General features: G+C 33.4%; 1 long non-coding RNA gene across 1 annotated transcript; it reads left to right on the forward strand.

Annotated features, from left to right (window-relative positions):
• The first annotated feature begins 16,822 nt into the window (after positions 1-16,822).
• LOC148954137 (uncharacterized) lies at positions 16,823-52,742 on the forward strand. The gene is made up of 3 exons (XR_016141568.1): positions 16,823-16,896; positions 49,054-49,087; positions 52,625-52,742. It is a non-coding gene; the product is annotated as an uncharacterized LOC148954137 (long non-coding RNA).
• Positions 52,743-72,089: the final 19,347 nt, after the last annotated feature.

Genomic DNA, 72,089 nt, shown 5'->3' on the forward strand with positions numbered 1-72,089 from the left:
GAACGTTTTCATTACTCCTAAATGTCCACCTATATCTAAATGAAAATATTCAAATGCAGGCACTATTAAGTTTTGTGGTAATACAGGTATTATTGAAGTTTGGTTTCTTTTTGTCTCAGCAGTCACGATTCTACACAGTATCTCTTCATCAAGATCATAGTAAAAAATTATCTATCTGTTTTCTAAGAGTTTTGAATTAATCCGGTAACGCATCGTCATTCACAAAATAATTAATAAGCGCCGAACATATTTCGTCCTTTTTTTGCTTTCTTTTTATATTTTCTAACGACAAGGGACAATAACTAACCCTATTTTCCTTTACTGCGTCTTTGACTTTGTTTTTCTTTCGTCCATGTTTGCTCTTAGCATTGATAGCGTTAACTTCATTTTCTTCAGCTTCCGACGGAATATTTTCTGGGTATCTGCTCAAAAAGTCGCAAGCTGCATTTTGTTTACCCTTTAAATGTTCAAATTCGTAATCTAGGTCTTGGATTTTCACAATCCATCTAGCTATAATTCCCGTGTGACTTTTCAATGTGCGCAGGTACTGCAAGTTTTTATGGTCTGATCGTAGTATAAATTTTCTACCAATTAAATAGTGTCTAAATTTGTCCAAGTGGTGGATTATAGACAATAATTCTATGTTTATGGCGGAATAACTACTTTCGCCTTTTGATAAGGTTTTGCTCGAATAGCATATAACTTTTTCTATTCTTTTTTGATTAGAAGGTCCTTGTAAAGGATCAGGGTTTCCTATGGGAATTATTTATTAAAAAATTGCGTCACTGCCTTTTGAACGAGCATCCGTTGTAACCAAAAATTCACCATTTTTGAAATCAGGAAGTGATAAAATCGGTTCAGAAGTGAGCGCCTTTTTGACACGGTCTAGGGAGGTTTGAGCTTCCTGGGACCAGGTAACATTTTGGGAGTTCCCTTTAGTTAATTCCGTGAGGGGTTTTGCGATTTGGGCGTAAATGCGTACGAATTTTCTAAAGTAGCCAGTAAAACCTAAAATTCCCCTTAATTCTTTCATAGTTCTGGGGGGTTTGAGGTTTTCAACACATTTGATTTTATCAGGGTCTGGGGATGTCTCTCTTTGTGCCGGTACTAGTCCTAACAATTTCATCGATGATTAAAATAAATTAAATCCTTCAGGCTGACTTTTCAAATTGCCTTACCTGAACTTCTTGGGCGCCTTAGTTACCGTTTCCAAGAATTGTTTAGTTTTTTCCCACATTCAAATGATAACATTGGCAACATAAGTGATATTCTTTATTCCTCTTAACAGGTCCAATAGGGGTCTACATAGCGCGCTTGAACTTGTTTTTAATCCAATTAATACCCTTAAGTATTCATTAGAACCACATTCGGATGTTGAAAATACAGTTTTATGGACATCCTTTTCGGCTGTTTTCACTTGGTGTAGCCTTGGGTAAGGTCCAAATAAGTAAACATTTTGTTTTTGCTTGAAATGGAGTCGAGGATTTTATCTATTCTTGGTAGAGGGAATTTATCGCTAACTACTTGTTAGTTGAGGGCCCTATAGTCTACTACGAGTCTAAGATCTCCATTCTTTTTTGGTAATAAAATCACTGGTGCGCTATACGGACTTATACTTGGACTTATAATTTAATTTTTTTCTAATTCGTGAATTTTATTTTTTAACCATTCTTTGTGCTTATATGGCACACGATATGGCTGTTTCGCTACAGGATTACCGGTCGTTAAAATTGAGTGTTCACATAAATGTATAGGCTCCATGTCATCTTAAGATGCAGAAAACACAACTTTAAAATTCCATAATAATTAGCATAATTTTTTCTTAAGTTCCAAGTCCGTAATATGATCCATATTGAATTTGTTTAAAAATTGCGATTTAGTTAAAGGATATTTGTTATTTGAAGTTTTAATACCGTTAACTAGGTTTCTTTTAGGATTTTCCCGTGTATTTAAATCATTCTCCGTTAAAACCTGGATTTGAACTAAACAAGTCCCCTTTTTAATTGTAATTGTATCATTATCGTGATTATTAGTTACCCAAATAAAACCTTCTCCTTTGTCATAAGATATAATCTGTTCCTCGCATAGCAGATTTTCGGGAATTTTAGATGTGGTTGCAAACCAGATTTCGGATTTGCTAACCACTGGCTCAATCACTTGTGATATTTGAATTTTTTGCATGGTTTTGGGAGGGACTTTTGTTTTCCTTATCGCGAATCTGTAATGTTTCTCTTTATTTTCATTGTTTATTAGATTCATACTGGCACTATTTTGCGCCATTGCGGCATCTTGTGGCGTCACGTTGGGTTTTACTATGTTTTTCCATAGTTCCGCTATTTTCTTAATTTCGTTTGACCTGTACGGTCGCAAATCTCCTATTTTTATTTTTGCGAATTCAATACTTTTCTTATTTAACTTTACTTCATTTCTGCAATGTTTCTCAGGGTAATTGAGCAAATTTCCAATTATGCCATGTCTTTGCGAGACATGAGGTTCAAAATACTGCGACATTATATCACCAGAAATTTTATTTACTGCTACGTTGTCTTCGTAACCTCTGTTACCATTTCTTAAGGTAGAAATTTCTTCCCCTACCTTAGCTGGGTAGACAAGCTTTTCATTAGACACGTCTAAGAGTGTTCTATTGGACCTTAAAAAAATTGCACCTATAATTGCTTCGTACGGAAAATTATCGCATATTATAAAATTTGTCTGGAAGATCCTATTGCCCCTTTTCACGTTCAGGCACGCTGAACCTTTTGTGTCCAATTTATGGTCTGTCAAACTCGTTAAGTCGGTATTATTAGGATTCCTCTGTTGCATAATGTGCAGAGGCAACATATTAAATACGCACGAGTTTATAAAATTTACAGTAGATCCGCTGTCAACTAAGGCCATAAAATAAAGGTTTTCTACACAAAAATCGTTGATTATAGGTAACTTGTAAATAATATCACTACAAGACGGCACTAATATTGTCTTGGACCTATTAAATATTCCAGCACCCTCTGGGTCTAATTTATATTTCTGAGGGACCTGACACATTTTCCTGAGGATTTATTCCATGTGTCGGTGCCTGTAATAGATATTCAGGCATATGAGGTTCCGTAGGCATACCTAATTGATATATATTTGTCTGCCTTCACCATATATTATTATGGTAACTTGGATGTCTTGTGTCAGTGCCGCTTACTGGCGCTGACTGCCAATGCCGTTGGCTATCAAAATTTTCATGTCCCGTTGGCAAGTTTTCGTGATTTCTATATAGCATTCTCGCATTATATGGGCTTTGTCGATTATTTGGTTGGTACGTGTTGTAAGATAATAATTGGCGCAATCCTCCTTTACTATAGTACAGTGCATTACTAATTCAACAATTTGTTCTTCAACATCGATAGTTCCTGTGACTTTGGTCGTGATAAAGAACGATTCTTGGTATGTGATCCGGAATGCAATAAAACTCCCTCGCGATGTGGTCAGAAAGATAAAGAATATAGCACCTGATTGGGGTGGGACAAAATTCGTGACTGAATAGTTAGATGCGTTGAAAATGTAATATTTTTTGCCCAGAAAGTTTTTGCGTTTTATTTCTTTATGGTATTGGGGAGTTATCCCTTGAAAAGAAATTGGAGGACGCCTGATCGCTCTTGAAGTTTATGTTCGGATTTGAATCGCCTAGGCTATTTATTTTTGCTTTACTATGATTTGCGACCACTGTATCGACTTCGATCAGTCGCTCTACCTCCTGAACTGCATACAGTTGCCCCGAACCACTTCCGTATTTTGCCTCTACAGAAATGCGTATATTATCAAGGTATTCTTTTATATTTTGTGAAAAGTCAAAGCTCACTGTTCCGTGTTTTAGTTTATTTATGGAACTGGTTTCTATAAATCTATCTTTAAATGCTTTTAACAAGTTATCAACCGTATTTACTGGCAAGTTGGCGTTATTGCCTATTGTATGTTCAATCTGCTTTAGAAAGGTTAAGGCCTGGCCTTTTAATCGTAGTAGGAGCATGTCCTTTAACGCTCCTAGGTCTGTTTTTGTTAGTTGTACAAACTGGGCCAATTGGATATTGAATTCGTCAACATCTGATTGACCATTGTACTCTGAGATAGACTTCGCTATTTCTATATTTTTCGCGATTAACTTATGCACTATTAATAAATCATTAAGTTCGTCCGCCATTGTTTTTTTTTTTTAATCAATTCAAGATAATTTTTTTTCACTTAACCTATTTGGGGGAGGCTATTATCTCCTATGAGATATCTAAAGGGTTTCCCTGTTGTAGCTTAGCGGCAATAGGCCTAATCACTTTACTTATATGTCTGTATCGTTCCTAATAAATAAAATTACAAAGTTTATAGCCTAATTAGTTCGTAAGTTTTCCTCCAATTTCCGAACCGCGCCATATGTAGCGATAATGGTTTTCTGCCATATGTAGCGATAAAGATTTTGTGGCCGTCCTGATAGCGATAAAGATAATAAAGATTGATTTTGTGGCCGTCCTGATAGCGATAAAGATAATAAAGATTGATCGCGTCAAATCTAATATCGTACTTTGAAAGCCGTGAACTTACACCTTATAATTTCTCCGATAGCGCCGCTTATAGCGCTAAAGATTGTGTCAACTAGGCTAGCGCCGACCTCAATTAATGGGAGAAAATAGAATATGTAGACATATAAATGTGGCCTCTTTTTTCTTGAGCTATCTGGAGATCAGATTCCTCTGGGAACGTGCCTTTGGAGACATATGAACTAATTAGCTATCACTAGGCTAGATACGGACATATATAATGAAATAAACACAGGTAAAAAACAATAGATTTATTGAACTTACATATTTAGGTGAACAGCAGTGGGTCACTCCAAATGACAATAACGGTGACCGAGATAAAACGTGAAAGAATTTAAGAATTCTATCTGAATGGTCCTGATTCTGATTTACGAATATTTTCAAAAAGCACTTTTACCCCACTACCAAACTTAGCTCTTTAGTCTTGCGCTGTAAGGACTGGCTGGCGATCGGTTCACGTGGCCCAAGGATACGAGCCCTTCGTCCAATAATACGTCTTAATTATTTCTTATGATTTAGGCGTTCACACGGTTCTTATAGTTTAAACTTCCCGCGAAAGTGACTGCACTTTTTCTCTTTGCTGATTAAGGACTTTTCATTTTTGAAACTAGATTTAGCTTAATTATAAGAGTCGGAATTATCTTTAGAAAGAAGGAACTTTATTTTGGTATTTTAAATACATCGTGTTTTACTCATGGTACAGGAGAAGGAATTGAATTCCATAGTGCAACAATTGGAAACCTATTGCCAGTGATCTATCGAGAACAGAGTAAAAGAGTATTAACATATCTCATGTTGGAAACTGCTGGTGATGATCAAGTTCAAGTTGATAGCGCAGGGAAACGAATTACAATTCAGGGAAAAAGTTATAATCTAGTTGATTTAATTTGTGATATGGTGACGAATCGTAAAGGACTTTTATCTTTTGACAATAATCTATACGCCTTTCTAAACGCATCAAACCTCCCCAAAAGCCTTATTGGCAATAAGCAAATTCTAAAGAAACTAAGAGAATATAGTCCTCCAACTACACCGATACCACCATTTAAAAAAGAAGATGATTCAATATTGGAAAATATTTGCAGCAGCAGCAGCAATGATTTCATAACACCAACGATGGTGGCTAGTCAAAAGCGAAGACGGATTGAATCACCCTCCAGTATGCAAAAGGGGAGTTGACATTACACTACGTGTTTGCGTTCAAAATGGTTGAAGTTCTGCAGCATGTCTATGAAAATATTGGTGAAGCGGGAAGTCTAAGTTCCCCCACAGCGTTTTCTAAAGTTGCCTCTGACATAGATGGCAGCACATTAAAAAAAGCAAAGGAGTATCAAGAAAATAAACTGAGCTACACACTGCATCGGAATTGCAGGCTTAATCGTAAGCAATATCGGCAAACTAAAGCCTTTTCCCCTCTGCATATAGTACGTACTGATCTTTTAACTTTGGATGTAATTCAACGATCTCACAATATACCCCACATATATATTCTAGTGGAAGTCAGTGTCCTTAGTCGCTAAGCATAAGTCATCCGGTTGCAATTAAAGAGTGGTATTGCTGTTGCTCAAGCTATAGAAAATATTCTTGAACAGGATTGCTATAAAAAAATTTATTCGGATCGCAGTGGCGAATTTGTTGATCCTCATATACAAAAGGTTCTATTAAAATATAACACAACGCTCTATCATAGTCAGAGCTCGATAAAGGCTGCATTTGCTAAACAATTGATAAGAAAGATCCTTCTATTAATTTCAAGATATTGTACACTGAAAACTACTCCTGCTTTTATTCATGGTTTCGATGAAATCATGGAAATATATAACCATCGACCACATCGATCCCTGTCCGACTCAAGCCCTCGGGAATTTTATTGCAGTGAAAATACATTTGATGCTTTTCTTAAACAATATTCCAGTGAAAAAGAAAAAAATGTGAAAAAAAAATTCGTTGTTGGTAATACTGTTAGAATTAATTGAATCACTAATATTTTTGAAAACGGGAATTATTTAAGAAGGACAGTGCTTTTTAAACCGCTTAGACTCCGAGGAACAACAAATATCATATATTGGCTATAAGATAATAAAGATTTTGTGATCCATGATGGTTCTTATGAATATGAACTACAAAAAGTTAGAAACACTAGTGAAATTTATCAAATTGAAAATATATTAAAGAGTCGTACTCGTAGGGGCAAGAGACAGTTGCTTGTTCGCTGGCTAGGATACAATTCTGATTTTGATTCATGGGTCAGTGTTGAAGATATTGACAATGCCCAGTGTTTTCTATGTGACATTCATATCCAATGTCTCTGATCCTCTCTACAATGATTTGAATAGAACAAGTGATTATTGGACGAAACTCTCTCCCACCATCAAATTTGACGGCGCGTATGAAGTGGCTCTTGTCGACTGTATTTTCAAAAATACATATGATATCCTGAGAAAAGATCGCAAATATGACATAAAAATTAGACCCTATGATTGGCCGCCACCCTCAGGTGATCAAGAACAAATTCAAAAGATCAATTGGATGAATTATCCATATATTGAATTACCCTATGAAGAACTCACCTGTATGAATGATTTATGTCGTTCTATTAATAAAAGAATTTCGGCTGGTAAAAAAGGAGCTTTTCATTTCAACTATTCAAAGGTGGAGGGTAAGATCTACATTAGTTCACCCATTGCTGATGAAAAGGTTATTATCCATTACATTTCGAGAGATGTTATTAGCCTTAAGCTCAAAACAATCAATGGTAAATGTGCTGGAAACACCAATTTTATTTTTGCAGAATTTCCGCCTGCCTTTTACATAAAAGTTTTTCTATTTTTCTTCTCTTCATTTGTGGAAACATCTTGTGTTGGCATTAGCAATGTTCCCCTCCTACGAGTTCTTGAACGAAAAACCAATCAAGAACTCATTTACCATTACAATATAAACCATATTCAGTATATCCCCGAAAACACGTCAAATTTGCAACTCTATCAGTTAACACTAAGAACTAAATTCGGTGATCCTCTAGCAATATCAAAAGGTTTGGCTGTGATTACATGCATTTTTCGACCCATCGTTCAACAACAAGATGTCTAATAGAAAACTGGTATTCATTTGTCCTGATATTGACTGCTATGTTAATACTCTTGGCCCAAGACAACAGGGCAATGGAATGGACTATTACAAAGGTCGCTCTTCGATGTCGGGTTATGGTCTTGGCAGTTTGTTTGCTAAGCTGTTTTGATCTGCACTATCTCTGGCTACAAAATATATTGAACCGGCTGCAGCAGATTTTACATCCTCTACACTACACGATTGAGGCTCTGGCAAGGTTTTTATAAAAGTACTTTGGAAAATCTTAGGTACAGTGCGCGAACCCTTGGCGAGAGATTAAAACAAAATGGAAAAGGTTTAAAAAGGTCGAGAAACAATGCATCACTCATCAGTCTCTACTCAGGTCAGAAAAGAAAAAAATCACCCCTGTCAAAGAAAAAAAAGGAAAAAGCCAACACGTACAGTAAACAGTAGAAGAAGAAGCCCCAGGAAGATAATTGTTAGATCAAAACTAGATTTCTTTTCCTAAGATGTCATACCTACCGCATAAGGATTTTCAACCTTCAATCATCTTCTCATTGAATCTATCCAATGCAAAAATGTTGATGTGAGTGTAAAACATAGATACTATGAACAATTTTATCCTCAACAACCCCTCTCCGATAATATCCACTTTCAAATTTATTCCAATGTTGACTACTTTATGGACATGTCTTCGACATTTATAGATTTACAAATAAAAGTCCGGAAATCCGATAATACATTGCCAATTCTTGCCGATGGAATATCCTATGAAAATTGTATATTACATAATTTATTTCGTCAAATCAGTGTCTACATCAATGGCACGATGGTGAGCACAAGCAATAATCTCTCAAATTATACAAACTATATGCAATTCATGCTGATGACACCCAAGTCATACAAGGAATTGAGAGGTACCTCCAATAGATATGAGTATATTACTGATACTGAGAGTAGAAATGCACTTAAAATGCTACAACTAGTGAATTGCATCTAGTTGAAAAAATAAGTAATGAAATATCTAATATACCTCAAAGGCAACCACCCCATATTAAAGTGGATATAAAACTGACATTTGCTTCCTCTAATTTCAGATAGAGTAAATAACTTAAAACCAATCCTGATGTGACTCTCTCCCTCACCTTGGCAATACTACATGTACGCAAACAACAGGTCATAAGTTCTGTTGCTTTGGCGGTGGAAAAACTGAGAGCTATTGGAAATAATATTAAGCTATTTGTTCCGCATACAATCACCACTCAACGTCACATTGCCATGGGATCACGCACCTTCACTGACTTATCCTTTATCAGTGGCGAAGTTCCGTCAAAACTGGCTTTGGCATTTGTAAAATGTGCAAGTGCAATAGGATCGTTGACTGGATTTCTACATAAAATTGAAATGTCTGGGCTTTCATCTCTTGTCTGCCAAGTAAACGGCATCCCACTCTACAATCTATCCTTTGATAAATGCCATGGAACATTGTATGAGTTGACCATGCAAACCCTAGATCATGATTCACAACTATTTGAAAATGGTATAACCGAAGAAATGTTTGCTAAAACACATGGTATCATTTCATTGGATTTGTCTGGCACCCAGGATATGAGTATAGTACGTACGGGGAGTGTGCGTTTAGAGTGTACATTAAATAAAAAAACAAGTTTTTTAAACTGGAAGTATGGAGCGACATTAAAACTTAAAACGAACAGAAATTATTCTGTATATGAAAGGGGTTGTCTCCTCCTCAACGCCTCGCTCTTTACGCTAAAGTTGTTCATTGTTTAAAAAAAATAGAGTTGTGAGAAAGTCAAACTTTAGCGTAAAGAGCGAGGCGTTGAGGAGGAGACAGCCCCTTTCATATGCGGAATATTTTCTGTTCGTTTTAAGTTTTAATGTCGCTCCTTACTTTCAGTTTAAAAAACTTGTTTTTTTATTTAAATTTTGAACGTTTTTGAATAAATACAGGTCTCGATCTTGGCTCACCGTACATGAATAATTAAAACAAAATTTGCATATTAATTTACTTTTATTTGGTTAAATGGCTTTCTCGAAACTTGTTTAATTTTATTTACGAACATTTTTATTAGTAATAAATATACGTAACTTACGAATTAACTTACGTAACGAACTTCTATATTAATAGATTTTTAATACGTATATTTGGGGGTTCGCCCCCTAGTCAATACCTTGCTCTTTAAGCGAAAGTTCGAATTTTTTTGCAATTCTTTAAAAATGACCGCTTAATCACAAAGGCCGTTAATTAGAATAAATAGCTCTTATGAAAGTACTAAAGAATCTTTGGCTTAAAGAGTGAGGTATTGACTAGGGGTGAACCCAATCATATATTTAATATTTTCTGTTCGTTTAAAGTTTTGATGTTGCTGCTGTTGCAGTTAAAAAACTTATTTTTTTTGTTTAATTTCGGATCTTTTTTTAAATAATGCTGGGAAGTCCGGCGTCCCCTTCATATCAATGTCCCTTCCCCCATAAAAACTTCCTTCATGGAAAGATGCTCCCACATAACCCCTGAACCACCCCCCCACTACCAGGAAAAATATCCCCTGAAATCGTCTGTATACTTCCCAATAACCAATACTACACGTTAACATTGGGTAAAGTTCACAACTTTCAGCCGTCTCCCTGGGGGCTTTGAGGGATTAAGTCTTCCTAAAAGACATATTTATAATATTCTCGACCATGCTGAAGAAAATGGCTATCTCAAAATTTTGATCGGGTGACTTTGCGAAAAAATGAGCGTGGGAGGGGGCCTAGTTGCCCTCCATTTTTTGGTTCACTTAAAAAAGGGTTTAGGACATTTACTTTCCGTTCCAATGATCCCTCCCACGATGTTCTAGGACCACTGGGTCGATACGATCACCCCTGGGAAAAAAAAAAAAAAAAAAAATAAACACGCATCCGTGATCTTTCTTCTGGCAAAAAATGGAAAATTCCACATTTTTGTAGATAGAAGCTTGAAACCTCTACAGTAGGGTTCTCTGATACGCTTAGTATGATGATTTGATTTTCATTAAGGTTCTATAACTCTTAAGGGGTCTTTCCCCCTTTTACCGAAAATCAGCCAAATGTTCTCAGGCGTGTAACTTTTGATGGGTAGTTTAACCTTGATGAAACTTATATATTTTAAATCAGAATTAAAATCTGATTCTTTTGATGTATCTATTGGTATCAAAATTCCGTTTTTTAGAGTTTCGTTTACCATTGAGCCGGGTCGCTCCTTACTTTCAGTTCGTCACCACGAACTGTTTGATTTACCGACCCATTAGCGGAGAGTATTGCACTAATCTCGCTAAATCAATTTGAAACCTATTGGGAAATCACTCTCGAAGGCAGTGTTCTACTAGACTTGGCGCCATGAACACCAGTCAAATAATCAATGTATTTAATATGGACCCCTAAATGTCCAAATACAGATCCTATTGTCTGCCCTCGGACTTTCTTGGAAAAATTGAAAGTGCCAACAATACCCTAATTATTTTTAACCGCAGTTCATTAACTGGACATACAGGCCATTGGTTATACATCTCTCAAGCTAAGAAGACGACTGATGTTTTTTATCGTTTTGGTTAACCCTGTACAGCCTATACACCCCATATCAGCAAGTAGATTGAAAACATTGGGAAAGCTATTATTCAAAATCGGAAAAGAGGGCAGGATCTGACGACTAAAATTTGTGGCTTCCATGCATTACTATATTTTGTGTTCCGATGTCGCGGCTGTACTTACAAGCAGTTTCTCAACATTTATGTAGACAATCCACGTCTGAACGACTTTATGGTAGAAAATATCCTCTCAGTCCTGTATAATATTGATTTCGGTGCCCTACGAGTAAAGTGCTTTAAAAATGTATGTGAATTTGTTTATTAATAAAAGAAAAATGTACAGATACATCCATGTCTTTAATTCTTCCCTTTAGATTTCTTCTTCTTTGGTGTATAGGCAGGTGTCGTGAACCACTAATCCTGGTAAATCATTTGGATTCACTGCATATTGATCTTGATTGGCTGCAAAGTCAGGGTCACATTTTCTAATGTATAATGTAACCTCACTCTTGTCATATCTCTTTGTATAGTCAATGATACTATTTGCATTCATATTATGAAATTCACGTGTTTCAATCTGTCAATTTGAAGCAATATCACACACAGTGTTTTCAACTGGTGAATCACATTCGGTAACTGCCAAATAAAAATCACTAGGTTTATAGTAATAATAGACAGTGTCTTCACAACGATGACGTAGAAACCAAATTATCTTGTTACCCCAACAGTTGAATCATAGACCAGATTCTTCCTCCCAAAATAATTTAGATCCACGACGATACCAATCTCGTGGAAATAAACTAAAATCATGTTTGGGATTCTTTCCAATCGTAGCAGGGTAAGTATTCTCCCACTAATCACATTTGTCATAGTGACAATTGGAGCACAGATGTCCTCTAGGGTGAGAGTCACAAATCTCTTCAAGACTTGAATTGCATCCTTTAATTTGTACTACATAGCCTCTATGTAAATTACAAGGATCACATAATTTGCACTTTTCATTATAGTCATCAATAATTGTACAATTCTCACAGGATGTCCAACTGCCAAGAGTGTACATGCATAGTGTACATGTATAGAACATTTTTTGGTTTCCGTTGTCAACTCTCTCACAGCTAAAACGAAACTGATCATCCTCGCTCGATAAATTCAGGTGGTAGGTATGGCGAGAGGAGTAACTCTGTGACGTCACCTCTTTTGAAGGGGGAGCCATCTACATTGAATCTATGACAATGTTTTCAAAAGTATATCCACAATATTATTTTGCTCAGTTCCAATTAATATATCAATAAATTTAGTATAATCAATTGAGTCACATTGAGAAAGTTTCATGCAATAGTCCAGTGGGGGAGAATCAGTTTTCTTTATATTGTCAAGTGTTCCCTGTAAGAATATATTCTGATGAAGATATAATTCGAGAAATTCATCATTCAAAATTAAATTTTTTTCCATAATCACAGGATTCGATCTGATTCTCTCTTTCTCGAAATTATTCATTTTTCAATGCTATCACTCTGACTGCTGACTCTAGACTGACCATGAATTGTTAGCCTAACATTCTAACAAAAAGAAAGGAACAATTTTCGATTTCGAAACAATTTTATTGTATAATTACAACAATAATAGTAGACATGTACAATTAGCGATACAGCTTAATGTATTCGATATGCTTCACTAATGCACTTAAAGCACATTGAAGTCTATTCACATGCGCTATATCAACTTTTGCAGCGAAGCATAATTGATCCTCCATTTTAAATTTGCTCAAGGATATTACATATCTTGCATATACTTCATCCCATTCCAAACAAAGCCGTGATCCTCTCGTGATTTCCACCGCAATGTTTGGGGCTCTTGTATCATTGCTACCAACTCCACTATCAACTTCTAATAGGGTAGACATTCCACTCATCATCATCACAAATATATCCTAATGAGTAAAGTCAAACTGTTCTCACTCGCATGAATTCTATTCACACACTAATAACAACTATAGCAAAAATCCTTTCCTTTTATTCTCTGAAATCCTCTCCCACTAATATTTCCGACTCCCTGATTGGCTTAGAAAGAGACACGTGATCCTGTTCCCGTTAGACTCGTTCAATACATTCCCCACCGATTATGTAATCAATTTCTCGGAAATCCACTTCCCCTCTTGTCCTAGTCGATTATGCAATCAATTTCTCAGAAATTCTCTCCCCTTCTATTATGTAAATCAATTTTTCAGAAATCTACCTCCCCTTGGATTGTATCAATACATCCATTATCCTAAATGTACATGCGCAAAATTCCCCTTGGAGTCATTATACCTAGAAACAACAAATAATTCGACCTTGGAAAAGGTGGCATTGGACTCAGTACACTAAATCGATTATCCTTGAATAAATTATGTGTAATCAGTGCTGGTACCCCCTTCCCTACTGAATTTTCCATTTTTTTTTTACCAGACACAAAATTTTGAGATAGTCATTTTGTTCAGCATAGTTGAAACATCAAATTACTGTCTTTCGGGGTAACATGACCCTCCCCCGCAGCCGGTTGGGAGAGACCTGTAAGTTATGAAATTTACCCATTGTTTACTTATAGTATTTGTTATTGGGAAGTATACAGACTTTTTTTGGAGGGAGGGGGTATTTTGTGCTTGAGGTGGTTTTCCATAGGGAGAATTTTCTGTGGGGAGGGAAATTTCAGGGGGGGAACTTTCTAGGGGAAATTTTACATTGGGGGGTTTTGAAAAAATTCCTATAAGAAATTCTTTTTATTTGTCTTACTTTCTCTTTGCCAACTCAATTTTGCATGTGGAAATGTTCCGAGGAATTATCCGGTGGTTATTTTCAGTATGTTTAGATTTCCTGGAAAAAATCTGCATGGAAGGGATTATCCGTTTCTGGAATTATCCGGAAAACAAATAGAAATTAAATTCTTTCAAATGAAAGTATGCTAAGAAAAATTCTTATGGCTAAATCGTCCGCAAGGAATTTTACGGTGGATAGGGTTTTTCAATGCGGAGGGAATTGTGTGGAAGGAATTTTACGGGGGAATTACTCCGGGGAGAATTTATGAGGGTCGTGTGTATTTTTCGTGTGAGGAAATTTTCACAGAGATGTTTTCTGTGAGGGAGGGAATTCTTCATGGAGGGTGAGCCTGATTTACCGGCATTATTTGGAAAACGATCAGAAATTCATAGAAAAAAACAATTTTTTCAACTGAAAGCAAGGAGCAACATTAAAACTCAAAACGAAAAGAAATTATCCCGTAAACGAGGGGGGCTTTAAGAACGAGTCCGGAAACACAAGGGCCTTTTGATTAGAATAGTAATTTTTTTAATAGTGATAAAAAAATTGAACGTAAAGAGCAAGGTTTTGAGGAGAGGGCAACCCCCCTTATATACAGGATGATTTCTGTTCGTTTTGAGTTTTAACGTTGTTCATTACTTTCAGTTGAAAAAACTTTTATTATTTAATTTTGACTTGCAAAAACGAACCGAAAGCCACCCAAATCCGAATCGGCAAGGAAAATAATGTCATGTTGGTTACCACTTTTAATTTTGTCATATTGTTTAAGAATGACTTCGACACAAAACACAAAAAAATACTTCTAAAATTCTAATATTCTCATCTTGAAATAGTAAGAGTAAGATTATATCTAATAGTAAGATTGTTTGGACACTCGGTCAGTATTTTTCATTTTTAAAATTTTGTTCTTAAAAACAAACTTTGGCGCATATTCTATTTTATGACCGAATTAATGATCTTATATGAGGCACTTTTTCGTATAACTAAAAAAACAGGTTTTGTTTAAGTTTTATCATGTTGTAGAACACCTGCAAAAAGGAGGGGAACACCCTGATATTGCTTTGAAGGATCTCTCTCCCTGGAAAATTTTTTTAAATCGTGCACAAAAACGTAATCTTTTCTTATTTTGTCTCCCCCTAAAAATGTTATCTTACAACCCCAGCTTCTTCACCCTCTTCTAAGGGTTTGACTTTTGTTTACCAAGGTATTATGCCATATATAGTTGTACAATAAGATAATATGTACTATATTATGAATAATTATGCTTCTAAGGGCTAAATGTGTGAAAGCGTACGGAACAGATCTGGTTGCGACGTCGTGACTGACCCTCAAGAGTGTGCACGAATTATTGCTGACCCAAATTTTACATCCTTCACGAGCATAGAGGCGAGCATGGTTCTTCTACACAGGAAAAAGAGAAATGTGGTACTGAACAAGAATATAGCAGGAGGTACTTCAGTACTTGAAATTTCCAAAAAGCTCATGTTGTCGTTTTTTTACAATGTGGGCAAGGTACAATGGCCAAGGGAGGGGGAGGTTCAAGTTTATTATGGGGTTACAGATTCTCTGCTGTTAAAGGTAAAAACCGAGGATTTATTGGGGGATTTAGAAAATGGGGAACACATCAGCTCGCAGATGGATTTCACCAATTGGAATCCGTCCCTCTACCCCGAGTTGGTGAAACGTCAAGCCCCAAACCAGCCAGCTTTGAAGGACCTCTCTCCCTGGAAAAAAATTGAAAACATGTGCACAAAAACGTAATCTTTTCTTATTTTGTCTCCCCCTAAAAATGTTATCTTACAACCCCAGCTTCTTCACCCTCTTCTAAGGGTTTGACTTTTGTTTACCAAGGTATTATGCCATATATAGTTGTACAATAAGATAATATGTACTATATTATGAATAATTATGCTTCTAAGGGCTACTGGGAAGCTTCTCATTAAATTATGGTAAATATGTATTTAAGGAAATTCTTAATTGTTGGGAAATATAATACCTCGAGAAATCAGAGATCCTAGTCTCTTGTTTTGTTAATGACGTTTAATTAACAAAGAAAAAAACTGTAAACAAATTATTGTGTTCGTCCAAGACAACAATCATTTACAGAAAGAAAAGGAATACGAGGATATCCAAGAGCCATAACAACATTGCTTGCAGAGAAGGGGGCGAGGAAATAAAAAATCCAATGACCAAAATGAATAAATGTATATGTATGCCTATTATATATATATATATATATATATATATATATATATATATATATATATATATATATATATATATATATATATATATATATATATATATATATATATATATATATATATATATATATATATATATATATATATATATATATATATATATATATATATATATATATATATATATATATATATATATATATATATATATATATATATATATATATATATATATATATATATATATATATATATATATATATATATATATATATATATATATATATATATATATATATATATATATATATATATATATATATATATATATATATATATATATATATATATATATATATATATATATATATATATATATATATTTCTCTTAGCATACAATAAGAGGAGTATTCGCAAGTAAAGAAATATATATTGCAATATTTACAGGGTATGGCAACCCATCGAAAGGCCTATGGCATTAAACCTATTATGCAGAAAAAAATTATATAGAAAATATAGCCTATGATTGCTACATACCATGCTGCTTCATTGAATTCTACAGTTTTTGTTTTTTTTATTTTTATTTGGGTTTTCTATTATTATTTTTCTCTAGGATATGATAATTCAACAAGACGATGAAATAAGGCTACGCATCGTTGGAACAAGGGTTGATGCTAGCGATATCGTAAGTATACTTCAAATTAAATGTAAAGAAAAAAAAACTTTTGAAAAAAAGACAAGATGCACAATCTCGCTCATATTGAATCATTCAAATCGTTGAGAAGCAAAACATTTCAAAACAACCATAGGAAATTTCCATATGTTAGTTTCTCTCTTTCTCTCTCTCTCTCTCTCTCTCTCTCTCTCTCTCTCTCTCTGTGTGTCTCTCTCTCTCTCTGTCTCTCTCTTTCTCTCGCTCTCTATTTTCTTTATATATGCAAAATTTTTCATCTTTTTATTGTATTTTCTTGTATGTTTAAGCTGTTTGGTCTTGTGTTGTCGTCTTTTTTCTCAGTTGATAAAGGCTTCCGGATGTGATGCTGAAATATTTGGGCTTGTACTTTTTTTCTTAGTTTATTTTAATCAGTCTTGTTTTAAAATTCTACCTGTTAGTTATATATTTCTATATTTTAATTTTATTAAAATGATGGAGATTCAAAATGTTTGCATGAGTAATTTCATCAAGCTGTAACGTGTCTATAGATGGTGAAATAAGCACTTAAATATGGTTTAATCTTGGACGTCTGTATGGCAATTCTAGCCTCAGAATTGTAATGAGCAAGCTCAGAAACTATTTTGGTTTCGACCATTTTGGTCATATTAAATATTTTTTGTGGAAATCAAACATCACTTATGAGGTACGTACTTATCTAGGTGTCGTACTGCAAACTTGAGCATATTTAATGATTAACTTTTAATAATTGCGAACCATTCCTAATAATCTCTGAATAACCATGAGTCGAAGGGGGTAGCAAATGTTTTTGTTTCCGAAGCTAGGGGGAGTATTGGAGAGTTATGGACATCCTGAATATATGTATTTTCAATTTATGTATCTTACATAAGTCTATCCAATTTGACTGTCAAAGCCAGCCTTCTGGTGTTACGTAAAAGAATATTAATTTCATTTTCTTGATATGCAATAGGCTAGGTTTTTTTTTTTTTTTTTTTTTTTTTAATTAAAACTTCCTTCACATTTATGAACACTGTATGATCACAAGTTTGAACTTATTCTATCAGTTGATAGTAATTAGAAAAACTTCGAATAAAAAAGAAGATGAAGAAGAGATGAAACAAAAAGGCTCTTTGCACAGTTAAATGAAAAATACACACTAAAACAAAATAGAATGGCGAACTATCGTCTACCACTCGCACCGTAATGAACTGCCGGCAGTATATAACACAAGCTTGACTTTATGCAATAAGAAGAAATTACCAGAAACAAATTTGCCAGAAGAATGTTGAATTACAAAGGAACTACGACAAAGAATAAAAAAGGAAGAAAAGATCAGTGTTCGTTTATTCCAAAGAAATATTCAATGAAAAAAGAAAAATAACCCTGCAAAATCCTGCAAAACTCTGACCCGAATGGAGGGAGAGAGAAAGAAACAACATATCGTAATAAAAAAACGAACACTTAAGCAAAACAAAAATTCTGAATTGTCGTCTGTTACCCATTTAGCTATTGCTTTATCTACTGTTCAGACTGTAACGAATTTTGCAGATGATGATACTATGAAGGAAAATCTAGCCCCGCGTTTTGCTTCTATTTCTTTATCTGCTGTTTAAACTGTAAAGAATTTGGCAGATGATGCTACTCCGAAGGAATAGTTTCTAAACTTGTTCTTTTATCCCGAGGGATTAATTTAAAAAACAAAGTTTTTTTAAGGGAAGTAAAGAACGAAGTTGAAACTTAAAGCGAAAAAAAACTATTGCTTAATAATCTATCTAACATATACCAATAAAACTGGTGCAAATAAACCAACTGATAATATTTTTCCTATCTTTGTATAATTATTGAAAACTAGCGCTTTACTGAAAGCACCCAAAGGCCAGTATAAAAAAAGAAGTTGGATTTAGGAGTCAAAAGTGAGTACGTAGAATGACAACAACAAATTAATCTATAATGATTTTCATAGTCTAGCACCAGCTGTGACACCAGTAACTTTTGGTATACAGTAAAAATTATCTTAAAACTTAGCATAAAAACAAATATTAATTTAATAGCCGCAAAGTCATTCAAAAGCACATAAGGTCTAACCAGCCATAATACCAATAGTGAGTAATATACAATTTTAAATTGTAAAAAAAAACGCGCTTTAGTATTGCTAGAAATAAAGAAAAATAAACCATAATATGAACTCAGGAAATCCGGTTATTTCTCTCTATACAACGGAATATTTCAAGCCTAGATACAAATTCTAAAGCTCGTCTATAGTCATAATACTATCAAGATGGCCTGACTCCGGACTTGTCTATAAACTAATCATGAAATGTCTTTTTCAGAACCAAAACGAGATCCAATCATTGGACTGAACTCATTGTGCAGACGTGATACTAAATTACATTTAAAAAATTGATAAATAAAGCAACGGTCGTAAAATGATTAATTCTATTTAACTTCAAAACTGTCCTTAATCCGTTTGCTTTTACTGTACCAAAACTTCTGTATTGTTTTATGTTTTCAGTAAAGCGCTAGTTTTCTATAATCACACTAACGTAGGAAATATTATCAGTTGGTTTATTACACTGGTTCTATCGATATATGTTATATAGACTATGAAGCAATAATTTTTGTTCGTTTTACGTTTCAACTCTAGCTCTTTACTTTCCTTAGAAAGCTTTTTTTGATTAATCTTTGTCCGTTTTTAATTTAAATTTAATGTAGAAGCAACACTGCCATGATCTATTTTATGGATGGGGTCAACCCCCCCCCCTCATATGCAGAATAATTTCTTTTCGTTTTAATTTTTAAGCTTACTCCTTACTTTCAGTTGAGATTTTGAATTTATTTTGTGACGGTTTTCAAATAATGCCAGGATTTCTCCCCCCCCCCGTGTAAAATTTGTCCTGGAAAGTTTCCCCAGAAACTTTTCTTTCCATGGAAAACTTCCGTGGAAAGTCTACCCCCTTCGTAAAAATCCCACCCTAAAAAATTTCCAAATATTTCCTAATAACATTTATTAGGCTATATGTGAAACTTTCGTTGGAGACTATGGGAACTAAAAGAAACAATGAATTGACGAGTTTGAATCGCTTGACTTAATTTTTATTTCGATATACTAAAAGAAAATGTAAAAAAAGTGAAGCCATTTTTTATCCAGAAATTATCAGAAAAAAAATCAATCTCAAAATTGCTCAAATTTTGGCAGTTAGTCGTAATTTTTTGGCGTAGTAGGAAAAACAACTTTGGTTAAGAATTATTGTAGTCAGCCTTAACAAATAAAGTTATCCACATAATCGTATAGAAGCCACAAAACCATGATTGAAAAAAAAGATTGATAAGGGATTAAACCCTTCACATCTTGATTCAAAGTACACCGCTCTACCCACCGAACTTCGAGTTTGGCTAAACCAATTTAATCTATTGACTTTTGTTGGACCATAATTGCATAAATTACAGATCTTGTCCCAGGGACTATGGAGGGTCATTTCATCACCAAAAATATGGTTATTGGACTTTTTTCAACTATGAAAAAATGGCTATATCAGAATTTTGATCGGACGACCTTAGGGGAAGGGGGCCTTTCGGGCCTTTTCCAATCTTTTTTAATCTTTCCAAGCTGCCCTCCAATCTTTTTGATCACTTACAAAAGGCACTAGCAATTTAAATTTCCGTTTGAACGAGCCATTAAGTATATCTTTATGATGTGCTGGTAACCCGCTAGCCCTGGTAAAAAAAAGAAAAAAAAAGAAAAAAGGAGACATCAGTTTTACTCATGCAAAATAGTGATTTTCCTTGTTGTTCAAGGTGGGGATTCTAATAACCCCATACAAGGCTTTTGATCATACTGATTCCAATGGTGCAATTCTTATTTTGACCTGACACTATTTTCGAGGAGTTTGGGCTCTTTTTCAAAATCATCTAAATTTGCTTTCGCAATAAACTTTTACTTCTAAGATTAACCGAAATAGTAGTTACTATTCCTAAATCAGTGTCAGGTGACAATTTTTTCTCATTAGGCAGTTTTTTTTTCTAAGCATGTTGTTCAACTTTTGATTACTATATACTGTGGTTGGTTCTTTACTAAGTTGCAGCTACTGCTGCAGCCATGATAGAAGTTACAAAACCATGATAGAAAAAAAAAACACCCGATACTGATTTGCCCTATAACGATACGTCGGATACCAATACTCCCGATAACGATACACCCGATGCCGATACGCTCGATATCACGTACAGCCCTTTTTCCAGAGACTATGGAGGGTCATATCATCGCCAAAATCATAGTTATTTGACCTTTGAACTATGCTGAACAAAATGGTTATCTCAAAATTTTGATCGGACGACTTTGGGGGGGGGGGGGGCTCTGGGGAAGGGTGCTAGCTACCCTTCAATCTTTTTCATCATTTAAAAAGTGCACTAGAAAATTTAATTTCCGCTCGAATGAGCCATTAAACATCTCTGTAAGATGTTTGCTTGCCCTGGTAAAAAAAAGGGAGACACATCAGTGCTACCCATACAAAAGGGATTTTCCTTGTTGTTCATGGTCAAGGACTGTAGTTATTTTATATAAGGTTTTTGACCATGCTGATTCCAATGGTGCACTTTTTATTTCGATCGGACGCCAGCTTTGAGGGATTTCAGGCTATTTTTCGGAAAACCATAAATTTGTGTTTGCAAAAAAACTTTTACTTATAAGATGATCCGGAACAATAGTTACCATTCCTGAATCAGTGTCAGTTGGTTTTTCTCACTAGGTAGTTTTTTTTTCAAAACGCTCTTTACAATTTTCGGTTACTATTGGCAGTGGTTCGCTCTTCACTAGGATGGAGCTACGGCTGCAACCATGATACTAAGGGTAATAATAGCATCAAGCTTTCTTTGTTTCTGTATCGATGATAAACTTTAAAAATGGGCACCGCTTACCATCTTCTCGCCTAAGTTCAAGAATTTAATTAGAAACCTTTCGTTGAAATTCTTATCAAAAGTCTGAGATATGGTTCACCTAATAAAATGTCCTAAAATAAACATTGTTTGCTTCTTAGATACAAAAGATAATGACATAATAGTAAGTAAATAAGTAATTTTCTCTTTGATTCCTAAAAACGGTTTCAAAACTCTCTTCAAATTGCAGACTGAAAATTTAGCCACACTAAATTAACAGATAAATGGACATTTCCATCTTATTTCTGCTCTTGGATGCTAAGAGCTACAGTAGAGTCAAGGTATATTTACTTCTTGATCGTGGACAACAATTAAAATTTGACAGCACTCACTACTCACTCAAACTGACATCACTCAAAATTGATTATTGTCATTATAATTTATTACGGCTCTTATAGTCAAATAAAATTGTTATTGGGATCAAATAAAATTAATGTCTGTTATTGGGACCAGGCATGAACAAAATTCCAAAGCTGCCAGTAGCAGAATTCGACAGAATTCCTAAGGCTGCCGAAACCTTAGCATTACAGCTTGTGTTTTGACAGCTTTTTTTTAGCACAAATTATTTTTATATGTAAAAATGGTATTTTCAGACAAACACTACCAACAAGTTTGAAAACTGCCAAGTAGCATTTCTAATTTTATAAGTATATTTGATTGAGAAAAAGCTCTAGCAATAAAACAGTGCGTTTATTATAAAACTAAACGATTGTTATATTAAGTAGTTATATATCTTAAGTTTGTAAATTTGCTCAGAAACCCTGTTGTTTAAATTTTAATTAATGTTTAAATTTTAGAGTTGCATTTTAGGATATGGCTCGATATATAGAAGGTTCTAAACGATAGGTTCTACTGTTAGGTTACCTTCATAAAATATCGATGATATCATAGAATAATTAATTCTTTTTCTTTAATTCTCAAACGTGGTTTCAAGGCTTCATTCACACTGTAGGATGGAACCTTGAAGTACACCTAAATTAATAGAAAATTTTAGATTTACTTTTTTTGCTCTAGAATACTAAGAGCAAGATTACTTTTAAACCCTCTTTATTTCTTGATTAACGATAAACTTAAGAGTTTACAACGCTTACTATTGAAGTAGCTAAACTTTTAATGTATCTCAAATTTGTTAATGCACAATAATTTAATTCGCTAGTAGAATTGTAGTGTCCGTTTAAAAGTGTATTTGATCAAGGAACAGTTTCACTTACAAGAAAAAATATCCTCGTAATAGAATCAAAAGAAAGAATAAATAAGCTCTTTGTCTTCAATTAATGAAAGCAATCTCAGACCAAATGGATCTTTGAGGTACACAGAAGGTTTTAGAAATATAGCAGAAACGTGGAAACTAGAACAAATCCAGCTTCCAGGCGGATATCTTACGAACTGTTTACTGAGAGAACTTTTTATGAGGTTTCTATAAAACTTATTTTTTGTGCTGCTTCTTCAAAGAATGCGGCTATATTATTTTTGTCATCCATATGTCATTAGCAAGAAACTTTTTGCTCTCTGCTCATAGTACCAAAGTGCTGTATGTCATGGGACATAATAGGCATGGACTGGTTCTATTGGATCATTAAATAAAAAAAAACAGTTTTTTTCAACTGAAAGTAAGGAGCAACATTGAAACTTAAAACCACCTGAAATTATTATGTATATGAGGGGGCTCGCCCCCTGGTCAATACCGCGCTCTTTACGTTAAAGTTCGAATTTTGTTCGAATCACTAATCCCTGAATCACAAAGGCCGTTTAATTAGAATAGATTGTTATGAAAGTTAACTTTAGCGTAAAGAGCGAGGTATTGACTAGGGGGCGAACCCCCTCATATACGTAATATTCAGTTGAAAAAAAAACTTGTTTTTTTTATTTAATTTCTGATCGTTTTTTAAATAATGCTGGGAAATCCGGCGCGCTCTTCATGGAAATTTCCCTTCCCCCATGAAAAATTCCTCCATGGAAAGACCCTCCCACGTACCCCCCTACCCCACACCAGAAAAATCCCTCCTGAAAAAGTCTGTATACTTCCCAATAACCAATACTATATGAACAGTGGGCAAAGTTCATAACTTGCAGCCCTGCCTCTGGGAACTGTGGGGGATTAAGTCATCCTCAAAGACATATTTATTGAATTTTCGACTATGCTGATAAAAATGGCTTCTCAAAAATTTTATCGAGTGATTTCGGGAAAAAAAATGTGCGTGGGAGGGGGCCAAGTTGCACTCCAACTTTTTTGGTCTCTTAAAAAGGGCACTAGAACTTTTAATTTGCCTTCGAATGAGCCCTCTCACAATATTCAAGGACTACTGGATCGATATGATCATCCCTTAAAAAAAAAAAAAAAAAAACCACACGCATCCGTGATCTTTCTTCTGGCATAAAAAAAAAAAAAAAAAAAAAAAAAAATGCAAAATTCCATATTTTTGCAGATAGGAGCTTGAAACATCTACATTAGGGTTTTCTGTTACGCTGTATCTAATGGTTTGATTTTCATTAAGATTCTATCACTTATAGATAGTTTCCCCCTTTTTTCAAAATTAAGGCAATTTTTTCAGGCTCGTAACTTTTGGTGGGTTTTGATGGGAAACTAAACTCGATGAAATTTATATATTTGAAATCAGCATAAAAATCTGGTTCTTTTGATGTATTTACTGGTATCAAAATTCCATTTTTTCGAATTTCGGTTACTATTGAGCCGGGTCGCTCCCTACTTACAGTTCGTTACCACGAACTGTTTGATAATAGTAGCTAGCCTGACAAAAAAAAAAGATTTTTAGTATAAACTATTATTTTGAATTATGGCTGAAAGTACTATCCATTTTTTACTTGACCGATCTCAGATAGATAATCAAGTTTATTTCGATTTTTTTTTTCTTCTGAACTGTCAGGTGGCCTGGTGCTGCATTGCGTTGCTAGTAGTAGCAGTAGTAATTTTGTATGAATAAAACAGGGAAAAGATTAATTGCTTTTCCTCCAAATTTGTAGAAGTTAAAATGAATCTCCCAAAAAAAACTGGACCGTTTTATACACACTATATATATATATATATATATATATATATATATATATATATATATATATATATATATATATATATATGATAAACAAAAAATCGCGAAGAAAGGAAACGAGGACAATTAACAGCCAGCGAAAAAATTGAAAAATTATGCAAATATTTCGGTCAAGACCTCCGCTTGACCGTCCTCAGTGCAGAATAAAACTGATAAAAATATAAAAACCAAACCTTAAAATAAAAACACGAAACTAAAATTGGACGACCCTTTCCTAGTAACGGTGAAAGGGTCGTCCAATTTTAGTTTCGTGTTTTTATTTTAAGGTTTGGTTTTTATATTTTTATCAGTTTTATTCTGCACTGAGGACGGTCAAGCGGAGGTCTTGACCGAAATATTTGCATAATTTTTCAATTTTTTCGCTGGCTGTTAATTGTCCTCGTTTCCTTTCTTCGCGATTTTTTGTTTATCATGATTAGCCAGTGTGGTCTCAGAAATTATTTATATATATATATATATATATATATATATATATATATATATATATATATATATATATAATATATATATATATATATATATATATATATATATATATATATATATATATATATATATATATATATATATATATATATATATATATATATATATATATATATATATATATATATATATATATATATTATATATATATATATATATGTATATATATAATACAAAACTAAAAACCTTATCAGTCTATGTCATTGGCACTGTGGGTGCATAAACGGAAAAACTTTCTCCAAATAAACCCAATACTGTTATTTTTAGGAAACTTAAAAAAAAAGTTTGTTTTAAGATGAAATTAATTGTATGGACATTTATGTTTACATGCAGTACGTTCAGGGCCCTAAGTCACACTTTTTCGAGAAAATGATAGTAACATCAATTTAACGTTTATTTATCAGGAAAATGGGTGAAAATATTATTAATGGCAGCAAATTGTATTAGAAATCAGAAGCAAATAGAAATGTAATAAAAGGTGTCATCATTTGTCCAAGAAAAGAAACTTCAAGGAAAAAAAAACACTGCACAAGAAAAAACTTAAAATAAAACATTCTAGGTCAAGTATCATATATTTTTTAAAGGGTTTGCTTTTTTGCAGCAAAGAAAAAAAATCATTTGTTTTTCTCTTTTTCTTCGGGAATATGCGTATCGTAGGGTTTTTTTTTTAATAGGCCAGATGTTCATATTTTTCATAAGGTTTTATATTTTTGTTTTAAAAAAACATGTCTATTCTACCCTTTTTCTCTGGAACAATAAGAGCAATGCAATGATAGGGTTAGTTTTTTTTGGTTCCAGCACAAGGGTAAACTTTAAGAGCGGATAGCACTTAGCATTAAAATGCCTTAGCCATTATAGTTCCTAGTAATTGTTAATGCAATAGTAGCAGTATTAAAGTCTTAAGCAATAAACGCGAAGCAGGGCATTTGTCATCAGCAAAGTTTAGCATTGTTTTAAAAGCGTATCAGACAGAAAAAGAGTTTAGCTATAAAAGCATGTTCATAAAAAAAGAAAAGTAGTTTTTTCTTATCTTCAGTTAATTGACGTGTTCCCTAGCATGGTCATATTTTAGAATGGAACGTTAGGGTGCACCACAATTGTTAGTTCTAGACGTATATCCTTATATACTCTTGATATGAAGGTTATTAGAGTCAGACCGTTCATGGTAAAATATTCCAAGTAAAGAGCAACTCATTTCAAAAGAAACTGCAAAGGAAAGAGTATTTTAATAATGGTAGGCTATACTTTAAGAATAATCCTACATTTATGCTGATTCAAAACACGTCAAAATCATTAAATTCAGAGTTTAAGCATTACAAGCTACTTGCATAAGAAGCTTTGGTCAATTTTAGAAGAATGGGACCCGAACTCACCAAAAAAGCTAAGGAATCTTAATGAATAGTACATCATCTAATTTCTCATCTCCGAAAACACCGGAGTGGAGAATAAAGCGTTTATATGCAAGAACACGAAATTTGTGAACTTTCTGGGGAAGGATGGCCAGGAATGCATATTCATCTACATGGTAAATGAAAAAAAGCTAGTTTTTTCGAATGAAAACAAAACTTACTTTTACTTTTGGTATTTTACTTTTCTATTGAAGGTATTTCTACGAATATAATGTCTTTATAGACATGAAATAAAAGGCATTAAAAATAAAATGAGAGAATTAATCGCAAAGTCTCAAAAGACCGAAAATCACACAGCAGCTGCCGATACTCTTGTTGACTATTGAAGATTTTTCTACGAATTTAACATCCGTGTATGCCTAAAGATAAAATCCATTAAAAATCAAGCGAAAAAAAGTCACATACCTAAAGTCACAATCATGTACCCATGATCTATCACATCACCATCAAAATCACACAGTAGCTAAGGTATTTTTCTTATACTGAAGATTTTGTAAGAATTTTAACACCTTTGTAGACATTAGATAAAATGCATTAAAAATCAAAATAAAAATAGATCAAAATCAAGATCATAATCTAGTATCCACAATAGATCAAATTCTTGTTGCCTTTTGAAGATTTTACTACGAATTTAACATATATGTATACATAGAGGTACACAATGTCACAAACTTTCCTATTACTAGCTTGCCAATGTTATGTATACGAACAAAATCTATTCATTTAGTGATAACGGCAATCGTTTGAAAATTTATTAGGTTCTTTTCATATAATTTTCTACTTTCAATCTTGTGTCACAGACGGCTGGACTTGAAAACGACTTGAGTTGGAAAAGGCTTGGTCAATAGCTACTGAATAGTTCATAAAACTTCCAAACGAAAAGTCAATTCCTTTTTCAAGGTTGATTTCATTGTATTTAGAAAGGAGTAAGGAGAAGATAAATGGACTTTCGGATTCCTACTCAAAAGCCGTATGCTCTTTCGAAAGTGTACCTAAGGGAATTCAGTTCTTTATTTGCTTTGCAACTATGGCTAGAGTAATTGTCCCCTAGACTGGCGTTAGACCTTGTTTGCAATTCATTACAGGTTAAATTTGCTTTCTTTGATTTTAATGGAAGGGTGAATAGTTATTTCAGGTTCTGCACAGACAAGCCATAAAACATGACCCGGAGGGTTTGTTTGGTAACTTAGCAGGGATAATAACCTTTAACTAGAAATAGTAAAAATAATACATGGTGTCTAGGCACACGAAAAAACAAGAACACTAAATTCACCTGACCCAGTCCTTGCAAAAAAAACATTCGGGTTTGCAAGAAACAAACTTGTACATTAAAATAAACTTTAAAACAAGAATTGCCAAAAATAAATGCAACTTTTTTCTTTTGAAAAAAAGAAGAAAAAAAGAAGTATTGTGTCGCATGCCGATCAGGTTTTTTTTTCAGGTTCATACATTTTTATTAACAAAAAAACAACTCAATGTGACAACAAGTCGCACTAAAGCAAGAAGATGCTTGAAAAAGCGACCGGTTGGATATCATGCATGCCAAATCATCAAACCAAATAAAATGAAAAAAGGGGATAACAATAATAATAACTGAAATTAATGATAAATATATAATGGCACAAAATATAAAAAAATAAAAATAAAACATCTACAAAAAAAAAAAAAAGCCTTCTCTCGAACCTTTAACACTACCAAATTCCTGAAAAGAAATTATTTTTAATACGGGTTTTAAGTTGCGGCACACTTTCAGCTTTACAAACAGAATCTGGGAACGAATTCCAAACTGACGGGCCCATGTGTCTGGTCACTTGACTCGCTCTCGTTGTGTTCCGTGGCTCAGATGCAAGACTATCTGCACTCCTAGTCAAATAATCGTGATAAAACGAATTAGGCTTAAAAATATTCATGAAAAAATCCGGTGCAAGACCATTCAGACACTGAAATACAAATACTCCAATTTGATAATCCCTTATTTCACCAACCTTTTAAATTTTAAACTTTCTAAAAAGGGATTCAGTGCTATCAATACCACGATCATACCTTCCAATCAACCTTATAGCATTATTCTGCAGAACTTGAACTCTTCTAAAATTGCAACTAAAATTACTCGCCCAAATCAAACAACCATAATTTATATAAGGCGCTACTAAGGAAAAATACAATAAAAGCAGAATTTTCAAAGGTAAAAAATTTTGGAAACGGTTCAGAACTGCAAGGCCTCGCGCCAGCTTGCATGCTATGATGTCGCCAGTGTTTTCTCCAACTCAAGTTTCGATCCAAGATGAATCCCAGATATCGGATCTCTTCGACTTGTGAGAGCGGTAGGCCATTGTATAGAAGGACACCAGGGAGAATGGGAGCAGGACCAGTCCTCGTAAACATCATAAAATTAGTTTTGATGCATTGACGCTAAGTAGGCTAGCACAAACAAATTCATGTAGGCCATCCAGCGCCTTATTAGCCTTGAACAAGAGCTCTTGCAGCGACTTTGCTGCAATCACTAAAGCCGTGTCGTCAACAAAAGAAGTAACTGAAGCTCCGTGAATGTAGAATCTTATTGTGTCTACGAATATCAGTTACAAAAGAGGACCAAGAACTGAGCCCTTTGGAACACCGCACTTTATGGGAAACGGCTGAGAAGATTTGTTACTCAAAGTCACTCGTAGCTTCCTTTCACTTAAATACGATTCAAACCAATTTAAAACACTACCCTTTATGCCTAAATAACATAGCCTTTCCAATAAAATCTTAAAATCAACAGTGTCGAAAGCCTTTCTAAAATCAATAAAAACGCCCATGCACTGCTCACCATTCTCAAGTGCTGAGTTAATATTTTCCAGAAGATGCTGGACTGCCTGCGTCGTCGAATGTCCTTTCCGGAAGCCAAATTGAACATCGTGTAAAACACCAATTTTCATCAGATACTCGTAAAGCCGGTGAAGAACAATCTTTTCATAAATTTTTTAATAAATCGGGAGAATTGATATTGGTCTCCAATTAGATATGTCAGTTTTGACTCCGCCTTTGTGCAACGGTACAACTTTAGCTATTTTAAGCGCACTCGGAAACATCTCCTTTTCCATAGAAATATTGATAAGGTATACGAGGACAGGAAGCAAATAAACCAGAACCGACTTGAGCGTTCTAAGGTTCATTCCATCAACTCCTGCACTGTTTGACTTAATCGTGCTAACAATTTTGCGTACCTCCTCTTCAGTACAAGGCTGGAAATTCATTTCGAAACCTCTTCCTCGCTCATCCACAAAACTGCTTGATTCGAAAACATGGGAGTTCCTTGCTTCTTCTTGAATCTTGCAGCCAATTTCAGAGAAATATTGTCCAAATGCGTTGCAGATTTCCTCAGTTTTTTTCCAAGGTCCTATTATTTAGCACAAATTTTGGCTCCGACGGCTTCATAGGACCTTTTAGAAGATCATTCACAACTTGCCATGTTGCTTTGGGGTTACCTTTACTTTCTTCAAATACATTTGTAAAATATGCCTTCTTTTTTTCCTTCTTAGGGCATTTGCCCTATTCCTTAGCTCTTTATACATCACATGGAAATCATTATTCTGCGGATGATTCAGATGCTCCTCACACGCCTGATTTCTCATATTAAACAGATTCAGCAGCTCATCATCACACCATGGTTTTCTCGGTTTATTCTTTCTGGAGTTTGTTTCTTTAAGCGGACACGTGCTATCATAAATATTCGACACTATTTGGTTAAACTTTTCAAATGCTTCCGACAGATGATCTTCATTCAGTACTGTTTCCCACTTAATAACACTAACTGGCTTCAGTTCACGCATTGGTATTTTATTCTTTCTGTTATTTTTCTTCACTTCAGAATTCAAATGCAATACAACCGGAAGATGGTCGGAGGCTGGGCTTATAACAACAGAGCAGTACGCTTTACTTAGTATCGCCGAAGACACAAACACATTATCGATGAGCGTTTCCGAATGATCGGTGATTCTCGTTGGAATGCTCACGGTCGGGTATAAATCATTTAACATCATCAGGCTCAAATAATCCAAATTTGGCCCCCGCATATTTAACAAATCAACATTAAAGTTTCCCATACATATAAACTCTTGACTAGATCTATTTACCTTTGCAGCAAGACATTGAAATCCTTCACCAAACTCTTCAAATGATGCACTTGGTGGCTTATATACAACAGTAAAAATACAAGTTCGATTTTCAAACTGAATTTCTATACTAAGGGTTTCTATCTTACCCTCCTTCCAAATGTCCAAATCCTTTCTAATTTTCCAATTCAAATCCTGTCGGACAATAAAAGCCAAGCCTCCACGTCCCATTGACGAGCGACTTTGAGCGATCAGTTCATAGCCTGGAAAGTCAAAGGACGAGAAAAGGGTTTCTTGTCCTAAAAATGTTTCGCATAATGCCATTGTATGTAAATTATTAGATCGGGAAATAAAATCAAAAATCTCATGGTAAGAAGACGTTAAATGACAATTCCATGTACATGCATGAAATCTAGACCGGCCTAACTCCTCCAAAGTTGATAACTGGCGATAGTTACTATCAAGAGATGGACGAAAACTAATTTGCGACCCATCATTTCCAATATCCGTCAACAAATAATCATCAACATTAAACGGATTATTTTGCAAATCACTCAATCTTCCACTTAAACTACTACTCATATCAACGTACGCAAAAAAGAATCCTATAATTCATCTCTTTTCCGCGCTCAAACGGGGCGATATTTATACTCATAAGAAATCAAAAAATAAACAACAAAATAAAAATATAAATAAAGAGCAATATAGAACATCTTAACGAGATAAACACTACCAAACTACTCATAAACAACAAACTAAACGCAATCTGAAAGCGAGTTAATTCGACGAGCAGCTCGCTCACCCGGAAGCATTGCGAGAACCTGGCCACAATCTGACCATACATTTTTCACGCCAAACTTGTCTCTCGCGGCACTCAGGATATCGCGACGGCGCTTGGTTAGAGACTCAGACAAAAAGATTTTCGAACCAGTCAATTTTGATTTACTCGCAAACACTTTACGGGCCGTCTCACAGGTAGAAAATCTCACAAACACTGGTGCAACTTTATCGTTTGTCGACCCTGGATTATTCAATTTTGACCTGTAAACCATAGCAAAATCACAATCAGAGATACCGGAAAGCCCCAGCTTTTGCGAGGCTATATTCAGAATGGTCGACTTCAAGTCAACACCCCCCTGCTGTTTAATACCGTGAAAAATTACAGTTCCAAGCTGTTTTTCTTGCTCATAATCATCAATTTTCACTTCTAATTTTGCAATTCGGTTTTCTAAATTTTCAATCAGTCCTTTGATATTCTTTACTTATGCAAACAATTGCTCAAGCTTCGGATTAAACTCAAGCGAAACTGACGAGTATATTTCACTCACGATAGCCTCAACAGAAGTTTTCAGAGTTCGGTCCTTTCCGCATTTATCTTGAACTTGCTTAGTAATCGCGCTCATCAATGATTATTTTGTGTTAGCGATATCTTCCTCAGTTGCGACTATTTTAGCTAGCAAATCCGCGGTAGATGGTTCAGAAGAAACTGCTTTCAGCGACTCGAAAGTTTTGGAAGCCGTCTTATGAATGTCCGGGTTTTGTTTAACCTCTTTAAACGCACTTCCAACATTTTTATCAGTTTTTGTAGATGCTTCGCGGTAATTGTCCTCAAACGAGATGAGACTATTCTCCGTTAGGCGCGACTCCGTGTGATCTCCATACGCAAAAACTAAGTAGTTGAAGATTCCTTTTTTATCCTTTGAAACTTGGATAATTCTTACGGGCCGCAGCGGGAATCTTTTGAAATTCGCTAACGCAAGCTGGAACTGTTGGAACTTTGACATTTCTTCGCTACTACGAGAAAAACCAAAAAAGAGAAAAAAAAATCAACTTATCTTTCAGTGGGCAGGCCCACGACAGCAGTGGCAATCAGCAATTGACGGCTGGTCCGGTGGTCCGCGGAACCTGCTTTGTTATTCACCACCGTACTCTGGCATCCTTAATCAGCTAATCCAAAGTAATTCGAACGCCACGCAAATAATAGGACGATCCGTTATTACTACCGTAATATTAAATCCAAACAAAGCAATTAGTCCATATCAATAAGTCTACTTTAGATTATAATCCGTAGCAGAGTATTGTCAAACTTCTGTAATCCTCAAGGTCACTGAATTAGACAGTGTTGCTTGCAATACCAAGGACAGTGTGTCTTGCAAAATTGGGAAATTCGGAAATTCTGTTTTTGATGAAAAAGACCTGAGCATTCAGTTATACAGTTTTTGGTAGTAGTGGGCGCCAAACTAAAAAGAAGAGAAACGTGGATGAAAAATCTCCAAATAATAAGCTAACGAACTCCTTCATGTGCTAACATGTGCTAACGAACTCCTTCAGAAAGTGCAGCTTTCCTTAGAAGATGCAATTCTTTTTGAGAATCATGAATTTTTTTCTGAATTTGATTTAATATCTGAATATTTACCCCCCCCCCCCAAAAAAAAAAATTTGCCAAACTTAACCAATTAGTTTTGCTTGCTTATTTTTACGCTTCGTTGTGGCAATGCTGACGAAACTTTTGATCTTAAAAAAGCAATCTTTTCCTTGAAAAATAAAGAGCGCCTTTGAAACTTGAAACGAGACAAAATTTTCAAAGGTTCGGTTTATACATATTAAATGTCACCCCTAAAACAAGCAGGAATCGCTATAAATGAAATGCAACCTAGAGCGAATTGAAATTAGAATGAACAGTTTTGCATTTTCTTCACACCCGAAAAGAATTGTGACAAATATATTATATCCTTGTATTTTACCGGGATAGGAACCTCCTAGTCTCATGGAGGGCTTAAATGTCACTTGTGCTTTACAGAAAACTTGAATGTATTAAACTGAAAATATAATTTTTGCCATTTGGTTTTGCAAACATATAAAGGAGGGCTGTAAAAGAAAGAAGAATTATTGGGGGCAATTTATTACAAATTAGTCTATTTGAACTAAATTCTTTGTTATAAACATACTATTATAGAAAATAATTCCTGTGTACCCATGCATATTTAATTTCTTTTATGTTGCTATAATGGAAAAAGAAAAGTTTTATAAAACATATTTTGCCTTTATTCGTTTCTAGGGTTCATTTTCTCTTTCATAGTAATTTGTTTATTGCTTTGGGCTTCACATCCTATGTAAGCTATTTACTTCTCGCTTTAGCTTTCAATTAATAAAAAGAAGTTTTTTCAAATGAAATTTAAGATAAACTCTAGAAATTGTCATGAGTAGAAAATATCCTATTTATGAGGAGGCTGCTGCCACTAGGATCCTTTGCTCTTTAGGTTTAAGTTTTACCATATTATATATCTAATATAACTATACCCTCATTGAAGCATGAGCAAAACTGTAAAGCAAAAATCAAGGGGCTTATGGGGCGAGCAACCCATCCCCACACTTGGGATAAACTCCGTTAAGTTTTAGCGTCGCTCTCTGCTTACATTTGAAAAGTTTTGGTTTTGGACAAGTCTTAGTATCATTTTCAAGGCTCGTTCAATTATGAATGGGCCATCACCCCCTTCTCAACCCCTGCACTTTGCGTCAAAGTTTGATTTTTTCACTAGCATACATCTAAAACAGAAATCGCTCCTGAAAAAGTGCACCCCTCAATTTTACTTGGAGGGTGGTCTCAATTGCTAAAAATAACGGTTTTTCACATCATAATTTCGACATAATTCAACAGACTATGCATGCTTATTATACCCTAATTAAAGTATAATCTAAACTGTACTGTAAAAGATCAAGGGGCTTAGGGCGCCAGAGCCCTACCCCATACATGGGCATTTTAAGTTTTACTGTCGCTCTTTACTTTCATTACAAAATAAAAACTTGTTCTTTGGTCCAGTTGTAATATCATCTTCAGGGCTATCTTAATTATGAGGGGCTGTCATCCCCTTGTCAATCCTGTACTTTGCGTTGAAGTTTAATTTGTTTCTCTAAATTCCTTCTAAAATGAAAACTACTCCAGAAAAAAGTGTGTCCCTTATTTTTTGTGGGAGGGGGGTGGTATGAATTGCTAAAAAAATCATGATTTTCCCCATCTTAATATGGCTCTTTGGACACTCCAATGAGCCACATCACAGCTCATTGGACAGATTTCGATTAGTTTGATTATCATCATTATTATTGTCATTATTGGTGGACTTTTTGTGACTGATTCTCCTTAATTTCAATTAATGTCTTATTAAATTTTCTATCTTTTGATCGTTCAGGGGGTAAAATTGTGATTCGTGTTTCTTATGTTCTTTTGTGTTTCTTTGATGTTCCGTATCATGACTTAGATTTGAATAGTATCTTAATAGCAAACCTTTGAAGATATATTTAATGCATAGGAGTCTCTTCGGAATACTGTTAGTCAGGGCTTAGTAACGTCTAAGAATTATATGGTCGCTGTTACGCCTAAAGGCCTTATCTGACATTTTAACATTCATGAGGTAATTGCCAGAAACTGTTTGCTAAGGCGTTCAAAAGGAGGATCAGTAGGGTAATGCAGATAAGGAGGATCGAAGTGTGATTGAACTTACATTGGTTTGATTCTCCCTTTGAATGCAACTCAGCAAAATGTTTTTAGTAACTATTTCAGATGCTTAAAAATGTCAGATACGACCTTTCAGAGTCAACGCTTTTGCGTTGCCTATAGTAAAAAGCCATAAGGCTTCAATATTTTAGTATTTTTTTTTTTCCCAGAGGAACTTCATATAGAAGGGGTGATTTTATAAACTTGGAAGGGGTTTCATTCGATTGGAAAGTAAAAGCTCTAGTGCCCTTTTTAAGAGTCAAAAGTGATTGAAGTGCAACCAGTCCCCCGCGCCCTTTTCTCCCAAGGGTGTCCGATCAAAATTTTGAGATAGCCATTTTGTTCAAAATAGTCCGAATTCAAATAGCTATAACTCAGGGGTTGACAAACCCCTCACAGTCCCCGGGGTAAGGGTTGCACCTTATACAAGTTGCCTATTGTTAATAAATAAGGTTTTTATGGAAGGGGTGGTCGTATAAGCTTTGGAGGGGCCTCATTAGATTGGAAATTGGAAGTTCTAGTTTCTGTTTTTGGTCTAATAACTATGCCTTTAGGGTTGACACACCTCCCCCAACCTTTGGTCAAGTGCTATAAGTTATGCAAATTGCCCATTGCTAACATATAAGGATATTTATTAGAAAAGAGAGCATGTTTGGTCCAGGGTCTTCAAAAAGACCTAGGGTACTAAAGTGAAACTTAAAGGAAATGTTGAGAGGGATGCCGATTACAATCAAAACACTCAATGTGCTAGCTAGTTTTTGAAAAGGGAATATCAGCAATATCTAAAGAACGACTGAGGGTATTAAGATGAAAATTTCAAGGTATGTTGTGGAGATGTTGAAAAAAGAATTTTGGGCAGCCCCCCCCCTCCTTTCTAATTTAAGGGGCTCTTTCTGCTTAACACTGATCGAAATTTTGGAATTGTCGTTTTGTTCGAACTAGTTGAAAGGATATGCATTATTTGCGCTTTACTGAAAACGAATTATATTTCGAATATTTTCTTATGTACTTACAATATTGAAAAAAAAAATTAAAGTGAAATAAAATCTTGAGCTGATTAATTTTCCGCCATCAATTTCATTATGTATAAAATATTAAGTTTCATTTCAATATTTGTCCCCAAGAACTGTTCAAGACCCATATAGTTTTCAATAAAACGCAAATGGCGCAGTAGACATTAGACTTTTACAGTTAGGGAAAGCGGCAGTAGCCAAACTCTTGATTGTAGTAATTTTGGTTGTTTTAAGTTTGATTTGAATATTCAATTTAAATATTACTTGGTTGAAGATTTATTTATTCATTTATATTTGTACCTGTTGTATGTTTGTTTGATATTCCGCTTTATTTAATCTCTGTTCGTTTGGGTTTCATTTATTCTTTAATAGTAATTTCTGGTCATTTTGATTTGAATTATTATAAGAATGTATTTCTGCTGATCTGAGTTTAATATGGCTCTTTCTTTTTCTTTGAAAAACATCTTTTTCGGAGTTTTTTTTTTTATCAATTTTTTTAACAGCTAGGATATGTGAACTGTAATGGAAAACAAACTGCAGCCGTGGCTGGAATTTTGTCCCTTAGACTTGTGAGGCACTTGTTTGCAGTTCATTCTAGTCAAATTTGTTTTATTTGTTTGTATAGAGAAATAGTGCTGTCAGATTACGTTAAGACATGTTAAATAAATGACCACATGAGGGTTTGAACAGTAACTTAGTAGGGACAATGGAGTGCAAGTATGGAAATGGTTCCCAATTTTTTTGTTTTAGGTCTACCTTAGTAATTTGGATCTGTATGGGCAGTTTGTTTTTTCTTTTCTTATTAGCTCTCAAATTCCCCTTGGAATAATAGATTACATACTTTCTTTTTTTAAGGAGGGGGGATAGAGTTACAAAACACTAATTGCAAAAGATGTAATGATATTGGTGGAAGGGTGTGGCAAATCCACAGTATGTATGTCAGTAGGGTAAGAGGTACCATTTCTCCCAGACGTATAGCAATCTCCATGTTTTTTGCGGAGACACATAGCAAATACCATGTTATTCTAACAGACATAGGAAATATCATGTTATTCTACGACTTTATGTTCCTTCCGGTTTTTCTGGTAGGTAATTCTATTCTAGAGGTCATTACATCTTTGCTAAGAGATTTGTTTTCTGGTAGGTATAATCTGGTTTGGTAGGTACTATCTGGTTAGGTGGGTATAATCACATTGCCTATTCAAAGGTAACGTTTAATTTAAACTGTATCAATAATTTTATTCCAGTTTATATAAAAACCACTATTGTCTATAACTTAATTTACGTTGGTTAAACTTCCGATGGTTAAAAAAGCGTAACAGGTAATTAAAGTATGAGGAATGGGATGCAATAATTAGAATGATTTTAAGTTGAAAAATTGTGACGTAAAAATAACTCAGTTATTTGCTTGCGTGTATAGGAATTCCCATGTTATTTGCTTGCTTGTATTTTGTGTTAAAATAAGTAGTTTTTGTATATTTTAAAAGAGCTTTAAGGGTTTTGAGAGACTCAGTTGCCTTATTCCGTGTGGTTTTACTTTACTTGGTGGTCATTAAAAAAGAAATTTTTGTGTTAAATAAGTAGTTTTTGTATCTTTTAAAAGAGCTTTAACGGGTTTGAGAGACTCAGTTGCCGGACTCCGTGTGGTTTTTCTTTACTTGGTGGTCATTAAAAACGAAATTTTTGTGTTAAATAAGTAGTTTTTGTATCTTTTAAAAGAGCTTTAAGGGGTTTGAGAGACTCAGTTGCCGGATTCCATGTGGTTTTTCTTTACTTGGTGGTCATTAAAAACGAAATTTTTGTGTTAAATAAGTAGTTTTTGTATCTTTTAAAAGAGCTTTACGGGGATTGAGAGACTCAGTTGCCGGATTCCGTGTGGTTTTTCTTTACTTGGTGGTCATTAAAAACGAAATTTTTGTGTTAAATCAGTAGTTTTTGTATATTTTAAAAGAGCTTTAATGGGATTGAGAGACTCAGTTGCCGGATTCCATGTGGTTTTCCTTTACTTGTTGGTCATTAAAAACGAAATTTTTGTGTTAAATCAGTAGTTTTTGTATCTTTTAAAAGAGCTTTACTGGGTTCGAGAGACTCAGTTGCATGATTCAGTGTAGTTCTTCTTTACTTATTGGTAATTAAAAACGAAATTTTTTTGTTAAATCAGAAGTTTTTGTATCTTTTAAAAGAGCTTTACAGGGTTTGAGAGACTCTGTTATAGGATTCCGGGTGGTTTTTTCTTTACTTGATGGCCATTAAAAAATAAATTTTTTGTGTTAAATCAGTAGTTTTTGTATATTTTAAAATATCTTTACGGGGATTGAGAGACTCAGTTGCCGGATTCCGTGTGGTTTTTCTTCACTTGGTGGTTATTATAAACGAAATTTTTGTGTTAAATAAGTAGTTTTTGTATCTTTTAAATGAGCTTTAATGGGTTTGAGAGACTCAGTTGCCGGATTCCGTGTGGTTTTCCTTTATTTGATGGCCATTAAAAACGAAATTTTTGTGTTAAATCAGTAGTTTTTGTATCTTTTAAAAAAGCTTTAAGGGGTTTGAGAGACTCAGTTGCCTAATTCCATGTGGTTTTCCTTTACTTAGTGGTCATTAAAAACTAAATTTTTGTGTTAAATAAGTAGTTTTTGTATCTTTTAAAAGAGCTTTAAAGGGATTGAGAGACTCAGTTGCCGGATTACATGTGGTTTTTATTTAATTGGTTGTAATTAAAAACGAAATTTTTGTGTTAAATAATTAGTTTTTGTATCTTTTAAAAGAGCTTTACGGGGATTGAGAGACTCAGTTGCCGGATTCCGTGTGGTTTTTCTTTACTTGGTTGTTATTAAAAAAGAAATTTTTGTGTTAAATAAGTAGTTTTTGTATCTTTTAAAAGAGCTTTACAGGGTTTGAGAGACTCAGTTGCCTTATTCCGTGTGGTTTTCCTTTACGTGATGATCATTAAAAACGAAATTTTTGTGTTAAATCAGTAGTTTTTGTATCTTTTAAAAGAGCTTCAAGAGGTTTGAGAGACTCAGTTGCCTGATTCCGTGTGGTTTTTCTTTACTTGGCGGTCATTTGTTGTATCTTTTAAAAGAGCTTTACGGGGTTTGAGAGACTCAGTTGCCTGATTCCGTGTGGTTTTTCTTTACTTCGTGGTCATTAAAAACGAAATTTTTGTGTTAAATAAGTAGTTTTTGTATCTTTTAAAAGAGCTTTAGGGGGATTGAGAGACTCAGTTGCCGGATTCCATGTGGTTTTTCTTTACTTGGTGGTCATTAAAAACGAAATTTTTGTGTTAAATCAGGAGTTTTTGTATATTTTAAAAGAGCTTTAAGGGGTTTGAGAGACTCAGTTGCCTGATTCCGTGTGGTTTTTCTTTACTTGGTGGTCATTTGTTGTATCTTTTAAAAGAGCTTTACAGAGTTTGAGAGACTCAGTTGCCTAATTCCGTGTGGTTTTCCTTTACGTGGTGGTCATTAAAAACGAAATTTTTGTGTTAAATCAGTAGTTTTTGTATCTTTTAAAAGAGCTTTAAGGGGTTTGAGATATTCAGTTTCCTGATTCCGTGGGTACTTTCTTTACTTGGTGGTCATTTTTTGTATCTTTTAAAAGAGCATTACAGAGTTTGAGAGACTCAGTTGCCTAATTCCGTGTGGTTTTTCCTTTAGTTGATGGTCATTAAAAACGAAATTTTTGTGATAAATAATTAGTTTTTGTATCTTTTAAAAGAGCTTTAAGGGGTTTGAGAGACTCAGTTGCCTGATTCCGTGTGGTTTTTCTTTACTTGGTGGTCATTTGTTGTATCTTTTAAAAGAGCTTTACAGGGTTTGAGAGACTCAGTTGCCTAATTCCGTGGGATTTTTCTTTACTTGATGGTCATTAAAAACTATATTTTTGTGTTAAATTAGTAGTTTTTGTATCTTTTAAAAGAGCTCTATGGGGTTTGAGAGACTCAGTTTCCTTATTCCTTGTGGTTTTTATTTACTTGGTGGCCATTAAAAACGAAATTGTTGTGTTAAATCAGTAGTTTTTGTATCTTTTAAAAGAGCTTTACGGGGATTGAGAGACTCAGTTTTACCTTGTCACAGTTACATTTTCTTGATTTTTCAAAGTTCATTTTGAATTTCTTTCGTTGAAATGCAAGAGTTGGAATATTTCAGTAGTGTTTGGTTGTGGTTTACCTTGTCACAGTTACATTTTCTTGATTTTTCAAAGTTCATTTTGAATTTCTTTCGCTGAAATGCAAGAGTTGGAATATTTCAGTAGTGTTTGGTTGTGGTTTACCTTGTCACAGTTACATTTTCTTGATTTTTCAAAGTTCATTTTGAATTTCTTTCGTTGAAATGCAAGAGTTGGAATATTTCAGTAGTGTTTGGTTGTGGTTTACCTTGTCACAGTTACATTTTCTTGATTTTTCAAAGTTCATTTTGAATTTCTTTCGCTGAAATGCAAGAGTTGGAATATTTCAGTAGTGTTTGGTTGTGGTTTACCTTGTCACAGTTACATTTTCTTGATTTTTCAAAGTTCATTTTGAATTTCTTTCGTTGAAATGCAAGAGTTGGAATATTTCAGTAGTGTTTGGTTGTGGTTTACCTTGTCACAGTTACATTTTCTTGATTTTTCAAAGTTCATTTTGAATTTCTTTCGCTGAAATGCAAGAGTTGGAATATTTCAGTAGTGTTTGGTTGTGGTTTACCTTGTCACAGTTACATTTTCTTGATTTTTCAAAGTTCATTTTGAATTTCTTTCGTTGAAATGCAAGAGTTGGAATATTTCAGTAGTTTTTGGATGTGCTTTACCTTGTCAAAGTTACTTTATCTTGCTTTTTCAAAGTTCATTTTGAATTTATTTCGTGTAAATTAAAGATTTGGAATATTTCAGTTTTGGTGTGTTATGGTTTACGTATTCTATGTTACAGGGTCTAGTGTTTTAATAGTCCTTGATTTTTTCTGTCGGTTTATTTAAAGAATTTGAGTATTTCAGTAGTGTTTGGTTGTGGTTTACCTTGTCACAGTTACATTTTCTTGATTTTTCAAAGTTCATTTTGAATTTCTTTCGTTGAAATGCAAGAGTTGGAATATTTCAGTAGTGTTTGGTTGTGGTTTACCTTGTCACAGTTACAATTTCTTGATTTTTCAAAGTTCATTTTGAATTTCTTTCGTTGAAATGCAAGAGTTGGAATATTTCAGTAGTGTTTGGTTGTGGTTTACCTTGTCAAAGTTACAGTTTCTTGATTTTTCAAAGATCATTTGAATTTCTTTAGATGAAATCCAAGAGTTGGAATATTTCAGTAGTGTTTGGTTTTGGTTTACCTTGTCACAGTTACATTTTCTTTATTTTTCACATTTTATTAAGAAATTCTTTCGCGGATATTCAGGATTTGGAATATTTCAGTAGTGTTCTGATGTTGTTTACCATGTCACTGTTTAAGTGATTTGATTTTTAAAAGTTCATTTTGAATTCATTTCGTTGACATGCAAGTTGTGTAATATTTCTGTAGTGTTTGGATGGGGTTTACCTTGTCACAGTTAAATTTTCTTGATTTTTCGAAGTTCACTTGAATTTCTTTCGTTGAAATGCAAGAGTTAGAATATTTCAGTAGTGTTTGGTTATGGTTTACCATGTCAAAGTTACATTTTCTTGATTTTTCAAAGTTCATTTTGAATTTCTTTCATTGAAATGCAAGAGTTGGAATATTTCAGTAGTGTTTGGTTTTGGTTTACCTTGTCACAGTTACATTTTCTTGATTTTTCAAAGTTCATTTTGAATTTCTTTCGTTGAAATGCAAGAGTTGGAATATTTCAGTAGAGTATGGTTGTGGTTTACCTTGTCACAGTTACATTTACTTGATTTTTCAAAGTTCATTTTGTCTTTCTGTCGTTGAAATGCAAGAGTTGGAATATTTCAGTAGTGTTTGGTTGTGGTTTACCTTGTCACATTTACATTTTCTTGATTTTTCAAAGTTCATTTTGAATTTCTTTCGTTGAAATGCAAGAGTTGGAATATTTCAGCAGTGTTTTGTTTTGTTTTAAATGTTAAAATATTAATTTTCGTGTTATTTCTTAGTTAAGTTTGATTTTCTTTAGATGAATTGCAATAGTTTGAATACTTCAGTGTAACAGTTACATTTTCTTGATTTTTCAAAGTTCATTTTGAATTTCTTTCGTTGAAATGCAAGAGTTGGAATATTTCAGTAGTGTTTGGTTGTGGTTTACCTTGTCACAGTTACATTTTCTTGATTTTTCAAAGTTCATTTTGAATTTCTTTCGTTGAAATGCAAGAGTTGGAATATTTCAGTAGTGTTTGGTTATGGTTTACCTTGTCACAGTTACATTTTCTTGATTTTTCAAAGTTCATTTTGAATTTCTTTCGTTGAAATGCAAGAGTTGGAATATTTCAGTAGTGTTTGGTTGTGGTTTACCTTGTCACAGTTACATTTTCTTGATTTTTCAAAGTTCATTTTGAATTTCTTTCATTGAAATGCAAGAGTTGGAATATTTCAGTAGTGTTTGGTTGTGGTTTACCTTGTCACAGTTACATTTTCTTGATTTTTCAAAGTTCATTTTGAATTTCTTTCGTTGAAATGCAAGAGTTGGAATATTTCAGTAGTGTTTGGTTGTGGTTTACCTTGTCACAGTTACATTTTCTTGATTTTTCAAAGTTCATTTTGAATTTCTTTCGTTGAAATGCAAGAGTTGGAATATTTCAGTAGTGTTTGGTTGTGGTTTACCTTGTCACAGTTACATTTTCTTGATTTTTCAAAGTTCATTTTGAATTTCTTTCGTTGAAATGCAAGAGTTGGAATATTTCAGTAGTGTTTGGTTGTGGTTTACCTTGTCACAGTTACATTTTCTTGATTTTTCAAAGTTCATTTTGAATTTCTTTCGTTGAAATGCAAGAGTTGGAATATTTCAGTAGTGTTTGGTTGTGGTTTACCTTGTCACAGTTACATTTTCTTGATTTTTCAAAGTTCATTTTGAATTTCTTTCGTTGAAATGCAAGAGTTGGAATATTTCAGTAGTGTTTGGTTGTGGTTTACCTTGTCACAGTTACATTTTCTTGATTTTTCAAAGTTCATTTTGAATTTCTTTCGTTGAAATGCAAGAGTTGGAATATTTCAGTAGTGTTTGGTTGTGGTTTACCTTGTCACAGTTACATTTTCTTGATTTTTCAAAGTTCATTTTGAATTTCTTTCGTTGAAATGCAAGAGTTGGAATATTTCAGTAGTGTTTGCTTGTGGTTTACCTTGTCACAGTTACATTTTCTTAATTTTTCAAAGTTCATTTTGAATCATTCAAGAAACGTGATTAAACACGTTTTTAAACTACATGCTATTTGCATACCTTTCCTTGGCACCTTTCCAAACGAGCGGAGATTCCCCGCTGGGTCCTACACATTGCAAAAAAGTGAGCAATACGAAAACTCTACGTTTTTAACCAGACTGTTTTTTTAGAAAACACACACAAAATGATGGCAAACATACATAGAGACAAGACATGCCCAGACATAACACACGAAAAGAGTCATAGTAAGAGAGATATGCAAAAAGTTGGGTTGATCTAGGTTCACTTAGAGTGGCGCGCCACTTAAATGATTCAAAACAATTGATTCAAATCACGTTTCTTGAATGATTCAAAATGAACTTTGAAAAATCAAGAAAATGTAACTGTGACAAGGTAAACCACAAGCAAACACTACTGAAATATTCCAACTCTTGCATTTCAACGAAAGAAATTCAAAATGAACTTTGAAAAATCAAGAAAATGTAACTGTGACAAGGTAAACCACAACCAAACACTACTGAAATATTCCAACTCTTGCATTTCAACGAAAGAAATTCAAAATGAACTTTGAAAAATCAAGAAAATGTAACTGTGACAAGGTAAACCACAACCAAACACTACTGAAATATTCCAACTCTTGCATTTCAACGAAAGAAATTCAAAATGAACTTTGAAAAATCAAGAAAATGTAACTGTGACAAGGTAAACCACAACCAAACACTACTGAAATATTCCAACTCTTGCATTTCAACGAAAGAAATTCAAAATGAACTTTGAAAAATCAAGAAAATGTAACTGTGACAAGGTAAACCACAACCAAACACTACTGAAATATTCCAACTCTTGCATTTCAACGAAAGAAATTCAAAATGAACTTTGAAAAATCAAGAAAATGTAACTGTGACAAGGTAAACCACAACCAAACACTACTGAAATATTCCAACTCTTGCATTTCAACGAAAGAAATTCAAAATGAACTTTGAAAAATCAAGAAAATGTAACTGTGACAAGGTAAACCACAACCAAACACTACTGAAATATTCCAACTCTTGCATTTCAACGAAAGAAATTCAAAATGAACTTTGAAAAATCAAGAAAATGTAATTGTGACAAGGTAAACCGCAACCACACATTTGTGAAATTTTTCAACTCCTGCATTTCAATGAAAGAAATTCAAAATGAACGTTGAACAATCAAGAAAATGTAACTGTGACAAGGTAAATCACGGCGAAACACTACTGAAATATTCCAACTCATGCATTTCAACGAAAGAAATTCAAAATGAACTTTGAAAAATCAAGAAAATGTAACTGTGACAAGTTATAACAAAACGAAAATATCATTAAATATTCCAAATCGTGGATTTCAACTAAAGAAATTCAAAATTAGAATTGAAAAATCAAGAAAATGAAACTGTGTCATGGTAAACCAAAACCAAACACTACTGAAATAGTCCAAATCTTGCATTTCAATGAAAGAAATTCAAAATGAACTTTGAAAAATCAAGAAAATGTAACTGTGACACTGAAATATTCCAACTCTTGCATTTCAGCGAAAGAAATTAAAAATGAACTTTGAAAAATCAAGAAAATGTAACTGTGACAAGTTAAACCACAATAAAACAGTACTGAAATATTCCAACTCTTGCATTTCAATGAAAGAAATTCAAAATGAACTTTGAAAAATCAAGAAAATGTAACTGTGACAAGGTAAACCATAACCAAACACTACTGAAATATTCAAACTCTTTCATTTGAATGAAAGAAATTCAAACTGAACTTTGAAAAATCATTAAAATTTAACTGTTACATGCTAACCCACAACCAAACACTACTGAAATAGTCCAACTCTTGCATTTCATCGACAGAAATACAAATGAGCATTGAAAAATCACGAAAATGTCACTTTGACAAGGTAAACAACAACCAAACACAACTCAAAAATAAAAACTCTTCCATAGAAATGAAACACCAAAAATATGAACAATGAAAAATAATTAAGATGTAACTGTGACATGGGAAACCAAAACCAAACACTACTGAAATATTCCAACTCTTACATTTCAACGAAAGAAATTCAAGTGAACTTCGAAAAATCAAGAAAATGTAACTGTGACAAGGTAAACCACAACGAAACACAACTGAAATAGTCCAACTCTTGCAATACAATGAAAGAAAATCAAAATGAACGTTGAAAAATCAAGAAAATGTAACTGTGACAAGGTAAACCACAACCAAACACTACTGAAATATTCCAACTCTTGCATTTCAACGAAAGAAATTCAAAATGAACTTTGAAAAATCAAGAAAATGTAACTGTGACAAGGTAAACCATACACACACACTCCTGCAAAATTCCACCTCGTGCATCTCAACGAAAGAAATTAAAAATGAACTTTTAAAAATCATTAACAATGAACTGTGACAATTTAATACCCAACCATCCACTACAGAAATATTCCAAATCTTGCATTTCAACGAATGAAATTCAAAATGGACTGTGTGAAATCAAGAAAAAGTAACTTTGTTATGGGCGATCACACCAAAACACCACTGAAATATTCCGACTCTTGCATCTCAACGAAAGAAATTCAAAATGAACTTTGAAAAATCAATAATCTGTATCTGTTAATATGTAAACCAATAAAACCAACGAATTTAAGAGTAAAAAAAAATAAATAAATATTTTTTATAAATATATTTAAATATTTATAAAAATATAAAGTATCTGATACTATGTTATAACCACACCAACTCTTCTTACCTCTTAAAACTCTTTAATTTCAGCGAAAGAAATTCACAATGAACTTTGAAAAATTATGAACATGTAACTGTGACATGGTAAACCACAACCAAACACCACTGAAATATTCCAAATCTTGCATCTCAACGAAAGAAATTCAGAATGAACTTTGAAAAATCAAGAAAATGTAACTGTGACATGTTAAAACACACCCAAACACTACTGAAATATTCCAACTCTTGCATTTCAGCGAAAGAAATTCAAAATGAACTTTGAACAATCAAGAAAATGTAACTGTGACAAGGTAAATCACAATCAAACACTACTGAAATATTCCAACTCTTGCATTTCAACGAAAGAAATTCAAAATTAACTTTGAAAAATCAAAAAAATGTAACTGTGATGAGGTAAACAATAACAAAACACTATTGAAATGTTCCAACTCTTGTATTTCAACGAAAGAAATTCAAAATGAACTTTGAAAAATCAAGAAAATGTAACTGTGACAAGGTAAACCACAGACAAACACTACTGAAATATTCCAACTCTTGCATTTCAACGAAAGAAATTCAAAATGAACTTTGAAAAATCAAGAAAATGTAACTGTGACAAGGTAAAACTGAGTCTCTCAATCCCCGTAAAGCTCTTTTAAAAGATACAAAAACTACTTATTTAAAAAAAAAATTTCGTTTTTAATGACCACCAAGTAAAGAAAAACCACACGGAATTAGTCGACTTAGTCTCTCAAACCCCTTAAAGATATTTTAAATTATACAAAAAATCACCACCAAGGAAAGAAAAACCACACGGAATCAGGCAACTGAGTCTCTCAAACCCCTTAAAGCTCTTTTAAAAGACACAAAAACTACTTATTTAACACAAAAATTTCGCTTTTAATGACCACCAAGTAAAGGAAAACCAGACGGAATTATGCAACTGAGTCTCTCAAACCGCTTAAAGCTCTTTTAGAAGATTCAAAAACTACTTATTTTAAAACAAAATACAAGCAAGCAAATAACATTGGAATTCCTATACACGCAAGCAAATAACTGAGTTATTTTTACGTCACAATTTTTCAACTTAAAATCATTCTAATTATAGCATCCCATTCCTCATACTTTAATTACCTGTTACGCTTTCTTAACCATCGAAAGTTTAACCAACGTAAATTAAGTTATAGACAATACTGGTTTTTAGAAAAACTGGAATAAAATAATTGATACAGTTTAAATTGCACGCTACCTTTGAATAGGCAATGTGATTATACCCACCTAACCAGATTGTACCTACCAAACCAGATTATACCTACCAGAAAACAAATCTCTTAGCAAAGATGTAATGACCTCTAGAATAGAATTACCTACCAGAAAAACCGGAAGGAACATAAAGTCGTAGAATAACATGATATTTCCTATGTCTGTTAGAATAACATGGTATTTGCTATGTGTCTCCGCAAATAACATGGAGATTGCTATATGTCTCGTAGAAATGGTACCTCTTACCCTACTTATGTCTATCTGGATTGTGGATTACGAATTTCCACATTGATTATTCTATCCGTCCAGTTAATGTTTTGTATCCTTTTCAAGCAGTTTATATATTCTAAATTTAGTTTCTTTCCTGCTATTGTTAAAAAGAGGAAACTTTCAAAGGAAAAGAGAACTTTATCTGGTAAGAAAGAGCCAGGAGTAAATTTTAAAAAGTTTTAACACTTTGCTACAAGAATGGTGAAAATCAGCAGCATTTCAGTGTTTCATATTCTTAAAGGGAAATAAAAAGATGGTCTCATTATAATCCCATCTTATTTTATTGTCGTAGCCTACTGTGCTTCACGAAAAATGTTAAGCCTATGTTTCTTGAACTCTGTAAGATGTTTATACACAATTGAAACACATAATTGCGTATTTTTAACTGTTTTGAGCTCACTGCATAAAATTAGCAATCTAAAGATGCCTCTCTTTTTGTTCTAACATGTCTCCTATTGGAGAGCCGCTATCCTTAACCTTTAGCAAATTTTATATGTATCAGAATTGAAATTTGTTTAACTTTAAAGCAAGATGAAACGTAAAAATGGTGGAACTAACAGAAAAAATCTCTAAATTTGTCCAAGAAAATGAATTTATTTACACTGAAAGCAAAATTGACACAAAAATACCGTTAAAATCAAAAATACATGGGATTCTTTTTATTGAAGCATAGGCAGAGAAACGAATGTTTGTTACGAACGTATGTTCGTAACGTGTTGTTACAAACGTATGTTAGGAACGAACGTGTCACAAAAATTTTAGTAGTTATTTTTTCCATTTGCCCTGTTCAGGTGTCAAATTCTAATTCCATTTGCTGTGTTCCCAAATCGGAACTATTACTATCTGTCTTGCTGTAGGTATTTAGATCGACCTTCAAATGGAGAAAAGAATGTTTTTAAAGGAAGAAAAGGTTTTTTACGGAGATTTTGCTTATGCCCTTCTGAAGGGAAAGTAATTCGGTCTGAAAGTTTAGCTATGTAAAACCGTAAGCGTAAGAATTCTTACGTTTTGGTCTGAAAGCTCCACTATACTTCACTTAAATGATAGATATCTATAACGTGCGAAACGTTTTGTGAACATGTCATATTAATAATGGTTAAATTATTAATGTTTTTTTTTCTTTTCTTGTTTAGTTTTCAATTGGCACCCTTATGGATGATTTTCTTGGTAAGTTAATGTCATCTGTATCCTTAATCCTGTAATTTCTTTCAGTATATTTGAAGGGTTAAGATTAAGACACTATATTTTGTGACAAAACATGACGTTTTTTGGTGGAGATCCATATTTTTCACAAGAGTTACGAGGATTTCCTTGGTATTTCAGTTTTATGGTATTCATAAGGTCGTAATTTCTAAAAATCCACGTTAACGGACAGTGTTACCTAAATAACGTGTATAATAATGCAACAAAACCTTTTTTCAGGGGAGGGGGTCCAATTGTTTGTATAAGGAACTCTGCAAATGTTTGATACGCTATGTAATGTGGATTTACTATGGACACTAAAGCTATTTATCCTCAAGTTTTTTTGTTCTAGTAAAATGCAGACAAAAAGAAGCAGCTATACAAAAACAGTGGATGCTTATTGCTGAGAATTTAAATTGACTTAAAAGATAATAACCTGGATGTTCTGCTAGATTTGAGCTATTCACTAACCAAATTGATAAGCACCTTTTTAATTATTACATTTCGATGTAAAAGCATTTTTTTTTAAAAGGGCACTTGCTTAGGACTTCTTTGAAGACAGAACAGCAGTAGTGTAGACAGGGTAGTGGGGGTAATACTTGCTGTAACAGTCAAGCTAGGAAAACAGAAGTCAAAAGTATATATAAAAGAAATTAGAGGATTGATATCTGATGATGCATTACATTCCCGCCCAAGCCTCCCCTTAGAGCCAAAGATTCCAAGTCATAAGAAGTAAATATTTAATGTTGGTTAGAACTATCCATGGCTGCTTTACCCTATATGCAGAGAGATTTTATAATGCAATCTATTGTATTTATTGGTTTTCAAAGAAGATGCTTTTATTGGCTTTAAGAAGATGCTATCCAAGTTTAAATGTCTGGTTCCCGAAATTAGTAGTTGTTACCCTTACCAAAGGCCTGATTTTATTCATAACCCATTTGACCAACTCTTCACTTGTATGTTAATAATGAGATTTGACATGTTGAGTGGGAGTACTCCACTGTGAAAAAAAGAATATGCCTTTGAATATTAGTTATATTTTCAAGCTTTTGATGAATTTACTATTTGAAAGCACTTAAACACATTTTCTCTACGAGAACAAAAAAGAAACTGAAAAAAGCAAATATTTTTAATTTCACCGTGGATAGTGGTGTAGAAAACTCGCAACAAAAGTTTATATTTATGTTACCCAGATGTGTTGAGAGGTTTTGAGAGGGTTAAGGGTTTTAAGGGTTTTGAGAAAGGAGGTTATTGGAGTGGATGAGGGGGATGAGCCTTGGGTGGAAAAATTGTTGGGGAATGGGTGCTTTATGAGCTCTAAGAATCTGGATCGATTTGTTCGTGTTGGTATAACCCCTCACGAGGGTGTTATGTTATGACTTGGTTTGTTTGTTTTTATTAGTGTTTTTGAATGGTTTTTCTCGCTTTAATCGTTTTGATAAAAAGTTTAAATTGAATCTTTTAATTGTTTTTAGGTGTTGTTCTCTTTCTTTGCGGTCAGGGCCCAGTTTTTTTTTTTTTTTCAAATATACTATACTATTCTATCGCAGTTCAATATTTGAACTTTAAGATTGTGCTTGGCATATTGTTGCTGCTGTGCTGAGCGTAAAATAACTATATTGAATTTTTTTTTAATTTGATGAGTTAATATTTCAATGAAGTTTAGGGCAATGGGATCAGATTTCGGCATAGAATTACTACTCAATTATTTTTGGCACTTTTATCTTCTATTTCATGGATATTTCTCCTGATTTCAATATTCGTATTAAGTTTCAATAATAGATATTTCGAAACCTGTTAAGAAAGTCGCAAGTGCGCGACAATTGTATTGAAGATCCGATAGGATAATAACCGGGTAGTCTCTAATGTATAGTGATTGAACAAAGGGTTTTTCTCTCCGGGAACTATATTTAATCTTTAGTTTTTTGGGGTTTAGGGGGACTAAAGGTAGCTAGGTTAGATTAGGTTACGTATTTAATATTTGCTATGCTTTACCCCAACCCCCTACCCTAATCTGCAAATATATAGCCCAAATTTGTTTCTAGACTATTATATTTTTCATCCTGTTTTGTTTTATTTCATTAGCATTAACGAAACTTCACTTCTCGCGCACTTACCGCTTTCTTAACAAGTACCGATATTTTTGGCTTACGGCTACTGTTGAATGATTGGCGACTACTTTTTTTTCTCTTTCTGTTTTTTTTTTCCTTTTTTGTCTTAGTCTTATTGCAGTTGTGCAGGGTTTTTTTTCCCCGCTAATTTTTAAGTCTTGAAGGGTTTACATTGAAGTTGTTTTCGTTATCTTGTTAGTTATATTTATTATTTAGTAAAGAGCTCGGAACCTCTAACTAGGAAAAATTAAGTAAAAATTCTGAAGTATGGGAAGCATTTTGAGCTAGCGCTAGCTTTAGGCCTATTTATCTCTTAATGACCGAGAAGGCGTGTCGTAAAAATTGTGACTTGCAAGTTGAAAATACCCGTTGGGTCAACGTGATTTTATCACTCTTGTCATGTCAAAAGTCTAAAGGTTTTTTTTTACTGTTCGGTCACAGCATAAATATAATACAGTATGGAAAATTCTTATACTCTCATTAAAGATTTTTGGGACACATTAATCACACACCTTTCGTCATGACTCCGCCTTCGCGCGTGCGCAATGACAGATTTTTAGCGCATTGCGATGGGAATATAGGATACGCGTTGAAGCTATTGCTGTGACGCTTTGGGGAATTTCCCAAACCGTGCGCTGTGATGTGTCCCATTTCTAAACCAAATTTTCCATACTGTATAATACTTATGCTTTGCTGTTAGGTATTCTAAGAGAATTTCGCCCTGTGATCCTTCAAGGAAGTTGAGTCACCGCACTTAAATACTACACTTTTGACCCTATTTGAAAGTTTATCGCGTTTTTTTGCGTTAAAAAAAAATGTCAGGTGAAAAACGATAATTCTGTGTGGTGAGGGACATACTCGCACACGGTCAAGAGTGGAGAGTTAGAATCCGCCATCCCATCCCAACGTTAGTTAGAAGTTCTCCTACTTTTTCTTTCAGTTTAGTCCTAAAAGTGACGCTACTTTACCGTCCAGTCTTTGTTAAAACAGTGTTATCCTGGTTAATGTATCAATTTAACTGATAGAAATTAGCATAACTAGAAAAAAGAGAATGAAGAGCCTCAGATGAAAAGAAAGGTATGCTTAGAGTCGTTTTTTCACATTCAACACATGCTTCTAGGTAATTCCAAGCTAAATTTTAAGGGTAAAGGTATAGGATGTGGCATTATACTGTATAATTTAAATCTGTGGTGCTAATCTCCGTTTCATGGCCCTTCAGCAAGGAAGTCCAGTGAGGGGAAGCTATGGTTTTCTTTCATATATTGATTATAAATGAATGTGTGCATTTTCATGTGAATTGAATTTTAGTCATTTATTTTATTATGCTTGCATTTTTTTCAGTGGCTACTGTAATGTATGCGGTTCTATTATTATATTTTTGTTTGTTTATTTCAACTTGGCTATTTTCTAGGTCTTGTTAGCTGAATTCTTTGCAGACGAAGATTCAACACATTTTTCTTTATGCTGTGAAGGAGGGCATCCTCTTTTTTTACTTTCAATAAATCTTTAAATAAATTTTGAAAACAAAATGATGATTTACTTCCATTTCAGGGAACAATTTTTACTATTAAACTTTTTTTGAGCAAAGTGACTGTTCAAAATGACACAGAAAAAAAGTACAAGTATTCCGTTTGCATTACAAGACCACTAAATGATACAATGCATTTGGATTTTGGAAAACTAAAACGAACTACAGAAATCTAGAAATTGTCTTGAAAATGCTGAAGGATTATGTCAGTAGAGAAGAAGGTACCATTTTCTACGAGACATATAGCAAATACTTCTACGAGACATATAGCAAATACTTCTACGAGACATATAGCAAATACTTCTACGAGACATATAGCAAATACTTCTACGAGACATATAGCAAATACCATGTTATTCTACGGGGCCCCCGTACCAAACAGGTTTTTCTGGTAGTCCTATTCTACAGGTCATTACACCTTTTCCAAGAGGAACGAGTATAACTTGATTGGTGATTAGGATTTAAATAAAAGGAATAGTTTTCTTTACAATTCCTATTATCAAGATAATTTGATTCAAAGAGAATAGTTTTTATTTGAAAGGATATTAGTGGAGAAAAAATGAGTGGTGCATTTACACTATTGGAGATTAATGATGGAACCGACAGCAGCAGCAGCAACGATATTCGAGTACCTAATGTAGCTGTGGAAATAACTGCTGGCTGTACACTATGTATTGAATGGGACACTATGTATGCTAGATACGTGATATCATTAAGCAAATTTAAGCAGGAGGAGCAGCTGTGTTTTGCTGGAAAAGTGAATATTTTCCATATAAATAAACTCCTGTCATCAACATATATCATATCAAAACACAAAAATGAGAACATACTGCATTAGTGAATATTATTATTATTGTAGTTATTTTGAATGAAAATGTGCATGGATAACTAGTATTTTTTCTTTCTATCGACCGGAATCTCGAGCGTTTTCTCCAGTAGAAAAAAGAAATTCTGTTTAGTCTGAAGTTGGTCGTGAGAGAGTTAGGACTATAAAAAATGGATAGATTCGAGAAAGATCGAATCATGAGGAATCTAGTTCTTATGGAAAAACGTTTAATTCTAGACGATGATTTTCTAGAGTTGTCTATTCAAAGGAAGATATTTTCTCGAGGAATGCTTGTCGATATAATGAAAACTGATTATCCATGATTAGACTATTGTATAAAGCTTCGATAACGTTGTCCAAATGCATTTACATAATTTATTGATATATTGATCACGACACGACAAAATGATATTGTGGATATGCTTTTAAACATTAGTTTAGAAATTTAGGACTTTTTTTCATAAGAAAGATGGTGCTCAAGGATGAGCTATCCAAAAAGTTGGGTTAATCTAGGTTCACTTAGAGTGGCGCGCCACTCTAAGTGAACCTAGATTAACCCAACTTTTGGATATCTCTGTAACTATGACTCTGTTTGTGTTTTGTGTCTGTGTGTGTCTTGTCTCTATGTGTGTGTGTCATCTCTTTGGATGTGTTGTCTAAAAATAAAGTCTGGTTGAAAACTTGGAGTTTTCGTACTGCTCACTTTTTTGAAATGTGTAGGAACCAGCGGGGAATCCCCGCTCGTTTGGAAAGGTGCCAAGGAAAGGCATGCAAATAGTATGTAGTTTAAAAACGTGTTTAATCACGTTTCTTGAATGATTCAAAATGAACTTTGAAAAATAAAGAAAATGTAACTGTGACAGGGTAAACCACAAGCAAACACTACTGAAATAGTCCAACTCTGGAAGTTAATCGATATAAATTCAAAATGAACTTTGAAAAATCAAGGCAATGTAACTCTGACAATGTAAACCGCAACCACACACACCTGAAATATTCCAACTCTTGCATTTCAATAAAAGAAATTCAAAATGAACTTTGAAAAATTAAGAAAATGTAACTGTGACAAGGTAAACCACAACATCTAAAACGACTTTTCTACTCTTTAGATTTCATCCACTACTACTAGGTATTTGTCGACAACAACTAGTGCAGGTAGATTATCTGAATTCCCAGTGTACTGATCCTGATGTAGTGCAATGTCAGTGTCACATTTTCTACAGTAGAGTGTGACTTCACTCTTGTCAAATCTCTTTGTATAGTCAATGATACTATTCTCATTCATTCTATAGAATTCACATGTTTCAATTTGCTTATTTGAAGCAATTTCACAAACAGTGTCCTCAAGTGTCGAATCACATTCCGTCACAGCCAAATAAAAATCAGTGGGTTTATAATCATAACACCCATTGTCTTCACAACGATGACGTAGAAATCATATTCTTTTTTTGTTCCAAGAGTTGAATCGTTGACCCGGTTTCTCCTCCTAGAAAAATTTAAAAGTACGACGATACTAATCTCGTACCAGTAAGCCAAAATCATGGGCAGAGTTCTTTCAAATCATTCCAGGATTTTTATTCTCCCACTGATTGTATTTATCATAATGGCAAATGGAATATAGGCGGCATTTGAGATGAGAGTCACACACCTCCTCAAGACAGGAATTACATCCATTAATTTGTAGAGCATATCCTCTATGCAATTTACGCGGGTTGCATAATCTACACTTTTCATCATATTCATCAATCATTGTGCAATTCTCAAATGATGACCAGCTGCCCAGTGTTTACATACATAAGTAACATGTCTGGAACATTTTGCACATTTTTGACGCTCTCACTGCCAAACTGAAACTTAGCTATCAACAAAAAAAAATTGTCTGAGAGAGAGAGAGAGGAGTAAAAAATCCTTGGTCACCAACTTTAGTATGAAAAAAAGTCATAACTTTCTAAAAACAAAATTTTAAAATAATATCAACAATATAATTCTGTCTTGTCGAAATAACTATGTCAATAAATTGTGTAAATGCAATTGGACCACAATGTAGAAGCTTCATGCAATAGTCTAATGATGGAGAATCAGTTTTCATTATATCAACAAGCATTCCTCGAGAAAATATCTTCCTTTGAATAGACAACTCTATAAAATCATCATCTAGAATTAAATATTTTTCCATAAGAACTAGATTCCTCATGATTCGATCTTTCTCGAATCTATCCATTTTTTTTTTTATTCCTAACTCTCTCACGACCAACTTCAGAATATACAGAATTTATTTTTTCTAATATAGAAAATATAAGCTAGTATACTATAGAAAAAAAAATACCTTTTATTTAGAAAAATTTTTATTGATCATAATTACAATAATAATATTCACTGATGCATTTTGTTCTCATCAATATATTTCTATAGGACATCTTATGCTGATCGAAGTTTATTTATATTAAGGATATTTACTTTTCCATAAAAACACAGTTGCTCCTCCTGTTTGAATTTGCTTCATGATATGGCGTATCTAATATAAATAGTGTCCCATTCAAGGTAAAGTCAATAACCGGTGGATATTCCCACAGCCACATTAGGTACTCGTATATCGTTGCTGCTGCTGCTGTCGGTTCCATCATTAATCTCCAATAATGTAAATGCACCACTCATTTTTTTTCTCCACTAATATCCTTGCAAATAAAAACTATTCTCTTTGAATTTAATTCTCTTACTAATATGAATTGTAAAGAAAACTATTCCTTTTATTCAAATCCTAATCACCAATCAAGTTATACTCGTTCCTCTTTGAAAAGATGTAATGACTTCTAGAATAGAATTACCAGAAAAACCTGTTTGGTAGGGGGGCGTCGTTGAATGACATAAAAATTGCTATATGTCGCGTTGAAGTATTTGCTACATGTCTTGTAGAAGTATTTGCTATATGTCCCGTAGAAGTATTTGCCATATGTCCCTTAGAACAGCAAGGTATTTGCTATATGTCTTATAGAATTCATTATTAGCATTCTACTAACGAGGAAAATCACAGTAAAAAATAGAGAACATGAATAAGAATGTAATAGTGAAGTTAATGATCTTGATGCACATAATGAAATATTCCAAAGTCCGTTAGAATGAATCTTAACTTTTTATAACAGGTCTAACTGTATAAGATATATATATAGGTGAAAGTAAGTAAATTTGGAATGCTTATAGGCCAAGCAGGAAAGAGAGATAAAACAACAAAAAGAAAACTAGGAAAATCCAAGCAAAAAATAGAGAATACGAATAGGAATTTAATAGTGAAGCTACTGATATTGATGCACATAAAGAAATATTCCAAAGTCCGTTACAATGAGTCTTAAGTTGTTGAAATAGGTCAAGCTGTCTAATTTTTCTATATAGCTGAAATTAAGTAAACTTGGAATGTTTGCAGGCCCAGTATGACAAAGAGATAAAACAACGGAAAAAAACGAGGAAAATCACAGTAAAAAATAGAGAATATGAATAGGAATTTAATAGTGAAGCTACTGATCTTGATGCACATAATGAAATATTCCAAAGTCCGTTACAATGAGTCTTAAGTTGTAGAAATAGGTCAAGCTGTCTAATTTTTCTATATAGCTGAAATTAAGTAAACTTGGAATGTTCACAGGCCCAGTATGACAAAGAGATAAAACAACAAAAAAAAAACGAGGAAAGTAACTGTAAATAAATTGAGAACACAAATAAGAATGTGATAGTGAGCTTAATGATCTTGATGCGCATAATGAAATAGTCCAAAGTTTGTTACAATGAGTCTTACCTTGTTAAAATATGTCTAACTATCTAAGTTTTCTATATAGCTGAAATTAATTAAACTTGGAATGTTTATAGGCCAAGTATGAAAGAGAGATGAAATAACGGAAAAAAACGAGGAAAATCACAGTAAAAAATAGAGAATACGAATAGGAATTTGATAGTGAAGCTACTGATCTTGATGCACATAATGAAATATTCCAAAGTCCGTTACAATGAGTCTTAAGTTGTTGTAACAGGTCAAACTGTATAATATATCTATATAGGTGAAATTAAGTAAATTTGGAATGCTCACAGGCCCAGTAGGACAGAGAGATGAAATAACAAAAAAAAAGCTAGGAAAATCCCTGCAAAAAATTGCGAACACGAATAAGAATTTAATAGTGAAGTTACTGATCTTGATGCACATAATGAAATAGTCCAAAGTTCGTTACAATGAGTCTTAAGTTGTTGAAATAGGTCAAGCTGTCTAATTTTTCTATATAGCTGAAATTAAGTAATTTTGGAAGCTTCACAGGCTCAGTATGACAAAGCAATAAAACGCAACGAATAAACGAGGAAAATGAAAACCAGCACAAAGAAAAGAATATGAATATTTCAGTAGAGACCTCACTCAAAGGTCCTCAGTGTAGAATTAAATATCTTAATAATAACTATAAAAAAAGTAAAGGTCGATAGAACACTATAAAAAGACGGAATTCAAAAACAAACTCTAAAATAAACTAGACCCTTTGTCAACAGTGAAGAGACAAAGGCCTCAGTATTCCTAACGAAAATTTCCAATTCCATTGCAACAAGTCTTAACTCGTTAAAAATAGGTCAAGCTATATGAACTTTCTGCATGGCTGAAATAAATTTTCTAGATTCAGATATGTACGTAGTATTTTATTTAACAAAATGGGGCATTTTACCGTTTTATGATAAAATTAAAGCACATAAATGATATTGAAATTAATCGGAAAACTAATTGGAACTAAAAACCATGAAGCCGAACTGACTAACCTTGACAAAAGAAAACAATCTTTTCAAAAATAACCATTGTGCACTTGTGTTTTTTTATTTTTAGATATTAGTTACTTTTAGTATTTTTTTTTGTATTTTTCTCGTTATTAGCTTCGCTTCTGTTTTTTCTCATCAATTTCGTTCCGTTTCTTATTTTTGTAGTTTCTCTTTCAGTCTTATTGGTTTTATCTGCATTGAAGATATCAAACTTAATTCGGGCGAAATTAATTGAATAATTTTCTCGGCTTTTGACTTTATATCGGTTTTTTGAGCTTGTCTTCCCTGGGCCAAGTCAAATATGTATAAGTGAATATTAATAAAATGATTGCTTGAGCCCTTTTTTTGCCAAAATTTTTCTTTATCACTGGAAATATATGACAATTTTAGCCTTGGCACTCAGTCTTTATTAGACGCCACCATGGGGTAAATGCGTTTTTCAGGGGGATCTGGCCTGTGATGAAGTGTATTTGACCATTCTATTTGGGTACATCTTGATTGCGGTGGCCGAATTTCGTCAACATACTGGGAGGGGGGGCAAATTTACAGCCAATTTTGTCAAATCAAGTGAAAATGACAGTGAAAAAACTGAAGAATGAGCCATATAGTTCCATAAATGTAAAGATAGACTAAAGAAAACTGACCCGTTTCTGTGGATGTTTGAATTATGCAGTCCTATCTTAGTTTTGACAAGATTTTTGGAGAAACTAAATTTCATATGGGGGGGTAAAAATTGGGTTCGGGGGGGGGGGTCAAACTGACGTTTGGCAGGGGCAGTTACCACATTGCTTTGGGAACAGTATTAAGTTTTATTTTTCAGGTCAACTTGAGGAGGTATAAAACTAAATTAAACAATATTAAGTGTGTTCTGATTTTTATAAGGGCGTATATTCTTAAAAATTGCTGGAAAAAATTTCTCCAACATACAAACAGCAAAACAAATTAAGGAATTTATAGCAAAAAAAACCTAAAAGATTTGAAATATTCTTTTCTTTTCCATGAAAAGACTATGTCAATAAAAAACGAACAGAGATTAATTTAAAAATTAAATTTAAATTAATTAAACACATTTTTCAAAGAAAAGTAATGAGCTATATTAAACCAAAAAAGAACAGAAATAAAACCAAATAATTTTTCAAGCGTAAAACTATCACAAAATTACCATTAATAAATAAATGATACCCAAAACGAACATAAATTACAGTAAATAACCGCGTTAAACTCAAAACGAGCAAAAATTAACATAAGTAGGGCTGACAACCGTGCCTTCTCAAGACCTGAACATAATTTGAACTTTACTAAAAACAAAACAGATTTAAATTGTTTTCACTTTTTTTAACTTTGATAAATGAAAAATTATTAAGATTTTAAGGAATAAATTTCAGTTTATGTATACCAAACTGTCAATCCACATTCATTTGTTTTTGTCTTTTTCAGTAAAGTGCAAATTATGTTCTGGTTTTCAGAAGTCGTGGGGGGTTGTCAGCCCTTCTCATGCTAATTTCTCCTTGTTTTGAGTTTGGATCGGTTATGTATCGTAATTTGTATTCGTTTTTGGTTTCATTTATTTATTAATGGTGATTTGTGGTAGTTTTACGCTTGGAAAATTATTCGACTTAATGTTTGCTCATTTTCGCTTTAATGTAGTAAAACTATTCCGTTGTAAAATATTATTAAAATTTGTTGCAAAATTTTTGTCTATGATATAAGTAGCTTTATATCTCAATTCTGATATAATCCAAAATCTTAATTTTTTATTTTATATCTTAATTCTTTGTATCTCCAAAATCTTGATTCTTATAAGCAGAAGAACCTAAAAAAACTTTTAAAGTATTTCTTGTATTAACTTATAAAAAAAACAATGTAATTAAAGCCAAACAGAAACTAATTAAAAAGACTTTTTTTCGAAAAAAAAGTTTTTTAAGGAATCGCAAACAGCTATATTAAGCCAAAGACAAGCAGAAATAAATTCATACCATTTTTCAAAATTGGATAAAAAGAAATTACTCTCAATGAATAAACAAGACCGAAAATAAAACAGAAATTACAATGAATAATCAGGTCAAACTCAAAACGAACTAAAATTGCCACAAACAGGAGTAGGACTAACGCCCCTTAATGCTTATGAAGGTCAGAGCGTCATTTGCCCTTTACTGAGAACAAAATATATTTAAACATTATCTATCTTACAACCTTAAGAAATCAAAAATTGCTAGAACTTCCAGAAATAAGAAATATTATATAGTAAATAATCAATCAACTTTCATTAGTTGTTTTCAGTAATCTTGGGTGATTTTTTTCTGTTGTTGTTGTTGTTGTGGATTTTATGATAGATAAAAACAACATTGTTCAAAATAGGTAACACTTATAATGAAGTTCAAATGCTATTTAAGCTATTTAGAGGTTTTGAGAGGTTTTTTAGAGGTTTTGAGAGGGAGGAACAGGGGGCTCCACTCTTATTTGTAAACCTTGATTAGCCTTGAAATATAATTTTGTTTCTTGTTGTTTTTAACATTTAAAAAATGAAAACACATCATTCGAAATAAAACCTGTTTTTATCAAAGCAAGAACTATGCACTGGCCTTTATAAGGCTTTGAGTCGTTACCTAGTCTTATTTTGTAGTTTCTGTTCATTATAATTTTGATTTGGTCATTATTGTAATCTGTATTCTTTTTTGGTCTAATTAATTCATTAATAGTAGTATCTGTTCGTTTAAGTTTGAGACTATATGACTTTATTTCTGGTCGTCTTCGGCTCGATATAGTTCTTATGCCTTCCCCTATGCCTTCCCAAGGCCAGAACTAAATTTGCACTTTACTGTAAAAATGTAAATGTTTTTACTTTTATAACTTTAATAAATCAAATAATATTAACATTTTGATTACTAAATATCAGTATACGTATATATTAAACTGACAATGCACATTCATTTGTATTTTTTCAGTAAAGTGCAGTTTTTGTTCTGGCCTTGGGAAGGCATAGGGGTTTTGCGCCCAACTTATGTTAATTTCTGCTCGTTTTGAGTTTGACTCGGTTAATTATTGTAATTTCTGTTCGTTTTGGGTTTCATTTATTTATCGATGCTGATTTTTGGTAGTTTCACGCTTGGCATATTATTTTATTTTGTTTTTGCTCGTTTTTTTGTTTAATGGAGTTCTTTACTTTTCTTTGAAAAACTTATTTTGTAGAAAAAGTTTTTTTAATTAATTTCTGTTCGTTTTATATTGACATAGTCTTTTCAGGGAAAGAGAAAATAATACTTTAAATCTTTTCGTTTTTTAAGACTTTATAGTTTGGCCTGCTATTTGTATGCTGGAGAAAAATTTTCAGCAATTTTTAACAACATACACCCTTTTAAAACTTTGGCCACAAATAGTACTGTTTAATTTAGTTTCATACCTCCTCTAGTTGACCTTAAATGGAAAACTTGATACCATTCGCAAAAAAAACCGGTTTACTTTCTTTGATAGCTTGGATACACTTACGGTATTTTGATTTGGTTAAATCTTGAGAGCAGAAGTAGCCCCGAAAGTTTGAACATAATACCCTCAATCGTTCGTGGGATACTGCTGAGATGTCTTATGGGAATTAGCATTATCACAGTGCATTTTGATTTAATCTTAAGGCAACATTTAGTTTTTAAACATAATGGACAAATGGGAGGGTGGCCGTGAGAGGGTGGGAGTGGAAGGGGGATTAGTTGCCCTCCAATCACTTTCGACTATTAAAAGGACATCAGCCCAATCAATCGAATGAGCCCTTTTTGAAGTTCCCACGACAACTCCTTCGATACGAAGTGCCCTGGTCTAAACAACAACAACAACAAAAATAATACATTATACTAGTAGTAATCAATGTTATACTTTGCCCACTTTATGTTCCATCCTGTGTTATTTGCCCACTTTGCGTTCCCTGGCAGCTTTCCAAGACAGATTATCAGACTGGTTATTAGGAAAGGTTTTTTAGGGAAAGCTGTCAATCACCCATCTGTTATCCACAGTTCCATTTTTGAAGTCTGTGGAAATAGTTTGACGGGTTCGGTGAGATTACGTTCCTTGGCGTTTGATATTTTTTAATTGTTTGATTGACGTGTTTGGGGAGATTACGTTCCTTGGCACCTTTTCAGAGCATGTACTTATGGATACCATTCCAAGTAAGATGGTTAAACATGCTTTTACAATCGGAAATGTTTGATTAACGTTTGCAAAAAGAGGTAATGGGATTTGCGAATTGGAGTGTAGGATTTGCAAGTTTGATCCTATTAAGGATTGTCTTGAAATAAAAATTTTTAACAAGAAATGACTGAAAAGTGTTTTGGATGAGATGGGGTGATTGTGTACTGTATAATACACAAGTGATGTTTTGGACAGTGTTGTAAATTTAAAATAGTTTAGAAATAAAAAAAATTAACAAGAAATGGCTGAAAAGTGTTTTGAGGGAGATGGGTTGCATGAAGGGTTGAGTTGCACGAGGGTTCAGTTAAAGGGGGTACAGTTACACGGGGGTTTAGTTAAATGGGGCCGAGTTGCACGAGGGTTCAGTAGCACGCAGGTTCAGTAGCACGGGGGTTCAGTTGTACGGGGTTTCGGTTATACAAGGGTTCAGTTACATGGGGGGTTCAGTTGCACGGGGGTTTAGTTAAATGGGGCTTGAGTTGCACGGGGGTTGAGTTGCACGAGGGTTCAGTTGCACGGGGGTTCAGTAACATGCGGATTTAGTTACACGGGGTTTAGTTAAATGTGGTTGAGTTGCATAGTCTCGTTGGAAAAAATTGGAGTTCATACTTAAACAGTTCTATTAAGAGCTATTGCTGTGGAAATGGCTCATTTTTGAATCGAAACTATGCTTTTCTGACTGAAGATACACATTTGAATCAGAAAATGTGAAAATGTACAAAGTCGAAACAGAGAAGTGTGTTTTGACGATATTTTCTATAATTTCGTCTGAAAAATAGGAGTTCACGCTTAAAAAGTTCTATTAAGAGATATTTTTATGGAAATGGTTCATTTTTGAATCAAAACTACACTTTTCTGACTGAAGATATACATTATAATCAGAGAATTGTGTATTGATAGTATTTTCTATAATCTCGCTGGAAAAAATTGGAGTTCATACTTAAACAGTTCTATTAAGAGCTATTTTTATGGAAATGGTTCATTTTTGAACAAAAACTACACTTTTCTGACTGAAGATACACATTTGAGTGAGAAAAAGTGAAAATATACACAGCTGAAAGAGAGAAGTATGTTTTTACCGTATTTTCTATAATTTCGTCTGAAAAATAGGAGTTCACACTTAAAAAGTTCTATTAAGAGCTATTTTTATGGAAATGGTTCATTTTTGAACAAAAACTACACTTTTCTGACTGAAGATATACATTATATTCAGAGAAATGTGTTTTGATAGTATTTTCTATAGTCTCATTGGAAAAAATTGGAGTTCATACTTAAACAGTTCTATTGAGAGCTATTGCTATGGAAATGATTCATTTTTTGAACCAAAACTACGCTTTTCTGACTGAAGACACACCTTTGAATCAGAAAAAGTGAAAATGTACACAACTGAAACAGAGAAGTATGTTTTGACTGTATTTTCTATAATTTCGTCTGAAAAATAGGAGTTCACGCTTAAAAAGTTCTATTAAGAGCTATTTTTTATGGAAATGGTTCATTTTTTAACCAAAACTATGCTTTTCTGACTAAAGATATACATTATAATCAGAGCTCTTGATTTTTCGAAGTTCATTTTGAATTTCTGTCGTAAAATGCAAGAGTTGGAATATTTCAGTAGTGTTTTGTTGTGCTTTACCTTGTCACAGTTACATTCTCTTAATTTTTCAAAGTTCATTTTGAATTTCTTTCGTGAAATGCAAGAATTGGAATATTTCAGTAGTGTCTTGCCGTGGTTTACCTTGTCACAGCTACATTCTCATGATTTTTCAAAGTTCATTTTGGATTTCTTTCGTTGAAATGCAAGAGTTGGAATATTTCAGTAGTGACATGTTGTGCTTTACCTTGTCACAGTTACATTCTCTTGATTTTTCGAAGTTTCTTTTGAATTTCTGTCGTGAAATGCAAGAGTTGGAATATTTCAGTAGTGTTTTGTTGTGCTTTACCTTGTCACAGTTACATTCTGTTGATTTTCATAGTTCATTTTGAATTTCTTTCATTGAAATGCAAGAGTTGGAATATTTCAGTAGCGTCTTGTCGTGGTTTACCTTGTCACAGCTACATTCTCATGATTTTTCAAAGTTCATTTTGAATTTCTGTCGTGAAATGTAAGAGTTGAATATTTCAGTAGTGACTTGTTGGGCTTTACCTTGTCACAGTTACATTCTCTTGATTTTTCGAAGTTCATTTTGTATTTCTGTCGTGAAATATAAGAGTTGGAATATTTCAGTAGTGTTTTGTTGTGCTTTACCTTGTCACAGTTGCATTCTGTTGATTTTAATAGTTCATTTTGAATTTCTTTCATTGAAATGCAAGAGTTGGAATATTTCAGTAGTGTTTTGTTGTGCTTTACCTTGTCACAGTTACATTCTTTTGATTTTCATAGTTCATTTAGAATTTCTTTCCTTGAAATGAACGAGTTGGAATATTTTAGTAGTGTTTTGTTGTGCTTTACCTTGTCACAGTTACATTCTCTTAATTTTTCAAAGTTCATTTTGAATTTCTTTCGTGTAATGCAAGAATTGGGATATTTCAGTAGTGTCTTCTCGTGGTTTACCTTGTCACAGCTACATTCTCATGATTTTTCAAAGTTCATTTTGAATTTCTGTCATGAAATGCAAGAGTTGGAATATTTCAGTAGTGACTTGTTGTGCTTTACCTTGTCACAGTTACATTCTCTTGATTTTTCGAAGTTCATTTTGAATTTCTGTCGTGAAATGCAAGAGTTGGAATATTTCAGTAGCGTTTTGTTGTGCTTTACCTTGTCACAGTTACATTCTGTTGATTTTCATAGTTCATTTTGAATTTCTTTCATTGAAATGCAAGAGTTGGAATATTTCAGTAGTGTTTTGTTGTGCTCTACCTTGTCACTAGAGTTGGAATATCAGTTGCACGGGGGTTCAGTTACATGCGGATTCAGTTACACGGGGTTTAGTTAAATGTGGTTGAGTTGCATAGTCTCGTTGGAAAAAATTGGAGTTCATACTTAAACAGTTCTATTAAGAGCTATTGCTATGGAAATGGCTCAGTTTTGAATCGAAACTATGCTTTTGTGACTGAAGATACACATTTGAATTAGAAAATGTGAAAATGTACACAATCGAAACAGAGAAGTGTGTTTTGACGATATTTTCTATAATTTCGTCTGAAAAATAGGAGTTCACGCTTAAAAGTTCTATTAAGAGCTATTTTTATAGAAATGGTTCATTTTTGAACCAAAACTACGCTTTTCTAACTGAAGATATACATTATAATCAGAGAATTGTGTATTGATAGCATTTTCTATAATCTCGCTGGAAAAAATTGGAGTTCATACTTCAACAGTTCTATTAAGAGCTATTTTTTTGGAAATGATTCATTTTTGAACCAAAACTACGCTTTTCTGACTGAAGCTATACATTTGAATCAGAAAAAGTGAAAATGTACACAACTGAAAGAGAGAAGTGTGTTTTGACCGTATTTTCCATAATTTAGTCTGAAAAATATGAGTTCACACTTAAAAAGTTCTATTAAGAGCTATTTTTATGGAAATGGTTCATTTTTGAACCAAAACTACGCTTTTCTGACTGAAGATATACATTATAATCAGAGAAATGTGTTTTGATAGTATTTTCTATAGTCTCATTGGAAAAAATTGGAGTTCTTACTTAAACAGTTCTATTAAGAGCTATTTCTATGGAAATGTTTCATTTTTGAACAAAAACTACGCTTTTCTGACTGAAAATATATATTATGATCAGAGAATTGTGTATCGATAGTATTTTCTATAGTCTCACTTGAGAAAAATGGAGTTCATACTTAAACAGTTCTATTAAGAGCCATTGCTATGGAAATGGCTCATTTTTGAATCGAAACTACGCCTTTCTGACTAAAGATACACATTTGAATCAGAAAAAGTGAAAATGTACACAGCTGAAACAGAGAAGTGTGTTTTGACCATATTTTCTAAAATTTCGTCTGAAAAATAGGAGTTCCCACTTAAAAAGTTCTATTAAGAGCTATTTTTATGGAAATGGTTCATTTTTGAACCAAAACTACGCTTTTCTGACTGAAGATATACATTATGATCAGAGAAATGTGTTTTGATAGTATTTTCAATAATCTCGTTGGAAAAAATTGGAGTTCATACTTAAACAGTTCTATTAAGAGCTATTGCTATGGAAATTGTTTATTTTTTAAGCAAAACTACGCTTTTCTGTATGAAGATGTGCAACATAATCTGATAAGTGTGTTTTGATATTATTTTACACATACTCGTTTGAAAAAAATGTAATTCATACTTAAACAATTCTATTAAGAGCTATTTCTATTGAAATTGATCGTTTTTGAATTGAAACTATGCTTTTCTGACTCAAGATACACATTTGAATCAGAAAATGTGAAAATGTACACAACTGAAACAGAGAAGTGTGTTTTGACCGTATTTTCTATAATTTCATCTGAAAAATAGAAGTTCACACTTAAAAAGTTCTATTAAGAGCTATTTTTATGGAAATGGTTCATTTTTGAACCAAAACTACGCTTTTCTGACTGAAGATATACATTATAATCAGAGATCTTGATTTTTCGAAGTTCATTTTGAATTAATGTCGTAAAATGCAAGAGTTGGAATATTTCAGTAGTGTTTTGTTGTGCTTTACCTTGTCACTGTTACATTCTGTTGATTTTCATAGTTCATTTTGAATTTCTTTCATTGAAATGCAAGAGTTGGATGATTTCAGTAGTGTTTTGTTGTGCTTTACCTTGTCACAGTTACATTCTCTTAATTTTTCAAAGTTCATTTTGAATTTCTTTCGCGAAATGCAAGAATTGGAATATTTCAGTAGTGTCTTTTCGTGGTTTATCTTGTCACAGCTACATTCTCATGATTTTTCAAAGTTCATTTTGGATTTTTTTCGTTGAAATGCAAGAGTTGGAATATTTCAGTAGTGTCTTGTTGTGCTTTACCTTGTCACAGTTACATTCTCTTAATTTTTCAAAGTTCATTTTGAATTTCTTTCGCGAAATGCAAGAATTGGAATATTTCAGTAGTGTCTTGTCGTGGTGTACCTGGTCACAGCTACATTCTCATGATTTTTCAAAGTTCATTTTGAATTTCTGTCGTGAAATACAAGAGTTGGAATATTTCAGTAGTGACTTGTTGTGCTTTACCTTGTCACAGTTACATTCTCTTGATTTTTTGAAGTTCATTTTGAATTTCTGTCGTGAAATGCAAGAGCTGGAATATTTCAGTAGTGTTTTGTTGTGGTTTACCTTGTCACAGTTACATTCTGTTGATTTTCATAGTTCATTTTGAATTTCTTTCATTGAAATGCGAGAGTTGGAATATTTCAGTAGTGTTTTGTTGTGCTTTACCTTGTCACAGTTACATTCTCTTGATTTTTCAAAGTTCATTTTGAATTTCTGTCATGAAATACAAGAGTTGGAATATTTCAATAGTGTTTTGTCGTGGTTTACCTTGTCACAGCTACATTCTCTTGATTTTTCAAAGTTCATTTTCGATTTCTTTTATTGAAATGCAAGAGTTGGAATATTTCAGTAGTGACTTGTTGTGCTTTACCTTGTCGCAGTTACATTCTCTTGATTTTTCGAAGTTAATTTTGAATTTCTGTCGTGAAATGCAAGAGTTGGAATATTTCAGTAGTATTTTGTTGTGCTTTTCCTTGTCACAGTTACATTCTGTTGATTTTCATAGTTCATTTTGTATTTCTTTCGTGAAATGCAAGAGTTGGAATATTTCAGTAGTGTTTTATTGTGCTTTACCTTGTCAAAGTTACATTCTCTTAATTTTTTAAAGTTTATTTTGAATTTCTTTCGTGAAATGCAAGAATTGGAATATCGTTTCTTCAACTGAAAGTAAGGAGCAACATCAAAACTTAAAAACGGACAGAAAATAGAGGCTGTTAAAAGCATATTGAGCCCGTTCATGAGACACCAGTAAAAATTGTGTATGATTCAAAATTGAATAATGATTATTCTACTGATTACGAACTAAGAGAAGACAATAACTTTATTATCAAGAGAGAACATGGTGAACTATTTTATGGAACAGATTCAAAATGTCCAAAGTTAATCATTGATATTAATAATGTATCATAATATATTTTTGTATTTATCAGTCATAGTTAGAGAGACATGCTAAAAGTTGGGTTAATCTAGACTCATTTAGAGTGGCGCGCCACAGAAATTCAAAATTATCTTCCAAAAATTAAGAGAATGTAGCTGTGACATGGTAAAGAATGACAAGACACTACTGAAATATTCCAACTCTTGCATTTCAACGAAAGAAATTCAAAACGAACTATGAAAATCAATAAATTGTAGCTGCGACAAGGTAAAGCACAACAAAACTCTTCTGAAATATTCCATCACTTGCATTTCAAGACAGAAATTCAAAATGAACTTCGAAAAATCAAGAGAATGTAACTGTGACAAGGTAAAGCACAACAAGTCACTACTGAAATATTCCAGCTCTTTCATTTCAACGAAAGAAATCCAAAATGAACTTTAAAAAATCATGAGAATGTAGCTGTGACAAGGTAAACCAAGACAAGACACTACTGAAATATTCCAATTCTTGCATTTCGCGAAAGAAATTCAAAATAAACTTTGAAAAATTAAGTGAATGTAACTGTAACAAGGTAAAGCCCAACAAAACACTACTGAAATATTTCAACTCTTGCATTTCAATGAAAAAAATTCAAAATGAACTATGAAAATGAACAGAATTTAACTGTGACAAGGTAAAGCACAACAAAACACTACTGAAATATTCCAACTCTTGCATTTTACGACATTAATTCAAAATGAACTTCGAAAAATCAAGATCTCTGATTATAATGTATATCTTCAGTCAGAAAAGCATAGTTTTGGTTCAAAAATGAACCATTTCCATAAAAATAGCTCTTAATAGAACTTTTTAAGTGTGAACTCCTATTTTTCAGATGAAATTATAGAAAATACGGTCAAAACACACTTCTCTGTTTCAGTTGTGTACATTTTCACATTTTCTGATTCAAAGGTGTATCTTCAGTCAGAAAAGCATAGTTTCGGTTCAAAAATGAGCCATTTCCATAGCAATAGCTCTTAATAGAATTGTTTAAGTATGAACTCCAATTTTTTCCAACGAGACTATAGAGAATACTATCAAAACACATTTCTCTGATTATAATATATATCTTCAGTCAGAAATGCGTAGTTTTGGTTCAAAAATGAACCATTTCCATAGCAATAGCTCTTAATAGAACTGTTTAAGTATGAACTCCAATTTTTTCCAACGAGATTATTGAAAAAACTATCAAAACACATTTCTCTGATCATAATGTATATCTTCAGTCAGAAAAGCGTAGTTTTGGTTCAAAAATGAACCATTTCCATAAAAATAGCTCTTAATAGAACTTTTAAGTGTGAACTCCTATTTTTCAGACGAAATTTTAGAAAATATGGTCAAAACACACTTCTCTGTTTCAGCTGTGTATATTTTCACTTTTTCTGAGTCAAATGTGTATCTTCAGTCAGAAAAGCGTAGTTTTGATTCAAAAATGAGCCATTTCCATAGCAATAGCTCTTAATAGAACTATTTAAGTATGAACTCCAATTTTCTCCAGTGAGACTATAGAAAATACTATCAATACACAATTCTCTAATTATAATATATATCTTCAGTCAGAAAAGCGTAGTTTTTGTTCAAAAATAAACCATTTCCATAAAAATAGCTTTGAATAGAACTTTTTAAGCATGAACTCCAATTTTTTCCAACGAAAATATAGAAAATACTATCAAAACACATTTCTCTGATTATAATTTATATCTTAAGTCAGAAAAGCGTAGTTTCTGTTCAAAAATGAATCATTTCCAAAGCAATAGCTCTTAATAGAACTGTTGAAGTATGAACTCCAATTTTTTCCAATGAGACTATAGAAAATACTATCAAAACCCATTTCTCTGACTATAATGTAGATCTTCAGTCAGAAAAGCGTATTTTTGGTTCAAAAATGAACCATTGCCATAAAAATAGCTCTTAATAGAACTGTTTAAGTATGAACTCCAATTTTTTCCAGCGAGATTATAGAAAATGCTATCAATACACAATTCTCTGACTATAATGTATATCTTCAGTTAGAAAAGCGTAGTTTTGGTTCAAAAATGAACCATTTCCATAAAAATAGCTCTTAATAGAACTTTTTAAGCGTGAACTCCTATTTTTCAGACGAAATTATAGAAAATATCGTCAAAACACACTTCTCTGTTTCGATTGTGTACATTTTCACATTTTCTAATTCAAATGTGTATCTTCAGTCAGAAAAGCATAGTTTCGATTCAAAAATGAGCCATTTCCATAGCAATAGCTCTTAATAGAACTGTTTAAGTATGAACTCCAATTTTTTCCAACGAGACTATGCAAATCAACCACATTTAACTAAACCCCGTCTAACTGAATCCGCATGTAACTGAACACCCGTGCAACTGAACCCTCGTGCAACTCAACTCCCGTGCAACTCAAGCCCCATTTAACTAAACCCCCGTGCAACTGAACCCCCCATGTAACTGAACCCCTGTATAACCGAAACCCCGTACAACTGAACCTCCGTGCTACTGAACCCTCGTGCTTACTAAACCCTCGTGCAACTCGACCCCATTTAACTAAACCCCCGTGTAACTGTACCCCCTTTAACTGAACCCTCGTGCAACTCAACCCTCCGTGCAACCCATCTCCCTCAAAACACTTTTCAGCCATTTCTTGTTAAATTTTTTTATTTCTAAACTATTTTAAATTGACAACACTGTCCAAAACATCACTTGTGTATTATACAGTACACAATCCCCCCATCTCCTCCAAAACACTTTTCAGTCATTTCTTGTTAAAAATTTTTATTTCAAGACAATCCTTAATAGGATCAAATTCGCAAATCCTACACTCCAATTCGCAAATCCCATTACCCCTTTTTGCAAATGTTAATCAAACATTTCCGATTGTAAAAGCATGTTTAACCATCTTGCTTGGAAAGGTATCCATATGTACATGCTCTGAAAAGGTGCCAAGGAACGTAATCTCCCCAAACACTTCAATCAAACAATTAAAAAATATCAAACGCCAAGGAACGTAATGTCACCGAACCCGTCAAACTGTTTCCACAGACTTCAAAAATGGAACTGTGGATAACACATGGGTGATTGACAGCTTTCCCTAAAAAACCTTTCCTAATAACGAGTCTGGTAATCTGCCATGGAAAGGTGCCAGGGAACGTAAAGTGGGCAAATAACACAGGATGGAACATAAAGTGGGCAAAGTATAACATTGATTACTACTTATACCCACATCGATCTTTACTATAAAAATATCAAGCTTTCCAATCACTTTCGACTATTAAAAAGGGCACTAAGCCTTTCGATTACCAATCGAATGAGCCCTTTTGGAAACGACAACGCTTTCTACAAACACCTTATATGCCCCCGGGGCATAAATTACAACCCTTACCCTAAGGTCTGTTAGGGTTGTTGTCATCCTCTAAGATCGAATTTTCAGAACCTTCAGCTACGTTAAACAAAATGGTATCTCAAAATTTTGATTGG

Source organism: Artemia sp. Qi Xiang Cuo, chromosome 3, assembly GCF_049724085.1.
Source record: "Artemia sp. Qi Xiang Cuo chromosome 3, ASM4972408v1, whole genome shotgun sequence".
NCBI classification, from domain to species: Eukaryota; Metazoa; Arthropoda; class Branchiopoda; order Anostraca; family Artemiidae; genus Artemia; species Artemia sp. Qi Xiang Cuo.